Source organism: Pinus tabuliformis, chromosome 4_2 (assembly GCF_031772625.1).
Source record: "Pinus tabuliformis cultivar Carrire ecotype Pingquan chromosome 4_2, CPIR1, whole genome shotgun sequence".
Taxonomy (NCBI): Eukaryota; Viridiplantae; Streptophyta; class Pinopsida; order Pinales; family Pinaceae; genus Pinus; species Pinus tabuliformis.
In genome coordinates, this window is record NC_142304.1 from 773,593,862 (window position 1) to 773,665,950 (window position 72,089).

The 72,089-nt window shown below is 34.2% G+C and overlaps 1 protein-coding gene across 1 annotated transcript; it reads left to right on the forward strand.

Moving 5' to 3' along the window:
* The first annotated feature begins 33,437 nt into the window (after positions 1–33,437).
* On the forward strand, positions 33,438–35,660 carry LOC149171927 (cysteine-rich repeat secretory protein 38-like). Its single transcript, XM_089427638.1, has 3 exons — positions 33,438–34,503; positions 34,619–34,746; positions 35,203–35,660. The coding sequence occupies exons 1-3, from the start codon at positions 33,516–33,518 to the stop codon at positions 35,251–35,253; spliced, it is 1,167 nt and encodes a 388-aa protein (XP_089283764.1). The 5' UTR covers positions 33,438–33,515; the 3' UTR covers positions 35,254–35,660.
* The last annotated feature ends 36,429 nt before the right edge of the window (positions 35,661–72,089 follow it).

A 72,089-nucleotide genomic window follows, 5' to 3' on the forward strand; every position in this document is an offset into this window, starting at 1 on the left:
AATTTTGTTACATGTTTTTTAAACGTAAGTTTAATTCATATATTTATTATTTTATAATTAATAATAATGATAATTTAAAATAAAGTTATAATGAAGTTAATGTATATGTTTTTTTTTGTTAATTTATATGTAAGTTTTTTTATTCTTAATTGCATTTATCAACCATTTAATTTATGATGATGATGATGGTTAACGTCCGCTGAAACCAAACATTGGTCTATCAGACCTAAAGAAACAAATTATTTATTTTGATTTAAGATGTTATTCCTATGCTCAAAAAGCTTGGAGAGAAGCCTCCCGAGCTCACTATAATTTTGACATTGTAAAAGGCTAGGAAGGTCAGTGTTGTAACAAAGATTGTGAAACTAAGATCTAATGTGGTTGTACGCGGGGCACTCTAAGAGGAAGTGGTTTTCATCCTCGATATTCCTATTCTAACATATATGGCAAATCCTTTCCATCCATGGCATTTTAGGAACTGCCCAACAACCTGTTTCACTATGGAGCTCATGAGAATTCGTTCTAATCTTTGCTATATTAATTTTCTTCTTTGAGCTAGTTAAAATAGAGAGATACTTTTGATCTTCTAGGGTGGGGTTGATGACCTTCTTATAATAACTTAATTTTCTTTTAGTCGCTAAATCTTTCTCACACCACATTTTTTCTTTAAACTTAGAAGTAACAATATCTCTAATGTTATTTATGTTTTGCAATGCATCATTCTCGTTGATCTCCCAATAGTTTAACTAGGCCCTTATGTCTTTATGCTACCCCTGATTGAGCCTTAGGTGGTTTTGGCTGGAATTTAAAGCTAGCTTAGGAAGTCTATGATCGTCTATGTTATTGAGTTTGTGCTTGTACAACAGAAACCTAATCATAGCTAGGCTCTGAATAGGGGAAATACCTGCTTCTATAAGGAGAATAGGATAGGGTGTATTACTTTTAATTTTCAGGTTGTAAGTTATAAAACGCTTCTGGATTTGCTTAATCTTTCTCCATGATTCTCTGGAGATGATGGAACCCCAAATCTCACAACCATATAAGATAACAGGAGTGACTAAAGTTTCAAAGAGGAACTTCTTTTTATCCCACATTATGAAGTTTGTTGTTTTACAATTATTTTCAAGACCAAAATAAGCTTTCCACCCCCCATTAGTCATTTTCTCAATGCTATGGTTCCAGTTGAGCTTGTGATGAATATCAATTCCTAGGTACTTGTAAGAATACACTTCCTCCAAGTTATTATTGTCATACATAAAATTAGCGTAAGTGTCCTTCTTGGATTTGATAATCATAACTTTTGTTTTGTCAGTGTTAACAGTCATACCCATGGTAGAGCAAAAATCCTTAAGAAGCATGAGTTGTTTATCAAGATCAGATGGGCACCTTGCAAAAAGAACAATATCATCAGCATAGAGAAAAAGGATGACGACTATCCTAGTTAAGATCGTGCCATCACATCTTCGGTGAAAGAGTTCTGAGGCTCGATGAAAGAGTTAAAAATGTACTCTATATATTCTTCGGTCTGCGGGCTGCGGTGGGCATGGGTGATCTGCAGTCAGGCTTTAATGTTGAATATATGACTATGCTATAATAATGTTAGGCATAGTCTAACAAATAGATTTTGGTCACAATACAATTTCTAGCAAGATTGTGATTTTTTGTTGTTTAAAATATACTTTTGAATGTATAAAATGGATTTTGCAAATTAAAAGACATATGATTTTTAAAAATATATCCAACAAAATTGACTAGAGAAATTCTAAAAAAGGGAAGATTTTGCCTATTAATTAGACTACACAATAAAATTAAATTAATATATTTGGGGATGTTAAGTTTATATTTTAATATAAGTAAAGAGTTATTATGATTTTAGTGATAAAAATATTATATAATTAAATTAGCACAATTGATAAAGTAATATTTGATTAAGGGCGGAGGGTCAATTTTAGAAATTTAGTTATCTTCATTATTTGTTGGGTTAGTTTAACAATTAATTTCATGCTAGTGTATTGGCTTTAATGTTGAATATATTAATTTTGTTCTTTGTATTTTTAGTGTTGTAAAAATAATTTTGATTAACAAAATTGAGATATATAAAAAAAATCTTATTTTTATATTAAGTTAATCACTGAATATTTGATAGATAGTAATGGAATTTGATAGGGAATTGCAGTCATGTTTGAATGTGAATATAATAAAGTATTTTTATTTATAATGTTAGAAAAAGGTGATGTAGAATCAAAGTAATTAACTTAAGGAACGAGAAGCTTTCCTAAGAAGTTTGGTAAATTAAAAACCTTATGATATTGTGGGAAAACTAAGATACTTGTGATTGTGTTAAATGAACTATAATAACTATTATTTATGAGAAAACATAAACAAAAAATAGTGTTAAGCATGCACAAAAACCTTTAAAATGGTTATATATGATGGTATAAAATGCCATGCTAACCAATTTTCACATTAATGTTCAACTTAAATATATTTGATTTGGTTGATCATTTTCTCGTTTTGGTTTGAATGTCAAGTGTGACTTGTTAGTCTTTTCTGTGACAATAGTAGTTCCTAGGAAGTAGAGTAAGGTTATAGGTAAATCACAATAGGGTTATTAGGGTGGTTAAGTTAGAAAAAAACAAATTTGGAAAAGGGATGGTTAGGGTTAATATTAAGTTTTCTAACAACTTTCATTAAATAAAATTCATTACGTCAGTCAAAATAACTTGAAACCCACAACAAAACCAAATAGACTAAGAAGATACCACCCCAGGAACGAGGGGCCAAAATGTAACAAAATGTGAACCAAAATACGACTCCACTGAAAGCACGTAATACAACCCCTGTGGATGCCAAAAGAAGGAAAAAACCATTGTCATAATGGCCCAAGGCCAACAAAATGAAAGATATACCTGGGAAACGAAAGATGAGAGGCAAAAAAACCAAAACCAATCATAGGGTAGGGAAGACACCAAATGAATGGACCACACTGTTGACTAGGAAGCTGAGATGAAAAAATATTGGTGCCAAGGAAACACCGCGCCTTGAAAGATAGTTCGCCACAAAATCTTGTTCCTGATAGACATGGGAAAAATATATATGGATGAAAGAATCCCTCAGTTGTAGAACATACTGAAACTAGTGGAATAAAGGAAAATTCAAGGATGAACAACCGTTAACTCATTCTATGACAAATTTGGAGTCCCCAACAATAATAATGTCCTCAATGGCATGCTAAGATACGAACCTTAGGACACATCAAAGGGAAAACACTTCTACCCTGCAAGTGTGACCAGAGCCCCTCAACCAAAAGAAACAAAAAGCTTTGTGTTGATTGATTACAATAAAGGCCCCACACCCACATACACCCCGAGAGGATGCACGCCAAAAAATCTTATAGGTGAGATTACTGAAGTAGTTAGTAATGTTAATATTAATATTAGTTAAGTTAATAATAATATTAATGTTACTGTTAATATTAGTAATATTAGTATTAGTGTTAATGTTAACATTACTATTAAGGTTAATATTAAAGTTAATGTTACTATTAATATTAATATTGATGTTAATGTTAATATTAATATTTGCATTAACATGTTAATATTAATATTAAAATTAATTTTAGCATTAACATTGACATTAGTTAATGTTAATATTTATATTAATATTAATACTAGTCTTGTTGTTAGTGTTAATATTAATATTAAAATGCATGAGTTTTGAACTCGAAAAATGATTACTATTAATGTTAATATTAGTATTAAGATTAACATTGAAATTGCTAATAATCTATTAATATATTAATATTCTCTTTATATTGCATTACTCTTTAGATTTCATTGAAAATAATATTATTAATATATTATCAATATTAATATAATGCTAATACAACATTGATATTATTATAAAGAATGGTAAATAGTTATATTAAAAACAATATTATTAATATATTATCTAATATTAATATAATGCGAATACAACATTGATATTATTATAAAGAATTGTAAATATAATACGATAACTATTGTTATGAATAAGTGTTGATGTCACAATTTAAATTTTCATGATTTTTTTTAAATAAATAGTTTATTTTAATTAATTAATATTCTCAAGTATACATTTTTCTAAAAAAATTAGTAAATTTTCTAGAAACCTGGAAAAACTAAAATACACATAATTATGTTAAATGTACTATTGTGAAAAAATGAAAACAAAACAATGTTAACCATGCAAAAAAAACTTTTAAAACAATTATATATAATAGTATAAAATACTATGAAAACCGATGTTCACATTAATGTTCAACTTAAATAAACATAAATATCTTTGAATTGGTTGATCATTTTGTCATTTCAGTTTGAAGATTAATTGCGACTGATTAGTCTTTACTCTTAATAACAATTGTTCACGGGCACATTAGGGTTATTAAGTAAATTACAATACAGTTATAAGGGCATTAGAATAGTTGAGCCTGAAAAGATGACTAGGGTTATTAAGTAAATTACAATACCGTTATAAGGGCATTAGAATAGTTGAGCCTGAAAAGAGTAGTTTGGAAGAAAGATGATGAGATTGATTAGATTTAGTATTAGGTTTCTAACGTATTTGTTAACATTAATATTAATGTTAAAGCATATGAGGCCAAATCTTCACACAAAAGCACACACATCATTTTAATTTTAGGTGTTGTGGGTTGCTTTGCTCTTGTATTATGTTAGATTCTGGAAAGAATAAGTATTATGTTAGATCCTGGAAAGTAAAACAAGTATTTACTTGCAATAAATGTAGTAGCTTTTCTTTTTTAATATACATATCCGCATGCAAGAAATAATGAATAACACATTAGTTTTATTGTGGAGCAATGCATGTCTTTGTCAATACAATAGATTTTGTAAATAGCTCTATCTTGGGAAAGATGTTTTTCGAAAAGGGACTTGCATTTGCATGCACGATAATGATGTCTATCATGTTAGATTTCCCTTAGAAGGGGGGCATGTATTTTTATGTATTATAATAAAATATATTTTATTAGAAAGATTACTTAGTTACATGTACAAAGAAGAAGCTAAGGGGCCAGCTCTCTTTGAATAAGTTTTTATCTAATTACATGCATAAAAACAAAGATAAGTTGCTAGTATCCTTTAAATGAAATGGATGGTTACAGTGGTTTCCTTTAGATATGAACGTGTGTTAGTGAGAGAATGATCATAGTAATGTGGTAATTATTTTGACATGATAATTATTCGTTTATACATGCACAATGTTGTTAGAAGAAGCATGCTGTGATATGATATTTACATCTCATGTATGCACATAAATAGATATTAAAATATCGCTTTTAAAGACTGATTATTGATTGATTAATACTTTATCTAATCATGTTACCAAATATTGTTGACAACAATAATGACAGGAAATGATGGTGATTTGTGCAAAAGACAAATTATGTTTAACATTCAGACAGATAAGAAACAATGGTCCATGCCAGTGAGTACGAGCTGCAAGATGGTCCACTAATGGAACAATCATGCCACAAGGATATAGAGAGTGGTGATTTGTGGGTAAATGGTTTCATGACGATTGTAATAGCTTTTAGCTAGGTATGTTGTATTTTAATGATATTTCATTGTAATGTTTTATAAAAATGGATGAGCGATGGACTCCCTTATAAGCCATTGAGTGAGGGGTGAACACCATCACGAGCATTTAATAATAAAATTAAACGTTTGTTGGTTTTCACCCTACGGGGTTTCCAGGGTATATCGGTGTTCAATGATGTGATTGATTATTGTGTGAGTTTGATGATGTTGATTCCTTACTTGATGTGATGTTCATAATTTCAAGTATGTGATTAATTAATCTGGTTAAGGGAATCATGAAATGGATGTAAGGTTCATCATACAGGTTATGTTAATATACTACAACAATGAGTGTTAATGGTTATTTAAATTAGTATTCCTTTATTGAAAGTTACCCTATGTATTGATGAACATTCTATCTAATGGTTAATGAGGATCTAGAATAGTGATTTCGATAATTACACGTGGGTAGTTTTTGTAAAAAAAATTAACTTCCTGCATTTTCATGTGAGGCTATGGAGGGATGTTACATAATTTTAATAAATCATTAATATTTGAGAAATATCTATTATCTCACCTACTTATTCTTCAAATTATTAAACATATATATAAAATATAAAATATTTATTTATTAGGATAAGGGTTATATAATTTTTTATAATATAAAATAAATTTAAATTTTAAGTTATAATAGGTTTATGTTATATTTGAAGAATGATATGTTGTGAAGATTGTCATTTATGATAGTTAATTTTAGTTAGCTTTTCTATCTTTTCAATCACCAATTTGGTCATTTATATAAAATTTAAAATGATTTAAAATAGATTATTTTTCTTAATGTTTTATTGGTGGTAGTAGAAGTTTAGTGTTCACTTAACAAATTAATTATTTAATGTTGATCTATCTTTCAATAAGAGAAATGTTAGATGATGAATTTTCCCATGTAATAAAATAAAGTTGGCACATGGTTACTTTATAAATAAATGTTAATAAATGTGATAATGAAGATATTTAAATTCATTAGCTATTTAATTTATATGGTTATATTAATTATTAATTTATTGTTGCATTAATGACTTTTATGAAAAATCATGAAAAAAATAATTTACTTCTTTTTTATAATTTATTTAATAATAGTAATTACGTCCAAGACGTTCTCTCTACTGTGCAGACACTGTTCACTCCAACGAATCTATTACATCCTCCCACCTATTCAAATTTGACACATGGATGGTTTCATTTTTTCCTTGGTGGACTTCATTGTTTCTTCTGCGGCTCTTCCTAATCTCAGACTGGAGAGCCTTTACTTGATGAGCTGTCTAGATTTTTCCCGGTGGGCTTGTTGGAGGGGTTCTCCTGGGCATTGGTTCTTTCGGAGATACCGCGGCCTCATGAGGCACTGTGGGATGTACATTGTGAACGAGGAGGGCCGCTTCCCATCCGATGTGCTTGCGGTTGTGAGCAATCTCCCTGGACGCCCAGCTTTGAAGACGCGTTTCATTTGCGATTATCACTTCTTTGACTAAACATTGTGATTTTACTTCGGCGCCCCCTTACCCTTGCCGCGTTGTTCATGTTCATGGATCTAACGAACGATTCAACCCTAAATAATTCAAGAAACCACGTGGCACAACCTGCGTTCTAGTCCAATGGTCTGAGTCCAATACATGGTACATGTATGAACCATGCTTTGAATTCCATAACAACGTCTTTATTGTAATGTCTGAGATGACGTGGCTTAACAGGAATTACATAATGTTGTCTCTTACGGTAAATTCTAAGATGACGTGGCCTAACATAACTCGTTCCAAGCAGACAAATTGGTAGACTTTCAATCATTCTGGATTGCAGGTTGTAAAATAACCATTCTAGATTATAAGATTAAAAATTTGAATAAATTTTCAAAAGTTTGAAAGTGCATAGGTTGTCCAAATGGGTCATATTCCTAGGGTGACCACATTTCTTGTTTTCCTCTTTGTAGGGCACGAGATTTTGATTTTGAAACATGTCTCAATCCTTATTAAAATAGTTACTTTTGAATAAAATCTTTTTCTATTTCTATTCAAAGTTTTCTTTCTTTTCCCATTTACAAAATCCGAGTGTGTTTTTGGTGAAACAAAATAAAAAGTGGTTAGACAAATAGGATATAAATCTGCATGATTGCCCTCAAGTTAAGGAGGAGATAAAAAGGTGGGCATTAGAAAATTTTAGGACTGCTATGTGGAGAAAGCAAGTAGGCAGAAAGAAAGCATATTATGTCAAATAATTTAACCCAACATAGAAAAATGATGATAAAAAATATTTGAGTTCCTCAATAAAGGAAGAAACTAAAATTTTAATTGCTCAGAGGGCTACCTCCCATCACCTTAGATGTGAAACTGGTAGATGGGCGGTCCCTAAAGAACATTGGGAAGAACAAATTTACATTTTTTGCAATAGAGGGGTGGTAGAAACATAATGGTATTTTATCAAAGAGTGTGCAGCGTATGAAGTTGTCTGTCATCAATTTGATTGCAGCCTAAAGGTGGACAATCTCAGTGAGTTTTTCAAGGAGACAAGGCTTCACAAAACAACAAATTTCTTACTGAAGATCCATAACATCATAATCAACCTAAAAAAATATGAATGTGGATTAAGTGATAGTGAGTGGTCCCTTAGACCGTGACGTCTCATAGACATCATTAAAATCCATTTCATTTCATTTCATTTCTATAGGTTTTAGGTTTTTGGTCTACAAACACTGTTCATTGCAGCGAATCCAAATCCATCGTTTTTGTCCTCCTTTGTCAAGTAAGAAAATTACGTGTGAAAATAATTTGAATCTTGTCGTCTTGCTTGACCACAAATGCTTAACATGTCATCATATGTGATTATCGTGGATGGGCTTTTCATGCCTTGTACGCCCCCGAAAATGTCGTCATCGTAAATAGGAGCATCGTATAGGGGAATCGGTGAGGGTTTGCTATTTGGAATCGAGAAGTTGTTAAAAAATATCATCATACCCAGTGATCGTATGAGAAGAAGGGTATGTGGATTGTGGTATGCCCTTCGGCCTCACCCTTAGGTAAAATTATGAGGTCTGTGTGATCACCCACTTCATTTTATTCTGGCATATCCCGAGAAATAATATCTCCAGCATCAGAATGTACAAATTCCATGGTTAAATTTGTTTCTCAAGAAGATGAAATCACATTGCCTTCTTGAAGTCTTTTCAGTTTCAAATATGTTTTCATGATCTACAATTGAATTATGCTCAACCTTTGCTTCTCGAGCTTTCAACGTTCCTTTGCACTCTCACTGAAATTGCTAGTAAATATCTATTGGTAAAATTTGATAGAGAATATGGAAATGAAAGTTGTAAATGACAACGTTGAAAAAAACAATACTGTGTACATACGTCCACAAAAAATATCGTGTACATACATCCACGTGATGCATGTACTTTCACATAGTCAATATGGGAATCACCATTAGAAAAGGAACAAGGTTAGATGCGAAGCAACAAGTCCCTGCCAGTGTCAAATAGACTGTATTATGCTTTTGGATAATAATGCCAATTCTAAGTAATCAACTCATTCAAAACACTTGAAATGAAAAAATATAATATACTATTTTAGTAAGTGAGAAATGGCATAGGATAAATTACACCAAGGAAAAAATGCTAATAAATCAAGGAGTAGAAATGCACAGGTATCACTGTTGTATCATATGGATATGAATATGCATTTAGGTTAGCAAAAATGGCACGATAGAAATTACCACACGCTACGTGGTCCGCTTAATGGAGTAAATTCCGGCTAATAGGTAATTTTAGAGATTTATATTTTGAATTTGCCACTTTTATCGACAAGTCCAGGTTATCACTCTTTCATTTTCCAGTTTAACACCACGTTAATATTGCAAGCAATTGCAGGAGTAAACCAATATACCAAATTAGCTGTTGATGAAAGTAGAGAAAAGATCATATATTCTAAATTTATATCAGGTCATTTGTGGACTCCAGAAATAGACACAAGCAAACCTCTGCCAGACAAGGTAATTTTGGAGGCAACAGACAAAATAGAAGGATGTAGTTGTTAGATTTCTAAAATCAGAAATTCAAGTGCCAAAAGGAATATCGATATTCTAGCAAAAATGCAATACCAAAAACCCTCTTGAACCATAAATGTGATACATAGATACAAAAATTAAATGTACCATGAGAAATTTCAACATCTAAGAAGAAATTCAATACCATAAATTCCATGTGCGAAGAGTAATATTAATTTCCGAGCATCAAATCACGATCAAGAAATTCTAGCCAGCCTGAAAATTATCCAAATGTACAACATGCACATAGCTTATTGTATTAGTAGCTAACTAGAAAATTAGCCAAATATATATCATGCACATAGCTTATTGTATTAATAGTATAGCTTACTGTATTAATAATTGATAAAAAATTATAACAAGTTCTGCTAATAGACATTCTTGTAGAATTAGTAAGGTGAGATGGTGATGTTTATAAAAATTTAAAAATCAACAAATCTAACCCTGAAGGCATTCATCACAACTTAATTTCTTAAAGCTCAAGCGATAATGAAATTCGCACGAAGCACATTCGTTACATCCACATGGATATTGCCAGAAATTTTTATTAAAAACTATTTGTTTAACATATACTTAAATTGCAAACAATAAAGATAATGAAATTAGCACAAAGCATATTCATCGTGAATATTGATAGAAGCTTTTATTAAAAACAATTTGTTTAACCTGGAAAACATGTTTACTTAGCTTTTAATTTATGAAATTCAGAAACATGTTTACAAATTATTGGAAATACAAATGACACATGGCAGTTGCTACTTGTGAGTAGACAAAAGAGGCAATTTCAAGTCCAAGCTTCATTGTAGTAACTCCCACCGCCCGCATTCATCACAAATTAATTTGTGAAACGTCTCTAGAAGTTCTCATCTTCAATTAACATCAGACAGTCGTGGCTCCTGCTTTAATGCCCTAATTATGTGAGGAGTTAAAAAAGAACGAATCCATGTAATAAACATGGATTCGTAGGGAATGGCATTTGTCCTGGAAAATGCATGAATATGCAGAAGTAAATAAATGATGATGGCATGTGTTAGGAAGGCGAAAAGACAAATTATAGGTCATTGATCAGATTAAGAAAAACTGTGTAAGGTTATAACTATCAGGTAGACGTTGCTCGCTAGAAATAATTAATAAGGTAGTGGGTCATGTTTGCAAAAGCGTCAACATAATATTGAGTTTCTATTTTTGCAATCGTTCACTCTAGTTTCTATTTCAGTATGCTCTATAATACCTGAGGCTTTGGCTACTAATTAGCATTAAATATAAAATAACATTTAAGATAATGGATATGTTAAATGGGACAAACCATGCATGTTGACACACTTCAATTCCAAGTGGAGCCAAATAATGTGATCATTGCCACGGGATCTGGCACAAATTTTCCATTGTCTTTTCTTCCATTCGTTTTGCTATTTTTCAGACTAGAAATAAGTTCGATAAGACAGGCTCCGTACTAGCAACATCAAAACCCCTCTACATACATTTCATGAATATCATTCAATTTTTCTATTTCAATTCCAGATGGAGCCAAATAATGTGATGATTACCACGGGATCTGGCACAAATTTTTAGATGTCTTTTCTTCCATTCATTTTGTTGTTTTTGAGACTAGAAAAAGGTTCGATAACGCAGGCTCCGTACCAACAACGACAAAGGCGTTTGATAAGGTAGAATCCGTACCAGCAACAACAAAGAACCTCTACTTAAGCGCTGAACTTATCTCGATTGCAGGTTACACAACCTCGTCTACATGGCTAACTGGGCCCTCCATCTCTGTCACGGTCTCTGTTTATCATCCATCCCAATGTCGTGCCCGAAATGTTTTTGAAATCCCGCCGACCTGGGTAGGTGCTGGTGGACGTGGAATTAATCGTCAAGTTAATGTTGCCCGTCATCTGTCCCTTTAGAGCTCTCAGTTGCCCCCAAAATCAATTCAAAACATCCATTTTCGGCGGCAAGTTTTTTATTCTTGTAGGTGTCTTCGTTCAAAACCGATGCATGCAACTCTATCCAGTGCTGGCATCCTTTTATCTGCATGTCCGAGTCATCGATCTTAATCTCCTCCTTTCGAGTAAATATGGAGGAAGCAACGATGAACTGCTGGAGCTTGGGAAGCTGAGGGACGGTTGCAGCGAGTTGGGCTACTTCCATATCATCAACCACGGAGTCGACCCAAATCTTGTTCCAATGGTGGACTCCATTTCTCGAGGCATGTTTGCACTGCCCACTAACATCAATGAATTGAAAGGCCATTTCTTCCAATTTGTGGCCAGAAATATTGGTATGTTTATGTTTTTCTCAAAATGGTTATGAAAAATTAAAATCTCTACTTGTGAATTCACACATATCCATATCCGGAATAAGCATTGATAGTTTTTACTTCTGCAATTATGAAAAAATAAAATCTCTACTTATGAACTCACACATATCCAGAATTGTTGAAATGGTAATTTCAACCGCAACGTTCTCTTTTCAGGAAAACCGCCAGTTTTTTCCCCGAACCGCTTTTCACGAGATGCTGGTAAATCTCCGGAGGCAGCGATCATAATCACCAACTGACACGTGGCCACAACAGTTTTGTAAAACAGCCTTCCCCGGCACATAAAGATCGACAAGAAGGACCGTGTGATATCATTTGACAGCTGTCCGATTGAATCAACGGTTGATGTACAGGCCTGCACCATGAACTTGACGTGAAGTGAAATTTTCATTGACCGCCAGCTTTGTCAATGAAACAATAAATGAAAAATTTACTACGGTTGATAAACTTAGGTAAAAGATTTTAATTTTATTAGTTTTTTACTCACGGGAGTATGGCACAGGAAAAATGTAATATCATTTTGTTTTTTGGTTGTTCGTTAAAAAAAAATGTGAGGGAACATGCGCAGCAGCGCGAATGTAATTTTTTGTTGAGGATGAAAACTCAATACGCAGCAGCACATTTGTAATGTAAAAATTTTACACACAACAATGTAAACTTGCAAGCTGAGACAGAGTAATTTTTCAAGCAGAGACAGAGTAATTTTCAGGAGAGACAGTGAAGTTTTTTTTGGAATTGAAGCAGGCTTGGTGAAATCCCTATGTTAGAGGAATATTTTTGTAACTGTTGTTTTGTTAATGAATACAAGTTAAATTTTCTATGTGTGTAAAACTCTGTCTTCAGAAAACAATTTTTTTTTGTTCCTCTGTGTTAAGAAACAGAGCATTTTTCTCTGTTCTTTTTTGTTCTGGAATTATCAGAAATTCCCAACATGGTATCAGAGCTTGTCCAGGCTCTTTGAAGGTGTCAAAGAAGCTGAAGGAAGGATTTCTTGTTGCAGCAGCTTCTCCAGCAGAGTGAAGACTCAGTCAAGAAAGAATCCAAGGTATTTCTCAAGTTAGTTTTTTGTGTTACTGTTGAGGACAGTCAGCTATTTTAAATACACAATCAAGTATTTTGAAGCATAGTTAAGAGTGCAAGAATGGCTGGAGCCAGCACTAGCATGGGTATCTGTAATACTCAGCTCCCACAATTTAATGGGAAAAACTATGACTATTGGGCAATAACTATGAGAGCTTTGTTTGCTTCCCAAGACTTATGGGAATTAGTTGAAGATGGTTTTGAAGAACCAGCAGATGAAAATGAGTTTAATAATTTAACTCAGGCAGGGAAAGATCTATTGAAGAGCAATAAGAAGAAGGATTCTAAAGCCCTCTACTTTTTGTATCAAGCAGTGCATGAGAGTGTGTTTCCAAGAATAGCAGCAGCTAAGAGATCCAAAGAAGCATGGCAAACTCTCAAGATAGCCTATCAAGGCATGGAGAAAGTGAAGACAACAAAACTACAGTTGCTGAGGAGAGATTTTGAGAGTCTCTGCATGAAGGAGTCAGATAATATTGACTCATTCTTCACACATGTGATTGGTCTGGTCACACAGATAAGGTCTCATGGAGAGATTCTTGAAGAAAGGAGGATTGTGGAGAAACTATTGAGGATCCTACCCTCAAGGTTCGATGTGATTGTCACCACCATAGAAGAGACAAAGGATCTCACAAACTTCTCAGTTGATGAACTACATGCATCACTGATAACACATGAGCAGAGATTGAGTAGAAATGAAAACTCATCTCTAAAGCATGCCTTTAAGACCCAGATGTTCTTTGGAAGAGGAAGAGGTCAAGGTAGAGGAAACAAGAGAGGAAGAGGCAAAAGCCAAAACAGAGGTGGAAGAAACAGTCCAGCAAATGCTCAAGGAAGAGGCAGCAATTCAAATCAGAACCAAGGCCAAGGCAGCAGCCAACAAAGTGGACAACATCATGCTCAAGGACAAAGGTATGATAAATCCAATGTCCAATGTCACTATTGTAAAAAATATGGGCATTATGCAAATGAATGTAGGAATAAGCAGCATGATATGAGTAATAGAACTAGTGCAAATTTCACTAGAGAAAATATCAACCAAGAAAATTTGTTTTTAACCTATAATATGACTGAAGAAAAGAGTGAAGATGTATGGTTTCTAGACTCCGGTTGCAGTAACCATATGACAGGAAACATAGCCCTATTTTCTATGTTAGATCAGAGTGTGAAGTCACAAGTCACACTAGGGACTGATAATAAAGTTTCTGTTATGGGAAAATGAGAAGTAAATGTCTTAACAAGGAAAGGTGAAAAGAAAACCATAGCAGATGTTTATTATGTTCCTGGAATGAAATGTAACCTCTTAAGTATTGGACAACTTATTCAAAAGGGGTACAATGTTTTCTTTGTGGATGATGTATGCACCATCATGGATAAAACACCCAGCAAACAATGTATTGCTGAAGTGAAGATGACAAGGAACAGGATGTTCCCTCTCAGAATGAAAGCAGATTTAAAAGATGGAGAAGAACTAGCTACAGTGACACAAGAGGATTTCCAAAGCGAACCAAAAGATGAAAATTAGTTGTGGCACTTGAGATTTGGACATCTCAACTTTGGAGGTCTTAACTTGTTGAATAGAAAAGGAATGGTAAGAGGATTACCATTGATAGAGAAACCAGACAGCCTTTGTGAAGGTTGTATCTTGGGGAAACAACATAGAGAAAGTTTTCCATCTGGGAAAAGCATAAGGGCAAAAGCACCCTTAGAGATTGTCCACTTAGATTTATGCGGACCGATGCAAACTCCATCACTTGCAGGCAACCACTATATTCTAACATTTATTGATGATTTTACTAGAAAAACTTGGGTTTATTTTCTGAAGAACAAAAGAGAAGTGTTTGAAAGATTTTGCAATTTCAAAGCACTTGTAGAAAACCAAAGTGGTCTGCATATCAAAGTTCTAAGAACTGATAGAGGAGGTGAGTATATCTCCAAAGAATCTCTACGTTTTTGCAGAGAAAATGGAATTCATAAGCAGTTTACCACTAGGTACACTACGCAGCAAAATGGAGTTGCCGCAAGGAAGAATAGGACAATCATGGCTGTGGCGAGGAGTATGTTAAAGGCAAAGCATTTGCCAAATGATTATTGGGCTGAAGTTGTACACTGTGCAGTGTACATTTTGAATAGATGCCCTACAAAAGCAGTCATGAACAGAGCGCCGGAAGAAGCATGGAGTGGGACAAAGTAAGGAGTCACCCACATGAAAGTTTTTGGATGTGTGGCTTATGCACACATTCCAGGTCAACTAAGGAAGAAGTTGGACAACAAAGGGGAGAAATGTATTTTCATTGGATACAATGAGGAATCCAAAGCTTATAGGTTGTATAACCCATCCACCAAGAATCTTATTGTGAGTAGAGATGTTCAGTTCATTGAGGAGGAAGCTTGGGATGGAAGCATAGAGAAGACAATGAATGTTAAAAACTCTTTGTCACATGATGAAGATGATGAGGAGATGGCTGAAATACATCCCCAAACAGCAGCACCAACACAAGGGAAAAAAGAGACACCCATGAGGAGAAATGAAAGTTCTTCTCGAAGCACACCACAAGGAGGAAATTCAAGTGCTTCTTCGAGCACTTGTACACCAAATGAAAGAGGTAAGAAGTTCAGAAATTTAAGTGACATTTATGAACAAGAGGCAACAAATGAAGGTATGAACTCTTTGTTTTCTCTATATTGTCATGTTGATGACCTTGTTCATTTCGAAAAATCAATTAAGGATAGGAAATGGATAGAAGCTATGGATGAGGAGATCAATGCCATAGAAAGAAACAAGACATGGGATTTAGTTGAACTACCAAAAGGAAAAGAAGTCATTGGAGTTAAATGGGTCTACAAGACCAAGAGTAATGTTGAAGGCAAAATAGAAAGACACAAGGCAAGACTTGTTGTCAAAGGATATAAGCAGCAGTATGGGAGAGACTATGAGGAAACTCTTGCACCAGTTGCTAGAATGGAAACAATGAGAGCAGTGCTGTCCATAGCAGCACAAAACAAGTGGAAAGCTTACCAAATGGATGTGAAGTCAGCATTCCTAAATGGAGTGTTAATGGAAGAGGTTTACATGGAACAACCTCTAGGCTATGAAAAGAAAGGCCAAGAGCACAAAGTGTGCAGATTGAGGAAAGCTCTTTATGGGCTGAAGCAAGCACCAAGAGTGTGGTACAATAGGATAGATTCCTATCTACTGGAAAATGGATTTGAAAAGTGTGAGGGAGAACCCACCCTCTACATCAAAGAAAAGGATGGTAAAATACTAATTGTTGTGTTATATGTTGATGATGTTATTTTCACAGGTAATGATGATTATCTTATTGAAAATTTCAAAACAGTCATGAAAGAAGAATTTGAAATGACTGACATGGGTTTGCTGAGATACTTCTTAGGAATAGAAGTAGAACAAAATGGAAATGGGATTTTTATCTCACAAGTGAAATATGTTAATGAAGTGTTGGAAAGATTTAATATGCAGGAGAGCAAAGCAGCAATCACTCCCACAGTGATGGGATTAAAACTCAGCAAAGAGGACAACAGCAAGGATTTTGATCCTAGTTTGTACAAGAGCATAGTTGGCAGCCTCATGTATTTGACTGCAACTAGGCTGGATATAATGCATGTTGTTAGTTTAATTTCCAGATTCATGGAGAGGCCAAAAGAAGCACATTGGCAGGCAGCAAAAAGGATTCTGAGGTATGTTAAAGGTACTAAAAGGTTTGGCATTTTATATACTATTTCAGAATGTTCAGATTTAATTGGATACACTGATAGTGATTGGGTTGGAAGTGTAGATGATCGGAAAAGCACATCCGGTTATGTTTTTCACATGGGTTCAGGAGCCATTTCATGGGCTTCTAAAAAACAGCCTATTGTAGCGTTGTCTACAGTAGAGGCAGAATATGTGGTAGCTACAGCAGCAGCGTGTCAAGCAATTTGGATGAGAAGGATGTTAAGGAGTTTATGCCAAGAGCAAACAAAAGGAACTGTGATTTTTTGTGACAATAGCTCAGCTATTGCATTATCCAAGAATGTTGTGTTTCATAAGAGAACGAAACACATTGACACAAAGTTTCATTACATCAGGGAATTGGTAAACAATGGAGAAATTGTTTTAGTACACTGCAGAACTCAGGAGCAGGTTGCAGACATTCTGACCAAACCATTGGGGCAGAAAAGTTTTGAGTTTTTGAGGAAATGTCTGGGTATGACTGATAACCCAGCAGTTGAAATTAAAGGGGAGTGTTGAAATGGTAATTTCAACCGCAATGTTCTCTTTTCAGGAAAACCGCCAATTTTTTCCCCGCACCACTTTTCACGAGATGCTGGTAAATCTTCGGAGGCAACGATCATAATCACCAACTGACACGTGGCCACAACAGTTTTGTAAAACAACCTTTCCCCGGCACATAAAGATCGGCAAGAAGGACCGTGCGATATCATCTGACAACCGTCCGATTGAATCAACGGTTGATGTACAAGCCTGCACCATGGACTTGACGTGAAGTGAAATTTTCATTGACTGCCAGCTTTTTCAGTGAAACAATAAATGAAAAATTTACTACAGTTGATAAACTTAGGTAAAAGCTTTTAATTTTATTAGTTTTTTACTCACGGGAGTATGGCACAAGAAAAATGTAATATCATTTTGTTTTTTCGTTGTTGGTTTAAAAAAAAAAATGTGAGGGAACATGCGCAACAGCGCGAATGTAATTTTTTTGTTGAGGATGAAAACTCAATACGCAACAACGCGTTTGTAATGTAAAAATTTTACACACAGCAGTGTAAACTTGCAAGCTGAGACAGAGTAATTTTTCAAGCAGAGACAGAGTAATTTTCAGGAGAGACAGTGAAGTTTTTTTTTGGAACTAAAGTAGGCTTGGTGAAATCCCTCTGTTAGAGGAAGATTTTTGTAACTGTTGTTTTGTTAATGAATACAAGTTAATTTTTCTGTGTGTGTAAAACTCTGTCTTCAGGAAACAAATATTTTTTGTTCCTCTGTGTTAAGAAACAGAGCATTTTTCTCTTTTCTTTTTTGTTATGGAATTATCAAAAATTCCCAACAAGAATAAGTATGTGATAATTTTTATCGTGTCTTGCAGAGAGAAATACATGTCAAAGATGATGGATTATCACATAGAATGTCGAAACTCATTATGTACAGTGTAGATGTGGACTTGAGTAAGCACTACGGATCAACGCCCTTTGACAAGTTTCTACGCACGAACGGTATTGTAATAGAAACGCTGAAGCAGGATCTGCTGAGGAGATTTTCTACAAAGCTCATACTAGGTTGCCTTACCATTCTCTATCATACTAGGCTGCCTTACCATTCTCCACCAAGATGATGTGGGTGGCCTCCAGTTCCGAAGAAAGGAAGGAGAGTGAGTTGATATCGAGGCCATTCCTAGATATTTGTTGTTAATATTGATAACGCTTTACAGGTGAGAAATTAATTTTTTTTTCTGCAAGCCATTAGAATTGGGTTGTAGGGGAATATTCAAACAAATATTGATTTAAATGTCGATTAGAATTGGGTTGTAATGGAATTTCAAACAATAGTTAACTTAAATGTGAATGGCAGATATCAAATATGGAGTAATGGAAAATATCGCAGCTAAGCACCCAGTGGTTCAAGGCAGGGTGGATCAAAAAGGAACATGTTGTCTATAGCCTTATTCTTGTTATTTTCAAAGGCAGCAGAAATTGTTGCTCCCTGAGAAGTGATCAACAAGGAGCATCCCCAACTATACAGAGCAATTATAGCTCAAACTCAAGAACTGAATTTGCATGTGATGCAAGTGTTGGGGGAATATTGGCTAACCATGGGTTATTGTGAACTGCTTAAGCGTTTAGAGTTTCAATCGAGCATGATGTGAATTAATATGCATTAATTTCACTATGGTTTATATTGGCACTCTCTGTTTTAATAAATTTTAAAATCTTTTACTTTGGTATTAATGTTTAAAACTGGGCATTTAATTATTATTATTTTTAAATAAAATATAAAATAATATTTGATATTTAGTTTAGGTTAAAAAAAAATCAAATAAATAATAAAAATTTAAGATCTCAGAGAATAAAATTTATTTATTTATAGTAGAGAAATTAATAATTTAGAAAAAAAAATAAACAATTTAATTATTAAATAAATATGGTTTTTAAAATTTTAATTTAATTATTTGTAACTTTTATTGGTCCATGATATTGTAACAAATTTTATTTACAAATTAAGAATTTTCATGATTAAGCCCGTAAATTTCCATATGATTTTTTATTTTTGTTTTTAACTTGTATATTAATTCTTTTTATTGTTTTATAATAATAGTTTAAAGTAAAGTTAAAATTTAGTTAGTTTTCTTGAATTTTTTTCAATTTTGGCAATGTGAAATGTATCTTGTAATAAGTGTTTTCATGCTGGTTGCTACATATAGTGTTTGCCAACCATATAATTTACATGGATGCGCTATTCTTAAATAATTTGAAAGAGAAAGAAAGATTAATAATTTATAAATTTAATATGAGAAATATAATTAAAGAATTAGAACAAAAGTTAAATTACAATTTTATTTTAAATAGTTTGGGGATAATTCATTAAAGATGAAATGTACAACACAAAATAATTTGAACTTTATAATTTTTAATTTTTGTTTTGAATAAAAAATGAGAATAAGTTAGCACAATTTTTTTATTAAGGTAAGTTCTAAAATCTATAAATATGGCATGCTCTCTAAACCTTTAGGCATATTTATAGAAGTCCAATCCATGAAGACCAAATTAAATTAAGGGAGTAAGTTTAAAAGGTAAAAGAAATAGGGAAGTTCAAAATGTCAAACATTTAGGAATATAAAAGCAATCTTAGAGTGAAATTCTCTTATGAAATTTAGGACCATGATAAATCTAAGGTTCCTAAAGTAGAAATATTTATGTTGTGCCAACTATTGAATGAGAGATCCTACCATAGAGAGATTGAAGACATAACTTGTTACATAAAAAAAACATTTTCCATCACATTAGGCTTAAGAAAGACCAATTATACACATGGATGGGGATTTCAAATATTAATGATAAAGAATATTATATAAAAATATATTATTTTGCACCTATTGATTCTATTTTTAATAAGGAAACAATCTAGATAAAAATGATCCTTATAATGCCTTAGAACAAGATATTTATAGTATGAGAAATGAAGGTGATATCTTATTGCTAGAAGACTTTAATGATTAAACAATTAGTCAAGCCATTATTTTAGACAATCATTCCAATACTAATTCTCTATGGCTCAATGAATATTTTGTCATAGCTAGCATATATAAACGAAACTCCAAATACATGGTTGAGAGTTTTTTTGCCATTGAGCCAATAAAGTTTTGTATATTTTGAAATCTAATAATCTACAATGGTCTAATAAAGGCACAAATCCAACTGGATGAATTGTATCTTGACATGTGTCATAGATTATGTTTATGTCATAATGATATTCTTATATCCTGAATACAAAGAAATATTAACATTTGACACCCTAAACAACAATGAGTCAAACTTTGGTTATAGACCTTGAATACCAGTTCCTTTACTATGCACAAAATCCCCAATGAATATAATCACAGTAAGAAAGTATCCATTGAATAGAATTAAGATAGTAAAATGCACTTGATAGTATACAAACACAAATCTAATTTTTTTTAAAGGATTTAAATAGTGAATTAAATATCCTATTAAATAAGGACAATATTAAAGACCTATATTGTAATTTTACAACCTCCCTCTCTACTTCCATTAACAAGTTCTCTATTGAGATGTTATGTCAAGAATAAAATGGAATGAGTAACACTTATTGTCATAAGAGTGCAAGATTACTAGAAACACCATTAGGAATGTTTTAAATGAGCCCTTAAAATATGACAAAATAAATAGATGCAAATCCCAAATTAAAATGAAAAAAAAAAAAAAGATACGATATAAATAGAAACCAAAGAAATCCTTTGCACTTATTTAACACGATTCTAAGAAATTATAAATGGAACTTCTAATTAGTAAAAGTAAAAACAATAATAGGTGCTATACAGAAAATTCTCTTCTGCGGATGAAGGAAAACACCCTAGACCTAGTGGCTAACCTAGTAACAAAAAGGGGAAAAGGCACACTTGTATTCCTTTAGAGAAATTAACATGAAAATTAAGGAAGAATTATTTCAATTTTGAAGTCTCTTTCTCCTCACTTGAACTCTTTTGCTCCCGCTCCAACTGTTTCGATTTACACCTGCAACACAAGCAAGACAAATAGATCTATGATAATTCCTTCATTCAATGAATCATAAACATTGAAATACATTTGCAATCATATATGGTACAAATGTATAAGGAAACAAGAGAACTTTGCATTAAATGAATTAGGAGAAGTTACAATCCAGTGATCAATGAATTATAGATGTATCCCCAAGATAATATACTCCTTCCTTTGTCTCAAGGAAATCTCCAATCCTCCACTCAAAGAGCATAAGTGATATGTATTTAAGCTCAATCCAACAACATAAGGATGCAAGTAAGGTCCTCTAAAGCCAACCCTGAGCTCTTAGAAGAGGGTAAATTTATAGGATGAAATGGTAGTTTTGGGTTTTACCAATCTAGGCTTGAGATCCATGAAAGGTGGGAAATTAACTTAAGAGATTAAGGTAATCCCATGATCATAGGAGTTTGAGGTCATTTTGATAGTAAATGGTTGAAAATGCTTCAGAAGATTCTATAAGTGGAATCTTCAAGATAAAATATCTCGTTTCCCGAAAATGCAGATCCAACACACCTGCAGTAACTGTAAGACTGAGCTAGCAGCGCTTTTTCTTAGTTTTGAAGCTACTCTGGGGTGTAGGGGCACAATGATGGTACTTGCGTGGCACTAGAATCAAGGATTTTGACCTTAGTTTCCAGTTTGTATTGTACTGCCAGAAAGAGAATGATTAAAGCTTTGTGGGGGATGATTGCAAGCTGATAAAGGATGATGATTAACCTAGTTTATAGGCCATTAGGTCTATCATAACAGTATAACTCAAGTATTCCAAGTAACCCAAGTGCGAAAAAATAGCAAAAATGTGACACATGCGACAAGTGCAACAAAATGGTCTATAACAATATGATTGTCTTAACAGGTTAGAATTTCTACTTTAAAAATCTTTATGAATCCCTGATGTCATTGAAAATATTTAAATCCTTTTTACAAAAAGGAATTTTTTCTAAAAAGAGTTAGAATTTCAGGTTAATTGGTTTTACAAAAGGAAAGCTAGTCAAATTGAAGGTTACCACGTAGAAATCTTAAAAACTAGAGGGCCCATATTCATCCATGACATCCACAGGATATCCAATTTAATAAAAGTAGGGATTTTTGAATTCAAGCTTCTCTGATTCATACTGTTTAAGAAATGATTCTTTCGGATCAATTACATCAGTATTTTTGGGGTCGACATTTTGAACCATCAATTGTGGTTCATCATCAGGACAGTTGACATTTTGAACCATCCACTATGGTTCATCATCAGAATTCCTTAAAGACTAGATTCAAAGCCCCGTCATATCTTTTTTCTTTTAAATGTCCATGAATACAAAAAATAAAAAATAAAAAAAAAATTGAAGTGAATACTTTTTTTATTAGGTTAAAATTAGACCTCATTTAAAATCATAACCTAAGAAAATTTGACTCATTGCAACAAAAAATTAAAAGTCAACTATCAAATTGAAGCACCCCCTTATCAATAGGGTATTAAAATTGCAAAAAAAATTCTAATTGCGGTCTAGAAAATCATAAATACATAATGTCATGATAATATTGTCGTATAATTTATAAGTTTAACATTATTTACAAATATTTTTATACTTTTAATCAAAATCACAATGCTAATACATTGAGTGAAACATAAATGATTTCTCAAAGTTATTCTTGCATTGTTGATATTCAAAGAAAATTAATTATTCATAATTAAAACATATAACCCAACAAATATAGAAATGGCTCATAACTTCATGTAGGATCATATGCAAGTAAAAATATTTTCAAGTTATTATGCAAACATCATATTGATCAAAATTAAACAATTTTTTTTATACAATTATTCAAATTGACTCATAGATTCCACTACACCATAAGAATCTACATCATCTGAATATGAATGACTAGATGAAAATTTAGATGAACTGTATTTTTTTCTATTATAACAATGATCCATATAAAGCATGTATTCCCAAAATTGCATATGTCAAAAGGCTTCTAGGTCTATGATAGGGTTCAACAGATTCCCATTTTTCCACTATATCTTGTGGTAGCAACCTCTTTATAATCTCTATGGTTTTGAAGCAAAGAGTTCCATTCCTTGTCAAATTGAAGTTACAAATGACTATAAACATCCTCTAATTTATTAGCTCAATTCAATGATTATTTATATTTGGACCCTTTCTTTCTCTTTCTATTGATTGTTTTCTCAACTGCCATATTTAGCTTGTACACATCCTTGAATGGTTGTCTATCTATTGCATACCAATGTACTTCAACAGTTGTAACATCCTAAGTTTCTTTAATGACCTTTATAACATTGGTAACCCAGAATGTATAACCACGTGGATCTCCATCTGCTAACATTGTAATCATACAACCATCTTTAAAATCTTGTGAAGACTCAATAATAGCTCGATATTGTTGTTTTTAAACAATGTTTCTTTTCTAATATTCATTTGACATATTTTGTGGAAAAATAAATGGAGTCTTCATAAATGTATCTCCCTTTCTTGAGCTTGAAATTATGTCACTTTGATTGTTGAAAAAAGGGTCTCACCAAACATAATCAATGACATAAAAGCATTCATATGTATTTTTAATGGAGTTCTTAAATTTCTTCTAAGTATTTATAATAATCTAAATCTCTCTTATGACACAGTGCATTATATATTTTGACAACTAATTGTAATAAAAATAAATTTGATGCAAATATTGGATCATATAGAATGAGCTTCAAAAATATTAATCCTAATGAAGACTTCCATTATGCAATAATTGAATAATTCTTGCCCTATATAACTATTATTCCCCTAATTCTTTTGATATAGAATGTTGTTGGAAGCTAATGTTTTTAAGCTATTCAATGCATTTTCTTTCACCATGCGATCGCAAAATCTTTCACCATGCGATCTCAAAACCAATATTCACATGCCAATAGTTTCTTCCACTACGTGACAAATAAATTATGGAATGTATGTTTTTTTAATATATTTGATTAATGATGGCAAGCTCCCAAAATTCTTCCTCCTCAATGTTATGGAAAAACAACTAAATATTTGATCAATATGGTCATGAGTGTGTCAACAAGAAAGAAACCAACTTTTACCATTTGAAATATTTTTAATTCAATAAGAATGCTTAGATATCCAAATATAATTTGATTTTTGTTTTCATGGCTAATTCTCTCTCTCTCTCTCTCTCTCTCTATATATATATATATATAACTCAAGGAATATTACTAGACTAATGAGCTAGCAGATGATGAATTATGGTGATGGAAATATTAACACCATTATGAATATTTTGAGTTGTGAATTAATTCCTTGGATACATTTTCTCATTAAAATCCATACAACCAACCAAATCAAATTGAATAAAATTAGCCTCTTGTGAATTTTTTGGCATGTGGAAAAAATGTAATAGAAGTATTTTCTTTTGGTCTATACCATCAATTATCGAACCTAAATATTTATGTCGAATATCATAAAACTTCTTCATGATCCTTGACATTTTATTCCTTTCTCTTGATTGTTGATTTCAATGCTCTTGAAGTACTTTGACAATGAAATACACACACACACACACAGACACACTTTATATTTAAAAACTATTAAATTATAACCAATAATGTTGTAAATGCATACATCTTTCTACCCTTTCACATTTATCCTTTTTCATTTAAGAGAAGCACAAGTAGTACTATAAACCCCTCATCCTTGGCTTTTTAGGAATACATATATTGTTGAATTGTTTCTTCCATATCCTTATAAAATATGCACTTGTAATAAAATTACCATTTCCTTTAGCACCTTTTGTATATGTTTTGAATAAGTTGTGTATTTCCTATTTTGAGAAATTATCTAGAATATGTATTGTGTCTCTATTTGGAAAACACTCTCCATGTTTCAAAAATAAGTTTTACATCCATGACATGTAGAGTTTGTTTATGGCTCAATCTCTCATCTATAATTTGCTTTTAATTTTTGAATAAAATGTAGGATCTTTTTCCAATATTTTTCTAATATTAGAGAATGCATGGAATATGTCGTAAATGAGTTCAAAACATTGTTGACATCAACCACTTTAGGGTTGGACCATCCAGCTTCATTTTTCCGACAAGTGCAAGATGGATTTGGACATACACTGTGACATGAAAGAGATTTCTTAGAGAGGATGGTCACTCATAAGCGCTCATATACATCATCTAGTTCTGCACAGTTTCCTCCATTAACACATGGTTCAATAAGGGAAAAGAATTGTTAATGAGCTTGATACAACTGCTACATGAGACAATGAAATAAATACAAACATGTGAAGGTGAAAATTATATATCTCAAATGTAAAGGTTAATATTATTCCTTTTCAAACTTGCTATGTTTTTAGGTTGAAACAACTTATTTTTGTCACAATATTATATCCATGTACTCCCCATGTACTCATACTTTGAAAATACTAAAATGGAGAGTGATTTCAATATAACATTCTCTTTTAGTTTGACAGAATGAGTTATTATTTATATATAATCTGGGATAATTCTATTATAAGATAACAAAATAACGAACTTCCCAACTTCAATAACAAAGATTACCAATAATGTTCTAATTTTAATTAATACATAATCGCAAAATATTGTGGACAAAAATGATATGAAATCATTTACCCCTTATATTAACTTCAAATATAAATGACAAAGACTCATTAATTAAATGCATGACTCATTATTAGATACACTATATTACACGACGCCTAGGGGATATTGTCATTTAGATTTTTATTATTTGTAGAGCCATTTTATGTTTAGAATTTTGTTAAAACTTTTGAATCTCTTTAGTGTGAATATGGAACATTCGAATATTTATTTAAGTAATTTTAAAATGTTCTTAAAATTATTGTAATTAAAACTATTTAAATTTAAAAAGGCACGAATTTAATATCAATGTTAATTTATATAATTTTTATCAATAAAATGCATGACTAATTATTTAGATGTATCGTATTGCTCGAAAGCTAAGGGTTACTATTGCTTGCCTTTTTGTTATTTTCAAAGTCATTTTATGTTTAAAATTTTGTTTTATCTTTTGAATCTATGAGTGTGAATATGACATATTCAAATATCTATTTAAGTAATTTAAAATTGTTGTAATTAAAAGTATTTAAGTTTGAAAATGCATGAAATTAATATAAATGTTAATATATATATATATATATATATTTTATTTTATGTAGAAATAAATTTTATATTTACTTTCTCTATTAATTAGTCTTTTTTAGATATACGTGAATTATAAAAAGTGTGGTTTAACATTAAAAATATATAATTTAAATTTATTTTATTGTATGTTTTGGTGTACTTTAATTGTTTTGTGTTTATGTTTTTTCTTTACAATTTATTAATATATACCAAAAAAATCTGTTAATATATTAAATAAAATCTAAACAATTATAGAGAGAGAAAAGTAACTATTAAAATATCTTGTGATAAGGTGTAAGTTTCTCAATAAGGTGTAAGTGTCTCAAGGAGGAAGGATTAGTATGGTGTAAAGGATTTACAAAATTACAATTGTCATTTCTCTCTATAGAACTCAACTACCTTGCTCTCAATGTGTTACTATATTGTAGAGATGGGAGAAAAGGAATTTTATTGTTACATTATTCTAATCTTAAGGTGATATTATTAGAGAAATTGAAGAGGGATACACGTTTCTATTTTTATTTTACGTGCATTTAGTGATGAAGGATTTATAGGTGATGAATTGGCTTTAAAAGTTTTAGTTATTTTTTGGAAAATCTTCTCTTTCATATCATTGATCTTATAATTTTTGTTAAGAATTAACAAGGAGTCTTCATTTTGGAGTTTGTAGTTAGCTTTGTATCAACATACATTTTATGTAAAATAAGATTCTAGCAAATGTGTGTTATCTAGTACAACTTCATGTTTTCTTGAATTGATTTAAGCAAATATGATTTGATTTGACTGCTTTTAGGAAGATCTAAATTTCTCTAGGTGATTCAAGTAGATTTGAGAGCTTTAGTGGGAAATCCCACATCTTTTAAATTAGTTCATTATTACAAGTAGGGTTATCAAATATTTGTGTGAACTTTTGTGGAGAAATCCATTATCATCTATATTTCTCTAGGTGATTTAAGTAGATTTGAGAGCTTTAGTTGCAAATCCCACATCTTTTAAATTAGTTCATTATTACAAGTAGGGTTATCAAATATTTGTGTGAACTTTTGTGAGAAATCCATTATCATTCTAGTAAATTCTTTGTATTCTATTATTTCCTTCAAGAATGAAGACTATCTCAATTCCCTCTAACATCTCAATGCCTGCGATAGGAGGGTAAGTAGTTGGAGGACCTATATGATTATGGAATCTATAAGGTATCTACCATTTATTTTGCTTTGTGATTATGTGCAATATGAGGATAAGTAGTTGGAGGACCTATATGTATGGAATCTATAAGGTCTCTACCATTTATTTAGATTTGTGGTTATGTGATTATGGGGGTGAGAGGGTGGTTTTGTGTTATGTCTTCTTCCATTAGGGATAATCCCTATTGTACCAATCTCGTATATTGTTAAGAAATTGGATGAAATGCTAACTTTGAAGATCAAGTACTAGAAGGTAAATGAGTTCACTTTATTACTTAAATTTGAGGTAGTAATATGTAGGCTTAGTGAATTTTGGCTGTGATTGGTAATGTTACATGAATAGATATATTCTAACTAGACTAGGAACCATGTGATCTTTTTGTGCTATAAAGTATTTTTTCCTTGTACAATTTTATTTTCATGATGGTTACCATAAAATATTTGATGATTGTATCCAAAATGCTAGTTTGATTCAATATCTCTAATACAACTCTTACTTTTGATTCCCTCAATGTTTAATGATATTAGAAACACTTTGACCATTTTTTTAAAGTATGATGATTCATTATTAATTGTTCATTAATGCAAACATTTGTGTCAATATTGACTTTTGTAAAAGTCTTCAAAACTAAATGTTGTTGAAACATGAAAATTTTAAATAAATTTATTGTTATGAAAGACTACTTTTAATAATTAACACTATCATTATCATTAAATAGGTTGTCACTTATAAAAAAATATATCTTAATGTTATAAATCATCCTATGAAAAAATAAAAGGAATAGTCTTTCAAACATAAAACTAGACAATCATATGATCTTCATTTTTAGAATGTTAAAAAAAAATATTGGATTTTCCCCTTTATAACTTTAGAAAGGCAATAAAAAAAAAAATGATGACATAGCATAGAGAATAGAGACATTTGAATGGAAATAAATGTAGAAAATTCCACTGTGTAAAATTTAATCTAAATAATATTCCCACTAAAAAATTAAAAATATATATGAAAATAGAATTTTTAATTTTAATTAAATTTTTTTTCTTTTTTAAAATTCAAAAATACATAATAAACTGTATCTTATACATTCTATTACTAACCAGGAAAAAAATTAAACTAACATCCACTCACATAAAAGTTGTTTTAACATTAAAATATATTTAGATATTTATAAATTATTTAATAATCTATTATATATGATCAATAATTGCTACTATTATTATAAGTAAAATTTATCTATATATAACCAATAAAATAAAATAAAAATAAAATAGGTTATTTAAAAAAATATCACAATTCGAAATCTGTGCAGTTCATCCACAGGGAGTGTGATTAATTAAAATATATATATTAAATAATACTCCGACCTTCCCACGTGAAGTTCTTTATCCCTCGAGCTCCATCCACAGGGAATGTGATTAATTAAAATATATATTAAATAATACTCCGACCTTCCCACGTGAAGTTCTTTTTGCATCGAGCTTCTCGCTGAAGGGCATAAGGACAATACGACCTGTAAGATGCGTTACGGGTTAGTTTTCCGGCTGCAGCATTTTCCGGTGAAAAATATTTTTATAATCAACGTTAACGGCGTTCGTCAATGTAAACGGAGACAAATAGGTGGGTCCAAACAACCACGTCAGCACTTTTAACGAATCTGCAATCGGGATAAGGGTGGCCTTACTTAAGTTATCTATTTCATGAATATCATTCAATTTTTCTAGGAGTCAATTTTTCTAGGAGTCGTCTAACGACGTAGAGGAATTGTCCGGATGGCCAAAAGTCGCCGGCATTTGGGTAAAAAAATTTCAAAAAATCTTGTAGAGGCAATGTTTGAATCATATTTTTGATGGTGGAAATGGATTCAGCACCATCAAAAACTTCCAAGACACCTAAAATTTTGAAGTTTAACAACTATAACTTTGATTTACAAAAATCCTTGCCGAATTTTCGCTAAATATGACCGGAATTTCCATAAGTTTCCGGGCAACTCCTCCGCCTCGTTGGACTACGTGATTTTTCTAAGTGGTTCAGAGGCTTGCCCAAACCTCGGCCTAAGGCCCTGCTTCTGTAACACATTGTGGCACTCCTACCTCCAACCGCAAGGATCTGCGTTTGTGGAAACCTTGGGATACGCTGGCTTGATTTTGTTGAAACATTGGGATACTTCGGCTTCTGTTGCAGACAGTGGCAAAGACGCTTCAGTTGGGTTTGTTGAAACATTGGGATACTCTAGCTTCTGTTGCAGACAGTGGCAAAGACACTTCAGTTGCAAACCTCGAAGCCTCTGGGATGCGCCCACCTCCAGTGAGTTAGCGTGCACTTTTTTAGATTCAGGGTTTATGCTCTATGTTGAAGTCCTTCCATCTGATCCAATGCTGTAAGTTATAATACGATACAATGTGGATTGAATTCTGAGATGCATGATGGCAGGCCTAAAGCCATACGAAACGGAAAGTCTTGTTGCGCAATTTTTTTTCTTTCCATCTAATAGAAGTTGTAGAGCCTTTTTCTGTAGGTTTTTTGCACGCTTGTTTCGCTACTTGAAAGTGGGCGTTGTGTGACAGCGAATGAGCATTGTGTGACAGTAAAGGAAAGGACACTAGAGGCTTAACAAATCCAGATCACCACGTGGCAAAGCAAAGCGGTGGAGGTGCCTCTGTTGGTGGCGCTGTGTGACATCAAAGGATGGAAAAGACACTAGAGGTGTAACAAATGTAGATCACCAAGTGGCAAAGCAAAGCGGTCGCTGTGCCTCTTTAGGTGTCAAGATAGTAGTAAAGGAAAGGACGCCAGAGGTGAGTGGTCCATATAGTAGTAATAACAGCAAATATTTTGAGTACAAAATTTAATTTCAAAATGTAAATATGGAACAATTTTAGCATTATTTCAATCCGCAAAAATTTGAATGAAATAATGTTTTTTAAGCAAAGAAATTTTAAAGATTCAATACAGCATGTGCCTCTCTCTAGAAAAGAGGCTAAATAAGATGTCAAAGTCTCTCATTAGCCAACAAAATGCAGTGTCACTATTTAATAAAGCAGAAAAAAAAAAAAAAAAAAGTGTTTGGCTTAAAACTTTGGGTTTCCTATTTTAATTTCTGAAATTTCTGTTTTAATGTTTGTGACTGCACTGACAACAAAGCATATCCATTACTATAGTGCCTACCCGCCCTTTGGGCAGACGAAATAGGCTTTGAAAGGACGACGTTGAAGTTAGAAGTTTATATAAACTGTGAAGTTTGGTGAAGAATAATATTATGCGTAGTGTAACGAGGCGGAGGAGTTGCCCGGAAAGTTATGGAAATTCCGGTCATATTTAGAGAAAATCTGGCAAGGGTTTTTGTAAATCCAAGTTATAGTTGTTAAATTTCAAAATTTTAGGTGTCCTAGATGTTTTTGATGGTGCTGAATTCATTTCCACCATCAAAAACATGATTCAAACACTGCCTCTACAAGATTTTTTGAAATTTTTTTGCACAAATTCCAACCACTTTTGACCGTCCAGGCAATTCCTCCCTTTCTGATGCCTAATGTTATGTAGTTGCCTTTGACTGTATATGATTAAGTTTGTGCAATTAGATTCTGTGTATGCGATCAGTATGAAACGAAACAAAGTTAAGCCAATGGTTTGTTTTTCGTTTTGTGTTAATAAATGTTTTTATCGAATTTTATTATAATTAAAATGATTTATTAATTAATTAATATATTTTCAATTTAAGTAGATATTTAATAAATAATCAAATGATTTATTAATTAATTAATATACTTTTAAGTTAAGTAGATATTTAATAAATATTTCATATTTAATTTATATAGATGTACTAATTATTAATTTGTTTGATTAGATAGATTAATCAATTATTAATTATTAGATTGTTACTGGAATAAAATCACTGTTTTTTTTTTTCTAGATTCTAGAAATAAGTTCATGTAAAATTCGAATAATAAATTAATAAGGGGTTGTGTGATAAAGTTAGGTGTTGTTTGACTAGTAGTTTAATAAGATTATTGCTTATTATAAATTCATTGAATTTGCATTTGGAATGAGGTCATCCAAAATTATTAGATTCTAGAAATAAGCTCATCTAAAATTTGAGTAATAGATTGATAAGGGGTTGTTTGATAAAGTTAGGTGTTGTTTGACTAGTAGTTTAATAAGATTATTGCTTGTTATAAATTCATTGAATTTGCAATTGGAATGAGGTCATCCAAAATTATTAGATTGTTTGACTTTTAGTTTAATAAATTTATTGTATATTACAAATTTATTAAATTGAAGGATTGGAATAAAAAGTTAGTTAAAGTTGATTTTGTAATTTTATTTTATTACTAGAAAAATTGTAATAAAAATTCAAGTAAAATTATTAAACTATTTCAAATAATATAAATTAAATGGTGAATGAATCTAGATAAAAATATATGTGATTTGATCCCAAATATTTTTGGTATAAATTGTGAATCAAAGAACCCTGCATTTTGTGATTTTATCTTGACACACAAAGGAAATGGCCAACAAAGTTAGTTCGCGATTAAGGATTTCGAAAAGTATAGCTGATCAGCGATCCATTTATGTCTTGATGATTAAACCACAATGTCTCTATTTTTATTTTTTTTTCACTTCTGGTTCACGGATACCCGGGTCAGTGGGTAGCCGCTACATCCAGGGTTGTTCAACATTGAGTGGACGCCACCCGAAGGGCATCAGTGGGTAGCCGCTACATCCAGGGTTGTTCAAACATCCAGGGTTGTTCAACACTGAGTGGACGCCACCCGAAGGGCATCAGTGGGTAGTCGCTACATCCAGGATTGTTGTTCAACACTGAGTGGACGCCACCCGAAGGGCATCATGTCTTGATGATTAAACCACAATGTCTCTATTTTTATTTTTATTTCGCTTCTGGTTCATGAATACCCGGGTCAGTGGATAGCCGCTACATCCAAGGTTGTTCAACATTGAGTGGACGCCACCCGAAGGGCATCAGTGGGTAGCCGCTACATCCAGGGTTGTTCAAACATCCAGGGTTGTTCAACACTGAGTGGATGCCACCCGAAGGGCATCAATGGGTAGTCGCTACATCCAGGATTGTTGTTCAACACTGAGTGGACGCCACCCGAAGGGCATCAGTGGGTAGTCGCTACATCCAAGGTTGTTCAACACTGAGTGGATGCCACCCGAAGGGCATCAACACCCCCTATTTACTGACCTGACCCCAAGAGCTTTCGGTAATTGACCCTGTGACCTCCCATTGGTGAGACACTTGATTTGACAGATTGAGCTAACTCTTGGGGCTTCCACAATGTCTCTATTATATATATTAGTCCTCTATTTCAACTATCCATGTATATCCTAGAAATTAATTATTATAAATTATAATTAACCTAATAATTTTATCACAATTAAATAATAAAAATAAACCTTTATAAAAAATTTAATTAAAATTCTTTAATTTATAACCAAAACAAATTGAACTAAAATTACTAAAAAATTTTAACTATTTCAAAACCATTTTAACTTTTTCCCACTAAACAAAATTATTAAACTAAATCTATTATCAGAATAAACTCAAATAAATAATTTTAGCTAAAGCAGTTTTGTCTTTTAGTATGAGACTAGTAGGTGTAATTCATAATCTATCATTTTTAAAAGTGACTTTGAATTAAAAATTGAGTGGATATGTGTTTGCCAAGCAGGTATGTGGATAAGGGCTCTCTAGCTGCATTGTTCTTATTGTGCACAACACAACAATTTTTTTTAGAATTGTCGGTATGCTCTGTGGAGAACATCTGTGCAGGCTCTCCACTGTTCGATGACGATCAGAGTTGTAACGAAGATGTATTTCCATGGAAGGGATTCTGCACGGTCTCGCTGGATGGGCCAAAGTATTACGCTATTCTACTTAATTATTCTTCTTCCAACGTTCATCAATATTACACTTCATGGACAGATTTGCAACGGAACCACAACTAAATGCGGCGGCGGTAACTATACAGAAGGCAGTACGTTTGAGAAAAATCTGAACATAGTCTTTCATCGTCTTGCTGAAGGGGGCAACAAAACTGGGTTTAATATATCTGTGTATGGCCAAAGTCCTAACAGAGTATATGGCCTCCTCCAATGCAGAGAAGACATGACAGCCGACCAGTGCTTCAGTTGTTGGCAATTTGCAACCACTAACATTCGACAAGACTGTGGGACTGCCGTTAGCGGTAGTATCTGGCCTTTTCAGTGCTTCTTACGCTATGGAAACTATAATTTCATCGGACAACTGGATACAGATTTGGGGTCTAATTACGCTGAGACCTTCAGCGGGAACACGGTTGTCTTTGTCCCGCCTGACTTTGAAGGTACTGCACAGAATCTGTTAGAGAAATTGTCAATTGAAGCAGCAAGCGAAACGAAACGCTCTGCTTTGTCTACAGCTCTGGATTCGGCGTCCCAAACGATTTACGGTCTGGTTCAGTGCACCAGAGATCTCTCTACTAGTGATTGCAGAAGGTGCCTGTCATACTCAATCAGTAAAATGTTCACTTCTGACACGGCTGCAGGAATTCAGTATTGGAGTCAAAGCTGCATACTCCGTTATGGAATATATCCTTTTTTTAATTCGGCCACGTTTGCACTGAACAGTACGCAGGGGGTAGCTAATAAAGCAGATGAGGCCAAGTCTTCACACAAAGGCACACACACAGTTTTAATTTTAGGTGTTGTGGGGGGGTTGGCTCTGGTACTCATGGCATGCTTGTTTGCAACTGGGAAGAGACTGAAATCCGCCACACTCGGAAAAGGCTATGAAGGTATTTATATTAACAACTCTTGGGTATTGCTTGTTATTGAAAGCTTCGGCATGTAGTTGGATTGGAGTGCAATTTTTGCTTGTTCAAAAGGTAACTTTGTATTTTCATGATACAGATGAGGAAAAGACAGCAACCAATCCTGATGGACATATGGTATTTAAGATGGAAACATTACGAGGTAACACGAATAACTTTCATGATGACAACAAGCTCGGAGAGGAAGGCTTTGGTCCTGCATACAAGGTAACATATGAGGCTAAGAAAGTTTGTACTAGTTTTCATTGTTCAGAACCTTAAATTATAGTAATAATACAGGCTGGTCTCATCGCACCAGTGAGCGTTGGATGTAGATTAGTAGCCTCAAAACGAGTGTATTGCGGGAAGCAAATTAAGCTTAATTACTTTACAAAAGTTGCATTAGATTTTTTTTTGTTTAAATCATTCAATGGAACTAACGAGGATGGAAAAGAAATAGTTGTGAATAAAATGTCCTTCACATCCATGGAAGGAAGGAATTTCTAAATGAAGTTAAACTTGTATTCAAAATTCAACATAATAGCGGCTGGTATGCAGAGGGATTAGAAAGGTTGCTCGTTTAAGAGTACCTCCCCAATAAGAGCCTTGATAAAATCTTATTCGGTGACTGACTTCCATTAATTTATCAAGAAAACTTATAATTATTGTCATGCACATATGCAGACGCAAACCAACGTAGCCGGCATGATGGGCAGAAGCGTTACAACATCATAGTGGGATTAGCTTGAAATGTGAGATGAGAAACAAGCGCTGAATTGCATAGATTGGTCTTTTGTGTACACAGGCAGAATCCCAACTTTTGTGTACACGGTCTGTTTGAATATGCTTTCAACTGATTCCCTGAGTTACAGGATCCGACAAAGCCTGCCTTTGTGACTTCTCCTGTGTCATAGTCTCACACTCCAGCATCTAACACCACTGCTTCCATGGGTGATTTGGTACCCAGGTGATGCAAAATCTGCAGTACAAATAAGAGAAAGGTTTCAGTTAATGTTTTAATATATATTATAGCATTGAAACAAAAGAGCTTAAATGTAAGGTCCGTAAGTCAGTTTGTAAAATATAAAGACATCGAAGTTTTATTTAATATATTTATTAATATATAAGAATTAGTTACTGAAGTTTTTATTCTTCCTGTACCACTTTGTTATAATGTTTTTATTTTTTATTTTGAGATTTTTTTTAATGTAGAATTGTAGATTTGAAGAAGATTATGGAATTCTATATATAAGAATTAATTTCGCTCCTGTTTATTGTATTTTGAAATATTTTTAGAATCTCAATCTGGTTCAGTTGATATTGAAAACTTATAGATTAATGGGTTTTTTAATTATGTTTATGGAGTTGAAATTGTTTATTTTAGAATGAAATTTCCACAATTTTAATTCAATTAATAATAGTTATTAAGTGGATGGTAGAGATTTAATTTTAATGAAATATTTTTAGCATATTTTTATATTAAACATTGAGATTTATCCAGATATATCTTAAATATAGTTATCTTTTTTTATTATTTAATTAAATTAATTAATTAAAAAATGTCATGTGAACAAGAAATTTCAAGTATGGTGAATTTCCAAGGTTAAGAATCTTGTTGCATCTTTTTTAAATGTATATAAATTTAATTCATATATTAATTATTTTTATTATTCTTATAATTAATAATAATGATAATTTAAAATAAAGTTATATGAAGTTCATTCATATGTTTTTTTTTGTTAATTTATATGTAAGTTTTTTTTATTCTTAATTGTATTTATCAACTATTTCATTTAATTTATATGATTATGTTATTCTTAATGTTAGATATATTCTAGCAACATTGTGATTTTCTGTTGTTTAAAATATACTTTCGAATGTATAAAATAAATTTAGCATCCTGAAAAACCTTGAGGAACTAGATATTTTCAAATTAAAAGATTTAAACATATGATTTTTAAAAATATATACAACAAAATTAACTAGAGAAATTCTAAAAAAATGTTTTTAATATATTTTGGAATGTTAGATTTATATTTTAATATCAAGTAAAGAGTTATTATGATTTTAGTGATAAAAGTATTATATAATTAAATTAGCAAAATTGATAAAGTAATATTTGATATTATTAAGGGCTTAGTGCATTTAAAGAAATTCTTTTAAATTTTTTTGGGGGAATTTTATAAATTTAGTTGTCCTGATTATTATCTGTTGGGTTAGTTTAACAATTAATTTCATGCAGTGCATTGACTTTAATGTTGAATATATTAATTTTGTTCTTTGTATTCTTAGTGTTGTAAAAATAATTTTGATTGGAAAAATTAAGATATATAAAAAAATTATCTTATTTTAATTTTTTTTTTATAATAATATTAAGGGTCATAAATTTAATATTTTATTTCACAAAGAAAAGACAAAAAATTTCATGAGGATATATAATTGTGATAATGCTTTTAATAATATTAGTAATTTTATTATATAGAATTGTAAATATATGAAGTTAATTATTGAATATTTGATAGATAGTAATGGAATTTTATAGAGAATTGCAATCACTTTTGAATTTGAATAGAATGGAGTATTTTTATTTACAATGTTGAAGAAGACAATGTAGAATCAAAACAATTAACTTTCTTAAGCACAAACTTTTCTAAGACACTTGGTAAATTAAAAACTTTCTAACATTGTGGGAAAACTAAGATACCCGTGATTCTGTTAAATGAACTATAACAACTATTATCTATGAAAAGATGTCAAAAAAAATAGTGTTAAGCATGCAAAAAAAACCTTTAAAATGGTTATATATGATGGTATAAAATGCCATGCTAACCAATGTTCACATCAACGTTCAAGTTAAGTATATTTGATTTGGTTGATCACTTTCTCATTTTGGTTTAAATGTTAATGGTGACATGTTAGTCTTTTATGTGACAATAGTAGTTCTTAGGAAGCACAATAGAGTTATAGGTAAATCACAATAGGGTTATTAGGGTCACTAAATTAGAGAATAAGGAGTTTGGAAAAGGATGGTTAGGGTTAATATTAGGTTTTTTAGGCAAAAAAACTATCAACTTTCATTAAATAAAAGTAATTACATAAGTCAAAATAACTTGGAACCCAGAACAAAACCAAACAGACTGAGAAGATACCACCCAGGAATGAGGGCCCAAAATGTAACAAAACATGAACCAAGACATTACTCCACCGAAAGCATGTAATACAACCCTCGTGGATACCAAAAGAAGGCAAAAACCACTGTCATAATGGCCCAAGACCAACAAATTGAAAGACATATCTAGGAAGTGAAAGATGAGAGGAAAAAAAACCAAAACCAATCAAAAGACATATCTAGGAAGTGAAAGATGAGAGGCAAAAAAACCAAAACCAATCAAAGGGTAGGGAAGACACTAGATGAATGGACCACGCCGTTGATGAGGAAGATGAGATGCAAAAAACCTGGCGCCAAGGAAACACCGCGCTTTGAAAGATAGTTAGCCACAAAATCTAGTTCTCGATAGACATGGGAAAAAGATATATGGACGAAAGAATCCCTCAGATGCAAAACCTACTGAAACTAGTGGAATAAAGGAACATTCAAGGAGGAACAAACCTTAATCCAGTTTATGACAGATTTGGAGTCCTTGACAATAATAATATTCTCAATGGAAAGCTACTAGCCTAGATCCATCTTAACTTCGGATCTATCAAGCGCCGAGAGGGATCAAATCTCTCAAGGCGCAAACATATTTTTTGAGTGCAAAACTTGAGGAAAGGTTTGCACCTCGAGAGATTTGATCCCTCTCGGTGCTTAAAAGATCCTAAGTTAAGATGGATCTAGGCTAGTTTCAGCCATGTGCAGCCAAAGAAAATCTAACAAACATATGATTAATTTTATGAATAATATGTAAATTAATTTAATATTAATATAGTCAATTATTATACTAAATATGTGTCATCTTAATTTCGTCATTTTAATTTTAAATTTTCTTAGTTACCTCAATTTGTTGAGATGATAAATATTGTTAATAACTTTAATGATGAAAAATGATGAAATACAAATTTTAAATGTCAAGTGACAATGTAATAGTGTTCAATGATAGAAAATGTGAATAATAAGAATATAGTCAATTACAAATAGTATGCATTTTGATTAGTCTCAAACTATTTTCTTCTACTATTCTTATTCTCACCCTTGTTACTTTCGTCATCTTTTCATATCGATTGCCATGTTTTCATATTGATTATATGAAAAGGAAAGATTAAATCGTAAACCATTTAAATCTTTAGCTTGAGCTATTGTAGTAAACATCATACCTTCTCTCTCTTTCTCTCCAATATTAATAGGTTGAATTACTATATCACAAAAATCAATGTACATTTTCAATAATTCTTTGTGATTACACTTAAATCAATGCACAATCTTAATCCAATCACTTTAAAATTAATGTACCATCATACATCCAGTTACATCAAATCAAAAATCAACATGTACACTGAAATCAATGCATCTAATGCAAAAAATCAAATAAGATTAGAAAACAACATTTACACTAAATTCAATGCATCTAATCCGAGCAATCAAATAGGATTAGAAATCAACATCTACACTCAAATCAATGTATCTAGTGCAAGTAAGCAAATAGGATTATAAGCCAACATCTACACTGAAATCAATGCATCTAGTGCAAGTAAGCACATAGGATTATAAACCAACATCTACACTAAAATTAATGTATTTAATGCAAGCAATCAAATAGAATTATAAATCACCATCTACACTGAAATCAATGCATTTAGTGCAAGTAATCAAATAGGATTAGAAATCATCTAAATTGAAATCAACATATCTAGTGCAAGCAATCAAATATTATCGCAAATTAATGCATCGAGTGCAAGCAATCAAATAGGATTAGAAATCATCTACATTGAAATCAATGCATCTAGTGCAAGCAATCAATTATCATTAGAAATCAACATATACACTAAAATCAATGGATCTAGTGCAAACAACCAAATAGGATTAGAAATCACCATCTACACTAAAATTAATGCATCTAGTGCAACAAGAATTCTTCCTTCTCTCCCCCCTCCATCTATATCAATATCTCCCTCCACCTCTCCCTTTTTTAATCTCTATCTCAACCCCCCAAAAACACATGCTCTCTCACTCCATATCTATCAATATCTTTGTACCTCCCTCCCTCTCTCCATCTCTCTCTTCTTCCCTCTCTTCACTTTGCATATGTATCTCTATCTCCCTTTGTCTCTTTATATCACCCCCAAAACATACACTCTCTTTGTCCAATCTATCTATCTATCCCTCCCTCCTCCTGTCTCTCTCTCCCTCTCTTACTCTTTTATCCCTCTCCCCTGCTTATATCTCTCTTCCCTCCTATTGTCCTCTCTCTCTCTCTCTCTCTCTCTCTCTCTCTCTCTCCACCTTTCTCTCTCTATTTCTTTCTTCTTATCTCCCTCTCTCTCCCCCTCCAACTCCATCTCTCTTTCCCTCCCTCTCTCCACTCTCTCACATCCTCTCTCTCCCCCTTTCTCTCCCATCTCTCTCTCTCTCTCTCTCTCTCTCTCTCTCCAACTCTATTATTATATCCCTCCCTCTATCCTCTCTCCTTATCTCCCCCATTCTCTCCATCTTTCATTCTTTCTCTCTTTTTCTCACCCCAAAACATATACAACCTCTCTCCCCTTCTCACTCTCTATGTATTTCTTCTTCCCTCCCTCTCTCCCCCTCCAACTCCATCTCCCTATCCCTCCCTCTCTCCTCCTCTTTCTCAAGTTCGTTCTCTTTTACTTCCTCTCTCTCCATTTCTCTCCTACCTCCCTCTCTCTCTCTCTCTCTCTCTATTTTCCCTCCAATCCTCTCTCTCCTGCCCATCACTCTCCTCCTCTCTCTCAACTCATGTCTCTCGTTCTTCCTCTCTCTCCCTTTATCTCCTACCTCCCTCTCTCTTCCCCCATCTCTCTCTCTCTCTCTCTCTTTTCCCTCCAATCTTCTCGCTTCCGCCCATCACTCTCCTTCTCTCTCTCAAGTCCCGTCTCTCGTTCTTCCTCTCTCTCCCTTATCTCCTACCTCCCTATCTTTTCCCCCATATATATATATATATATATATATCTTTTCCCTGTAATCCTCTCTCTCTCTCTCTCCAGCTATGTTACTATATCCCCCTCTCTCCCCTTCTTTCTCCTTATCTCCCCCATTCTCTCTATCTCTCTTTCTTTCTCTCTTTATCTATATATATATATATATATATATATATAGATATCTTTTCCCTGTAATCCTCTCTCTCTCTCTCTCTCCAGCTATGTTACTATATCCCCCTCTCTCCCCTTCTTTCTCCTTATCTCCCCCATTCTCTCTATCTCTCTTTCTTTCTCTCTTTATCTCACCCCTAAAGATACACTCTCTCTCTCCATATCTCCCTTGTCACTCCCTCTCTCTCTCCACTTCTCACTCTCCATGTCTTTCTTCTTCACCCCCTCTCCCACCCTCCAACTCCATCTCTCTTTCCCTCCTTCTCTCCTCCTCTCTCTCCCTTTTTCTCCCTTTCTCTCCTACCTTCCTCTCTCTTTCCCCATCTCTCTCTCTATCTCTCTGCCCTCCAATCCTCTCATTATCTCCCTCCCTCTCTTCTTCTCTCTCCCCCCCTCCATCTTTGTCTCTCCCTCTCCCTCTGTTACCCTTCTCTACCTCTCTCACTCCTCTCCCTCTCTCTCTTCATTTGTCCTCTCCACTCTCCTTCAATTTATCTCCATCTCTGCCTTGTCACTCCCCTTATATCTCCGCCTCTATCACTCTATGTCTTTGTTTTTCCCTCCCATATATATCTAGAGTTAATATATATCATGATATATTAATATATATTATAATATAACAAATTTAATATTGTATTAATCCAAAGTTATTAAATTTAATAATATTAATATTGTAATATATTAATATGAATATTAGATTTAACAATATTAATCTTTTAATATTAATATTAGGGTTAATAATGTTTTTTTACATGGTATTAATAATAATTTGGCCCATAGACTTGTTATATAATTAGATGTTGATTTCTTATCCTATTTGATATATTTTTATTTATTTATCTTAACTCTTTATACCTATTTTATATTTATTTATTTACTATACCTCTTTTATAAATATGGTATTGGGCCCATGGTATTAATAATTATTTGTCCCATGGTATTTGGCCCATAGGCTTCACCTAAATAAAACCTCTTTTTTAGTTTTTGTAAATATAAAGAGGTTTAGGTAGTAAATATAAAAAGAGGTTTTATTTATTTACCATACCTCTTTTTTTACTCTTTTTAAAACTCTTTAAATTTTAAATTTATACTGTATTTATACATAATAATAATTAGATTGATTTTTAGACACTGGCCACATTAGATTAAAAGTTTTAAATGTCAAACATTATGTTTACGTGTTTATTGTCTTGAGTAAAGCGTAAAGATTTTTAAAATTTTACCTAATTTGGAACTTTAATGTGTTAAAAAATTTTGTTAAAGGTAAATTTATGATCCATTCAAATTCACGTATATGATAAAATAACTATTATACACATTAGCGATTTAAGATTCAAGTGAATGTTTTGGCCGGCATTAACAAAAATTATTTTTATTATTTTTTTAGAACATGACATACTTACATATCGGGTCATACAATGCTGTAGAATGAGCCTCTTGATGCAAAGATGCTAACCTTAGGATACCCCAAAGGGAAAGCACCTCTACCCTGCGCCCGACCAAAAGAAGCAAAAAAACTTTGTATTGATCTATTACAATGAAAGCCCCACGCCCACATACACCCGAGAGGATGCACCCTCAAAAAATCTGACAAGGGAGATTACTAAAGTAGTTCGTAATGTTAATATTAGTATTAGTTAAGTTAATAATAATATTAATGTTAGTGTTAATATTAGTATTAATGTTAATATTAAAGTTAATGTTAGTATTAATATTAATATTAATATTGGTATTAATGTTTATTTAAATACTAGTATTAACATGTTAATATTTATATTAATATTAATACTAGTTTTAGTGTTAGTGTTATTATTAATATTAAGATGCTTGGTTATGAGTTTTGAACTCGACAGATAATTAACATTAATGTTAATAATGTTAATCTTAATATTAAGATTAATATTGAAATTACTAATAATCTATTAATATATTAATATTCTCTTTTATATTGCCTTACTCTTTCAATTTCATTAAAAATAATATTATTAATATTAATACAATATTGATATTATTATAAAGAATTGTAATATAATACTATAACAATAAATATTAATGTCACAATTCAAATTTTCATGATTTTTTTTAATAAATGTTTTTTTTTTTAATTATTTTTTCTTTTCTTAAAAAAAGATTAAATCAAATAATATTCTCACGCACACATTTTTTCTAATAAAATTGATAAATCTTTTAAAAACCTTATAACATTGTGGAAAAACTAAAAAACTACTGTGAAGAAAATAAAATTGATAAATCTTTTAAAAACCGTGGAAAAACTAAAATACTATTGTAAAGAAAAGAAATGAAAACAAAATAATATTAACCATGCAAAAAAAATTAAAGCAGGCCAAGTCTTCACACAAAAGCACACAAAAATTTTAATTTTAGGTGTCGTGGGGGGCATGGCTGTCGTATTCATGACATGCGCGTTCGCAACTGGGAAGAGACTGAAGTCCGCCACCTTCGGAAAAGGCTATGAAGGTATTTATATTAACAACTCTGGGGTATTGCTTGTTATTGAAAGCTTCCAGATGTGGTTGGAATGGATATTTTTGGTTTGTTTTTTAAGGAAAAAAATTATGGTATTATTTTTTATGTTGACTTTTTTGGTTTGTTTCTCAAGGAAAAAAAAAATATGGTATATTTTTTTATGATATTGTTATGTTGAAAATGAATTTTAAAGCGTGAAATAGTTTCACGGTTTTAAGAATATAACTAGATTTAATAATTTAAAATTTCAAAATATTTTTTTCACGAAATATAATAGAAAAAAAAATAAAAAACTAAAAGACTAAATCACAATTTTAATAACTGTGTACCATTTTCTTTGTTTTATAAAATTTTAAATCCCTGAAATTGAGATTTTTAAAATTTCACTTTTATTAAAATTCGGATATAAAAGGGTTTTGAAATTTTAGTTTATAAAAAAATTGAAGTTTACAATTTAAGTTTTAGTGTAGTTATATGAATGAAATAACTATTAATAAACATGAGAACACTTCATCATAAATCTTACATTACTAATATTTTAAAAAACATAAATATTAATGAAATTATAATTTTATTTTATTATGATTATTATTGTTATTAATTAATAAAAATTATTATTATTATTTTCAAAAATAATATTTAAAAAGAATTTGAATATTTTTACAAAAATATTGCCAAACATTTTATAGTTTACATATGAGGGACTAGTAAGTTTTGTCCAAGTTTCTACATTTTAAAAAGTTTTTCCATTCTTAAATTTTCCTTGCTACAAACATTGATGTAAATTGAAGATAGTGCTTGCATTTACATGACAATTAAAAGAATATTTATGGTTTTCTCCTTATGGGTTTCCATGTCAATATCCACTAAATTTATAGTTTTCTCCTTATGGGTTTCCATGTCAATATCCGGTATTGAATATGTTATGTGATTGATGCATCATTTTGTGATTCAATACGTTTGATTTCTTTAATAATTGTCGAAAATTATATAATGTTGATTCACATTGACTCCCCAACATAATAAGCTAGCACCTTTGATTCCTAACTATAAGATCAGTTTTGGTGTAACTTGAATTTTCTTTTAAAGCTAGAAAAAAAAATAATGAATTCATATAAGAACATCAAGTATGATCTTTCCGATCACATCATCAAACCTTGCGAAGAAATATGTGACAACAAACACAAAAAACTGGGATATGATAAGGAAGTTACCTTTTATATTTCCTACTATTTCAAACCAGTCCACTTTTATAATGTTGGGTTCATTTAAAAAGATTCCACTTTGCTAGTTTCAATTCAACATCACTATCTACCAACATTGTCATCAAGTTGGTTACATGAAAAATTAGTGTTTTGATCTCCATCATTCACATAAATGTCAAAAGGAGAAGGATAAAATGAAAAATAATTCATTATAGTTGGAGAAGTTATTGACAATGGAATTCAAAAGTCAATTTATTGCATATGTATTACTATCTAGTTTAGACACAAGTAAAGACATATTTCTATATAGAAACTACAAATGTAGATGGAATTCAACTAATTTTTATAGATTAAACTTAAAATTGACTCCAAATGGTACTCCCTTATAGCGTCAGAAAGGAACGTACACAAATTAAATCAGAATGTTACTCTCTTGCACCTCAAAAGGGTAGGATTACATTGAAAAAGAAAAATTGGATTTACCCAACACCTTCAAGGAAGAGGGCATGTTATGAAAATGTTTGGTGGTCAACCAAAACCACCAAATACATGGTATCAAATACAATTGTCAATGAGCTATTAAATAAGAATATGAAGTCCAAGAATCGATCCCTTCCTCATAATTCTCACTTTCCACCTAACAGTCGGTAATACAATGATGATAATCAAGATTCAAGTTTTGAGATACTATCACTCAAAATTTAATCAATTTGTAGGAATGTGAGCAAAACAACCAACCTACTCAATAAAATATTTACAATTTAATCAACTAAAATCTATCTCCTCAAATTATTTTATTGGGGAATATCTGGCCTGGAATCTAGAATACTCCCATTTCTCTTCAACTATCATTAGGATATTTTTCAACATCTAATTCTATCTAAATTTACAAAGTTACTCAATGACTCTATTTGTTCAGTAAAAATAGAATGACCATCATATTTATTCACAAATTAACAAAGGAAATGTTCAGACATCAAAATTATTCACTTCCAAAAATTCTACTATTTTTCAAAATTAATTTCAAATGAACCATTCAACATCCATATTGATAGTTTTCTAGAAGTATATTCATCAAAGATTAGTTCAAAAGTTTTAGATTGAAGATTAAGATAATACTAGTTTATGTACTAGTTCATATTGCCTTATTAGGACAATTATTCAGATATGTGATTGAGGAGAGAAATGTTAATACTATGATTCCTTAGACAATAACAAATTATATAGTTGTTATCCTTATCTAATAATGAGACATTGTCACTATCCACTTATGAGTTGTTAATGAAATCTAAATATAAAGGAGGCCAAATACATATATTATATACTAATATTATTGGGTGATTACAGGTGCAGAATATGGAATAAAGGCTAGCATAGAAACAGGTCCTCAATACACATGGGCATTGGGAACACTAGGTTAACTATTTTTTTACAATTTTCTGAAAGAAATATATATAATGATAAGAAATTAAAAAAACTAAAAATGCCTACACCCAAAGTAAAAAACCATGGTTTATTGTCCTAGACACCTAAAATGTATTGTCACAACCAGTTGAAACAATAAAAAAAAGAATGCAAACTAAACTATCAAATGCTTAAGGAAAGCAAACACCGAGTCAAAGAAGACGATGAGTAAAACTCCCCATTGAACTCTCCAATATATGTTGCATTTTTTGTTATTATAGTGTATCAAACAACCTTGGAGTTGTGCATCCTAAACAATAGACAAAAGTAAAGAAAAGAAAAGACAACATAGTATCTTGGTCATTCCATATTTTATCCTTTGTGAGAAATAAGATACAAGTAAAATGTTATGTATATAATATCTAAATAATAAGGCAAAGCAAAGAATGAAGACTATTTTTTATGAAATTGAAATGATGACTTATAAACAATATCTCTTTTGTAACAAAATTGGTTCCAAACTTATTTGAAGGGAAAGTCCTTCAAAATCATTATTTAAATTACATTTTTAAATGTAAAAGTATATTTACTATATAAAAAATAAAGCATTAAAATTATAAAAATTTAGCAACTTAAAAGTTACAATTTTCTCAAATTTAAACTAAATTTAACAAATAACAAATATATGCCTCCTAAAATCTCATAAAGAATATGAAAATGAAAGTTGAGTAATGTTGTGAACCACAATGTTGAAAAAAATAAAATAACGTGTACATACATCCTAGTGATGCATGTACCTTCACACAGACAATATGGGAATCACCACAGTCCCATTAGAAAAGGAACAATGATGGTTTCTATACAACAAGTCCCTGCCAAGCCAGGAGTGTATCTCGCCTTTGCAGCCTTTCCATGCTTTCTAGTGGATAAAGCTTCATATGGTTATACTTATGAAGTCTAAAATTCAAATGACCTGTTCAATATGCCAAAAACAGATAAAACTATCTGTGGACCATTAAACTTCATGCCTACATTTTCAAGCATGGGTGGGTGATGGAGCTTTACATTTAAGCAATGATTTTTGAGAAGGTACTCCAACTAGAAGAGCAGATCTCCTAGTTGTATTCAACATTCTTTATTCTCAAAGTGTTGTATTTCATCCCAGTTTTCTTGAGTTTGATCTATTGTGATCATGCCATTATTGGAGGCGCGCCAATGCTTCATCATTCCACATTTTAGCCAAAGGTTGGATAACATTTGTATTGAGATAGTAGAAGGAGTCTAGTCCCCAAGTCAAATTGAACTCGCACTAGAGTCCCAGCACTACTACATATAGTAGCAGGCTCCAGCTAAGCACAGATGCTCCATAGAGCTAGAGCTACTAGGTATTATCCTATGGGGCTTTGGAAACAAGGAGGAGGAGACTAGGTGAGGACGTAGATATCAATTTTCATTCTCAAATATGAAAACGTCTATTAAAATGTCTCCATGCGAGCTCATATATCAATTCGAACTAGACAAGAGATTGTACTACCACAATAATGGTAGTAGGGTTTTCAACGTATAGATTGGGTATAACATATCTATGGGGTGAGTATTCATTCTCCATGCGAGTGTCATATGTTTAAGAAGTGTTTGGCTCTGAGAATTACAACAAGGACGTAGATATGGTGGCGATATCTCAACAGTGACGAAAACTAGTAGGCTATTCAAATGAAGGAGTTGTGAACTTCTCTATGTCAATATTGTATATTATAACATGGTAGGCGCCATAATACCTTACATACCAACTAGAGTAATAATCAGAGTCTCTGAGCATAGCTCTCGATGGAAGTGGAATTAGATCTGGTCGGGGAACAATTATATATGCAAGATCATATATTAATATGTGTTTATATGTCATATAATATATTAAGACTAGTAGATATGATGATATTAGATATGAAAAAACTAGTAGGGACCTTTTCATTCAACGTGTCTATGGTCATATAGTATATTAACCATGTGGAGACCACCCAGAGTAACCAAGCGAAGTCTATATGAGCCCAACAACTCTGGCATCAACACCTGTCTTATAGTGATCTCCTTCAGCATCAACTAGCATTGGAATGTGGATTCAAAGATTGGAACTACTTGGATTTATTCAATACTGCCTCATGAGACTAGACTTCATTAGTTCATGTGCGAGCGAGAGGGCGTGACCACAACTATGGGTTCAGTTCCCAATGTACTCAGCTCAGGTCTGGTTGAATCTATCGAGTCCTTTGCAGTTGAAGAATAAATCCACCCAATCTCTTTCGATACAGGTGAATCAAGTATTCTCTTCTTTCTTATACGAAATTGATGGTATGAATTCTTTTTGGCTGGCATTAAGAGTAATTTTTTGGAAATACGAGATGGTGGGAGAGGTGAGGGAAGCACAGAATCAAAGGTCCAGAGATTTCATAACATGGATGAGAAGTCACTCCCTCGCTTGGCGACAGGTCATTTATCAAGGAAGGTTTGTAACCAAAAACCATAGTTAGGTTCATTAGAGCCTTATTAGTATCTATGTTGCGATCCCAAGAGAAATCATTTAATCAAGTACACAGGGAACAAAACCAACCTAGTACCAGTAGAAAAAAAGATTTAACAAGAGTTAAAGGGTAGCTAGAGCGAACCCTAAGCACGAAGAAGCCTATAGAGAACCTTATCGAATTGAATCTAGCTACTGTGTATAGATGTTATGCAACACATTTTGGTGGGTAGGTGGGATGAATTCTTGACCTTTTTGTAGCCCACTTCGGCTATTGTACTCTCGTAAGTAATGAGGAATCTCAAATCCTCTGGTTTATTGCACTGACATGGGAGTAGTGACCCAATTAATCACACCTAGGGGATAGATAGGTGTCAGGGTGAACTGTGCAATTCAGGTGATGAACCTATCAGGCAACTAAGGGAGGTGAAAAAAGGTGAAGTTGAGTTTCAAACCAGAACCAAAAGCTAGGAGAAAACAAGTTGTGCCCTATAAGCAGACTTGGGTGTGATTATTCCAAGTGACAGCTGATTAGCCCAACAACTGGCACGAGGTCAGGTTTCAAGCTTTTGAACACAATAGAAGTAGGAGGTAGAGGAGGTTCAAGTTCGCACAATCTCTTTTTGTCCATGAGCCTCCTTAAGTCCCAAGTTTGCCTTCGCCTCTATGGTTTCCAATACACCTTCTGCATAAGTCATCCTAAATTCCTTCACAACACAAAGATTTCCTAGCCATCCAAAGGAAGAGAAAATATCAATATGAGAGCACCGCTTCGGAAGGGTCCTCGGAATCCCTCCAAACATACAACTTCTACTCCTTCTACTTAACTGGGTAAAGTAACCAATGTTATGCTTTTCTTTGATGAAAATTAAAATTTTATTTACAACTCACAAAATATATGAGCTCCTTGAGCTTCACAAGTTTTGTATATTGTAGCATACTTACCATTAGCTTGTTTCGTCATGTTTTTAAATGTAGATAGGTGAATTTGGACCAAAAATCTGAGAAATTTTGACTTTTTGCGACTATAACATGTAACCGCAAGCACAATTTTGAACTTTTGAGCATAATCTGCAATCTTCAGAAATCTAATGAAGCTAGGCTTTTGCACAATTTTGAACTCTTAAGCATCCCAGCAAACATCTGCAAAAATAGAAATTTTCATAAATGTAATGAAGTCGGCCTTTTGGCAGGCTGCTATACAGGGTTTGAGCTACTATACCATGATATACGGTTTGGTGGTAATGACAAATTAGATAACCATAACCTTTGCCTACTTGCATCTGTCACGCTTGAAGAACTGTCTACAACTATCTACAGGTTCACATGCACATGGCCATGTGGTCTGGCGACTTGGCGATATGTTCTATGGCGTCTGGCGACTTGGCGATATGTGTTATTGTGTTTTGTGACTTGGCAATATGTGTTATGGCATGATTCTTACTTGAAAATACATCATATAGAAACAAACCATTTGTAACCGAAAAAGAACCAAACATTTAATGCAAGGAAACTAATACTAGCATTAGTTTCGGTTACCAAAAATTTATGAAAAATATAAAAATTATACGGCCAATATAGACCAATATAGCTTCTTTGCCTCGGGAAGAGGCCAAATAATATGATCAAAATTTTTATACATCTATTTGATAGGTATGGAAATGATATTTTATGAAATAAGCATAGTTGGAAAACAAATTAATGCCAAGATATGATATTAAGGAATTACTATCTCGCAGCACTTCTCTGCCTTTGGGTAGGGAATTCCTCACATGGTGGCATAGGTTCTCCTACAACTCTTACTTAACAGAAACCTAGCACCACCTTACATCAGGCTTCCACCTCACTTGCCACACACCAACTATTCTAGAATGCTCACGAACTCTCTCAGCAACTCCTTGAGACTGCTCATAGGTAGCTGGGACATTTGGCTATTGATAGGGGCTTGTGACCCTCATTTCCAAGCTCCCTGTGGTGGGAATGGAGACTCATGCACAAAAAATACTAAAGCCTATAGAAGCACCATAACAAAACATAATCGACCCCAGAACATTCATTTGATTTTTCACATATTGTTTGCCTGTGAGGAAAATATTTTGTAAACAAATATCATAATGTACAGACTGACCGTCTCCGTTATATATTTGTACATTAATACAAATAATCTCGGAAACTAGTTCTTCTAAGTGATCTTGTTTTGCAATTCGAATAAATCGTTGAGGTCCTTAACTTCATTTATTGAATTATTTATGATATCATTAAGCATTTAGGAAAAATTGTCATGGGACTCATCTTCAATCTGAACTTGAGACACTTTGTAATTACTATTGTTTACTATACCTTATTTTCTTTTTTCATACAAGCATAGGACACATGTTTCCATGCATAATCATAACCAGAATTAATATACAAATCAAGAAAATGTAGGTTCATAGTTGCATCACAAATATATTAAAAACAACACATATTGCACTTGTTATTTATCCATATCGATTACAATGACAATGCAACATAACCCATTAATTGGAAATAGTGATGATACAATATTTATCTTTTGTCTTTTTTTTGCAGTAAAACTGAATTTGGCCCTCTATCTACATCCTCTCTTCTAAATGGCTCTCTTTCTTTTGGAGCATGTTTCCTGTCCCTCCATTACTACTGCATCCTTGCTCTTACAATCAGTCAATAAATTATGTTCCCTTTTTCTCCTTGTATTATCTCAAACAAGCATGTGACTAAATATTTTCCTCATACCATTTAATTTCACGAACCATCCCCTTTAATTCATGGACCACTCAAGCTTTAATTCCTATGGTCAAATTTCAGGTCTCTTCTCTGCATAATAAATTGTATTATCCCTACCAAGAATTCTCCATTCATAGCTCTACAATCCATGTCGTCAAACATAGACACATTTTTCTTTTGTTATTCCAAATATTAGAACATATGTACATTTTTTTTACAATGCATCTCATAATGGAACCTTGGGTGGGACTGTCACATAGACAATAAAACTCCTGAAAACTAATAACCAACAAAAACCCTTTTCTACTATCTACTCTTCTTCTCTAATTTGATGCAAAGTGAAACAAATTCCAGACTGCTCTAACTGTTTACTTATTTGTTTTAAGAAATAAATTATCTATCAAATTAATAATTGTAAATATTAGTACAAAACTAAACCAAAAAAACAATGACAAACATGTCATTTTGCAAAAAGATAGCTAAAGTAATTCTTGCAAAAAAAGACTTGTTTTCCCATTCCATGTAAATAAATACCAATAAAAATAGGATGAGCTTGAAAAAAAATGATATTATCAAAACGTCATGTTTTTCTTGAATTAAGAATAATCTATAAAATTACACTTAGAAATTAAGATTCAATACTTTGAAATTAGAAACTAAAATGGAATAGTTTGGAATTAGTTTCAAAATATTTGGCCTTATTTTATCTTTGTTTTTAGCAATTAGTTAGGCCTAAACTTTTCTTATATATATGAACTTGAGCTATAAATTCATCTTCTTCTTCACACATAACATTTTAACTAAATAAACTAAAAACTATCTGCACATGAATCATGTATAGAAATAACATGCCACCACATGGCTCTTGTTTAAATTACATTTTTAAATATAAGAATAAATTTACTATCTAAAACATAAAACATTTAAATTATACAAACTCAACAACTTAAAAATTACAATTTTCTCAATTTTAAACTAAATTTAACAAATAATAAATATTTTCCTCCTAAAATATCATAAAGAATATGAAAATGAAATTTGAGTGAAGTTGTGACCCACAATGTTGGAAAAGCTAAAATAACGTGTACATACATCGAGGTGAGGCATGTACCTTCACACAGTCAAGTCGGGATATTGTCGTTGCGAGCAGCCCATCTATGTCAAGATATGCATTTGATCATGTACACTTGGGAGCATAATATTGCCCTTGCATTATATGATTCATGTCTTCTCAATGACTTTCATTATGTATTTGTAGATGATTAGGTTTGTGTATGAAACGAAACAAAGTAATTCATTAGTTGATGTTGTTATGTGTTAATAAATAATGTACAATTGGGAGCATAATGTTCATCAGCAATCACTTGCATTATATAGTTGACTTTGACTGTAGATGATTAGCTTTTTGTATTTAGATTTTGTGTATCCAATCAGTATGAAACGAAGCAAAGTTAACCAATAGTTTATTTTTTGTTGTGTTAATGAATATTTGTATTGAAATTTATTGTAATTAAAAATATTTATAATTAATTAATATATTTTTTCCAAGTAGGTATGTGGATAAGGGCTCTCTAGCTGCATTGTTCTTATTGTGCAAAATAGAATAATGTTTTTTAGTATTTTCGGTATGCTATGTGCAGGTTCTCCAGTGCCTAATGGCAATCGTAGTTGTAACAAATATGAAGTTTGTTGGAAGGGATTCTACATGCTCTCTCTTGATCCGCCGAAATATTACGCTTTTCTACTTCATCATTCTTGTTTCGACCTTCATCAACATTAGCTTTCATGGACACATTTGCAACACATCGACAACTAAATGCGACGGTCGTAACTATACAAGAGGCATTACTTTTGAGTAAAATCTGAACATGGTATTTGATCGTCTTGCTCAAGGGGCCAACAAAACTAGGTTGGGTTTAATATAATAGTAATAATGCACACTGGTCTCATCACACTAGTGAGCGTTGGATGTAGATTAGCATCCTAAAAAAAAGTGTATTGCAGGAAGAAAATTAAGCTTAATTACTTTACAAAAGTTTCACTAGATTTTATTTTTTTTAAATCATTCAGAGAACTATCGAGGATGGAAAACAAATAGTTGTGAAAAAATTGTCTAACTCCATATGGAGCTCAAGTCTGCAAGGTTTTTTGTTTTTGCAATCTTTCCAACTCTGGATAGAGCTCAAAATGTTCGATGGCACAGGAAGATTCACTCTGCGACTCCTCAGTTCATTATTATTGCTTACAGTTCAGCTTTGGCATCTCTTCTACTCCTCACTGATTTCTAGTTGTGCCTGTGCAGGTACCATTCCTCAAGAAAGCCTCTTTGCTTCGAGAAAATGGCATCCTAGCTCGGGTAATTAAGGAGAAGTCTGTAGGAATTTACAGGGTAAGTTCCTCAGACAGAACACCAAAGGACACCGCTCACAACCAGATCTTGGATCAATACACCAGTATTTTTGACGTGGTTAAAACCCTCAAAGAGGGAAACAGTCCACGGCCTGAGCCAACGCGGCCACTTCAGGCAATTTATTAATAAAAGAATGAAAATTTACATAAGCTTCTCTCATAGACGGATTACCCTACAAATGACCCTCCATGCGCTTTAAATAGAAATCATGGACCAATCCGATGTCAAGCCACGGATCAAGTGTCGGTAATACCGAGGAGAGAATGAACCGTCGGATCACTACATATTGTGACCATCGGATTGTAAGTTACAAAATGTACAAGGTAAAGAAACACACTTTACCTAACTCTATACTTAACTCTATACTAGACCAAGTTGTACTTAACTATTTCCTATGTGTCGGAATATCCTAACATCCCCCCTTAAGAACAACTTGGGATAGGATTGAAGGATTTACAAATATGACACAATAGGAGAAGGAAGTAGGCACTAGAGCCTGTCCCCCCTTAGTAACAACTTCCTGAACTCCAACCATAAATCGAAGTTTAGTGAACTTCGCCTCTGTGAGAGCCTTTGTGAAGATGTCTGCAACTTGATCATCTGTTGAACAATATTGCACTTCAAGAACATGGTCATGAATGAGCTTTCTGATGAAGTGCATGTGCAGTTCATTGTGTTTGTTGCGCTGACGTTGGACTGGATCTTTGCATAGTTGAATGGCACTTTGATTATCACACCAAAGTGTAGTCAGATGCTGCTGCTGAAAGCCAAACTCTGACAGGATCTGACGAAGCCACAAGGCTTCCTTACTAGCTTCTACGGCACCACGATACTCTGCTTCTGCTGATGAAAGAGAAATGGCACCTTGTTTCTTCCAAGCCCATGTAACAGGTCCTGAACCAAGAGTGAACACATAACCGGCAGTAGACTTCCGATCATCAGGGTCACCAGCCCAATCAGAATCAGTGAAACCAACCAATAGAGGAGCTGCTTCGGCACTGTAATGAATCCCAAACTGAACTGTACCTCGAGCATAACGAAGTATTCTTTTAGCTTCTTTCCAATGACTTTCACGTGGGTTTTGCATAAACCAAGCAACAAGGCCAACAGCAAAGGAAAGGTCAGGACGAGTATGGGTTAGATACAAAAGTTTTCCTACAAGTTGATGGTATAAGGTAGCATCAACTTCAGGAGAAGTACAAGTGACTGAAAGTTTGACTCCAGACTGAAAGGTAGAAGGGGTTGGCTTACAGTCTTCCATGTGAAAGTGGCGTAGAATATCACAGGCATACTTGGACTGAGAAAGGGAAATACCTTCCTTGGATTGCAAGACTTGAAGACCGAGAAAATAATGTAAGTGTCGTAAGTCTGTCATTTCAAACTTCCTTTTAAGGCTAGACTTCACATGGTTTATAAGGTTGGGATCACTACCAGTCAGGATAAGATCATCAACATAAAGAATAAGAATGATAAGAGACTTGCTCACTTTCTTGGTGTAGACAGAATTGTCAGAATGACACCTAGAGAAGCCAGATTCTAAAAGAAAGTTATCCATTTTGGCATACCAAGCTCGAGGAGCTTGCTTGAGACCTATTGTGCCCTACAACAACCCCCCATTTCATATCATGTTTATTTACAAAATTATCATATGAAATGGGTCCCTTTAGAGTTTAATTGGTATCAATATTGTATTGTTCAAAAAGGTCCAATAACCAAATGAAAACATTATTAAAAAACCTTTTGAAAAACCCATTTGATCAAATAAAACAATCCTTTATCATTGCGATAAAGCGATCGCAAGATCGCATATCGCAATGACATAAGGTACGTAAATAAGTGGCACATTGGTCTCCGCCGATGCGATATCGCTATCGGCTATCGGCAATACTCTATGCACATTTTAAAGCACCCCCATGCCATTAGCCCCGATGCGATGCGCAATCGGTGATCGGCGATTGGCGATACTCTATACGCAGTCTTAAATTGCCCCAAGCCTTTCACCCCGATGCGATGCGATATCGGCTATCGGCGATCGACGATATATAATGCATGTCTTATATAATTCCTATTCTCCCAACGCGATGCGATATCGGCTATCGGCGATCGAGGGTTTTAAATGGTGCCAATACAAGAGGTTAAGCTCTCCCCGATCACCTATTGCGATAAAGCGTAGATTTCAAAAAAGCCGTTAAGTGGAGGAATATTACGATTCATTCATATTTAAAGCTTAATCTGTTAAGCAATCAAACACCTGCGCTCAACCGCCAAAACATCCACAGCACGCTTAAACAGGTCATTCGGCCGATTAATGATATAATGCGCATTTAAGGGGTGGCAAGTTTTAAATGGCCATTTAATGTAATTGAAAGATCTTCCCATGGATTGTATCCGCGACCATATTTAGAGTTAATCTCTCAGCACACTTTGATCAATATATCCTTCCCATATTGGATTTTCATTGGCATATCTCTGTGTTACGTTTATTTTCGCCGCTGTGCAGAATTCATCCAAAGGAGAAAGCTCAAGCAAAATGGGGAAGAAATCCAAGAAGACCACAGGCGCTTCCGCTACACCAGCTGCAGGACAAGCTGTCGTGGACAAAAAGAAGGGACTGATATCTGATACTACATGTATGGGTCTCGTAAGAGTTACTTGGCAAGGTACCTACAACCTGATTGAAGCCGAAGAACCAGCAGTGACAACAGTAGAGCCTACTGTGGATTTAACTCGGAAATCTGAGAATACTCTCAAGGACTTAGCCGACTCTTTCCTTCACAGGATAGCAGCCAGGGAGCAAATTCTCCCATACATAGACGTAGTGCAGTGGGCGATTGAAGAAATCCTAATCCTGGATAGAACCTTCAGCACCAGAGACGGGAGAATTTTCGGGTCATTCAGGGCAGATGATCTAAGGCAAATGTATCATTTGCCCGAGCCAGAGAAGATATATAATAAGGCGTTCCTGGAGAAATTCGCAAACGAAAATGAAGTTGAATCTGAACCCATCCGGGATTGGAGACAAAATCCGGCCAAGCACAAACATGAGTCGTCTGGTAAGTACTCAGTTGATTCCCTGGCCTCTCCTTATTGCTATGCTGGAATAATGATGTGTAGATTATGGGGATTGCATGACTCTGCTAATTTTACCATAGAAATGGTTCCCCTAATGGAAGCAGCATGCAACAGTGTAATTATGGATTGGGCCACTATCCTCTCAGACAAATTAGCAACAGCTGTGCTTGAGTTTAGAAGCAAGACCCGTATTTCTGAAAGGGTAATTCCCCCATTCTACTACAGTGCCTATATTCTAGATACCCTGTGTTTTAACTCTGAATTCCCTGTACTCGGCTGGAGGTGGACTGCACAAGACCCCACGCCTATTCATATATATCATCAGAAATTGTGGAAATCTTCTTATAAACATCATCTATACCAAGTCTGTAATGGCTTTATGTTGCCTATTTATTATTCCATTTTCGATAAACCTGCTCCCAAGATTTCTTATCAAGCCAGAATTGATTTAACCGCAATAGGTAGATGGTTTGGAGAGGAGAGATTTACCTACATAAGCGTTTTCGGTAGCCAAGCCAGACCTCACGTTCTCCCTTTATACATACCAGATAAACTGTTGGCAAGAGAAATCTCTTACCAGATTATTGCTGAGAGTGTGACACAAACTCTCAAAAGAATAAAAAGTAGGGCTGGCCCTCTTTTCCCTTGAGATGTGGTGTCTATACTCTGCATGATCTCAAACATGTAGAAAAGGAAGCTACAAAGATTCAATCATTAACTCTGGTGACTCTCCCAAATAGGCACTTTGATCCAAACAAAGTTGCCTATAATGCACTAGAACAGGCCAAATTGACAAGATTTGACCATAAAGAAGATATGTTTGACGACCTGTTCTCTTCGGCTGAATCAATAAATCAGGTTAGAGCATTCGCCAAAGTGAAATATAATGATGAGGGGTTTACTGAATTTAATAAACTTAGAGAACAGAGGTTGCAAACTCTGCCTCTAGATTTACTAGCAACAACCTCAGCGACATCATAAAGCGAGCCTGATCGGCAACAGTCAAAGGAACCTCCAGTTATAAAAAAGGATCATAAGAAGGAACAGGAGGAAAAGCAGAGGAGAGAACAAGAAGAAAGGTAGAGAACAGAAAAAGAAGAAAAATAAAAGAGAGCGCAGGAGGAAAAACAGAGAAGAGAGAAAGAGGAAAAGTGAAAGAAAGAGCATGAGGAAAGGCAAAAGAAAGAACAAGAGGAACAGCAGAAGAGAGAGCAGGAAAAAGTGCGGACGCAGTCCCAAGCTGAAAAGGAAAAACAAACCACCATTGATGTCAATATAGATACTCATATTGACCCTAAATTGCTCCAGGAATGGAAACAGTTTGATTCCATTATCAGTGGTTTGGAATGTTCAAAAGATACAGACACTTCCAAGACAACGGACACACCAAAAATCACTTCATCACAGGTTCTGAGTGGAACCAGCGGCCCACCCACTTCTAAAGAGGTTGAGATAATACCAAAGGACCCCTCCGACCAAATCATTCTCCAGGTAGAAGATATTCCTCCCCTGGATGTCTTCTACAGCCCAAGGCATAAAGCAGTGGTTAAACGACAAAGGAAAAGAAGAAGGACTGATCAACCTTCCCTTTTCCCAGAGCAAACTGTTACGGGCAATGTGGTTTGGAAGGAGGAATTTGACCCCTCCGATGACCTGACAAAACTATCACAGTATGCGGGAGCCTATTCGGCAGCAACAATTGATAAGGCATCGGAGGTAAGTCTTCTACTGAAAACCAAGGATCAAGAGATTTTCTCATTACAGGCAGAGTTAGCTGAGACAAAGCAGAAGGCAGAGCAAGCAGAGCAGCAATTGTTGACACAACAGCAAGTGAACAGTCAACTAACTCAACAATTGCAGGCAGAAAAGCAAAGGATCGACCAAAGCGCGATCCAGAAACAGAAGGAATTATCAGAGGCATTGGCACAATTGAAGGCAGCGAATGAGCAAATGGTGAAGACAAAAGATGAGCAAATCGCTCAATTATCATCACAACTCGAGAAAACAAAGGGCGTTCCACAAGTAGCTGAATTTAGAACAGAAGCATTACAAATAAATACTGCATTAATATCTCAAATTAAGCTTCTGTGTCAACAAATCGCCCAGGCAGAGCCACTGTGTGAATTAACGGCATCCATAAATCAGCAGGTAGAGAAGGCCAGAAATGAATTGGATCAAGCCGAAGAAATCATAGCTGCATTTCTTGACTGGCAAGATTTTGATCAAGGAAAAGCGGCGAATTTGCCCAGGATCCTAGAAACGCATAAAGATATACTCTTCATAGAATGGCAATCCCAGTTGATGAAAGCAGAGAGAGCAGCTTCAAGATGTAAATCAACTTCCAGCAATCTAGTTGAACTGGTTAATAACACTCTCTACTTATCAAACATGATCTCTTAATGCACACCAGGAAAGTTGACAACAATGAACACATTGGAGCAATCATGTTATCCTGATTTGGAGGAAAAGGGGAGATTAATCGCTGGGATTAACAGTTTAACCTGGGACACATATTGGTTCTTCCTGGTAAAGCCGCATACACAAAGAGCCGCCCTTAAGTGCCTAACAGATGCGATCGGGTATATGATTCCCGATATTCAGGATGCCACCTATGTCGCCCAGCTCAGTTCGCGCCTCAACAAACCTCCTGAAGTAGAGCCAATGCTTACGATAAGTCAGCTCAGATTTAAAGGCAAGCAGCCTACTTGATGAATCATGTCGCCAATTACCAAACCGCTGAGGAAAATAGGATCAAGATTTATTGATACCGATTTAGTAGGATTTCAGTTTATTAGATATTTAGATTAATTTAGTATTTATAGACCCTTTCATTGTTTTGGAAAGGGTCGTAAAGTTTTGTACCAGACTTAAAGACTGAAGTTTGCACTAATGTGCTTCAGTCAATATTCTTTTATGAAACTAGACCAGTTGTTCTTAATTCAACAAGGAAGTTTTTTATGCAATTGTGCACTATTGTCTTTGTTGAGAATGTTTCTGCGTTGAAGGAAGAATTACAAGTAGCGATTGATATTGGGAGTGTCAAGCAGCTCATATGGTATTTCTATCTATGTCTGAATTCATTCCTTTCATATGAATTGTTATGTGATTATTCTTGCTATTATTGATTATATGCATGCGCTGTAACAGCAGATCTATATTCATTCCACTATTGGATGTTTTATGATGTGCCTTTGTTTTTAATCATGTATATGTCAATGATATAAATGATAAATGTTGTAATATCGCTTTAATCGCTTTGCTTAACTATTTAAGCATAGTAATCATGAATGAAATAATGTCTATGTTTGTTAAATGGAGTCATCTATATGCCTGTTTATAGACACGGATCATCAAGCGCTGCACTTTAAAGCTCAATAAGTTCCCGGGATAGATCATAGTTTATGTATTCTTGTTAATAGTTTTAGTTATTCGCTCACCGCTAGTTTAGTTTATAAATCATCCATTCATCCCGTTTATCCACTTTTGGGAAACTGGTCCCATTATCCCCAGTCGGAGCCACTATTCCAAACGGAAAAGGAGCTGTACTAAGGTCTGGACCGGGTGGTTATCCCCAATGTTGTTGCAGCGATTTTCGAGGCATCAACATTTTTGGTGCTAGAAGGAGGGCCTGACTGTGAATGGCAAACAAACCCAAATCTGCAAGCCATTCTAAGAGTAATTCTCCCTCCGAATCCCCTCGAACTTCTCATTTGCATGCTGGTTCTCCAGTATCCAAATGAGAAGAAGAGGAATCAACTACCACTGCTCAAACCCATCATACTCCAGAACAATTAAGTCTTGAATCACCTGAAGTCCAGTCTCTTATCCACAAACTTCAGAGCTTCTCGATTTCACCACAGAAATCTGAGGTATCACAAAGCAGTGCGACTTCACAGTTCAATTTATCTCATCCTCTCACCAGACTTCAGAGCGAAAAGCTCGGTATTGAACCCACTGAGTTCCCTTTACCCAAAAGGAAAAAGGCGAAGAAATATATTGAAGGATTTGACAGTGGAGAGCTTTCATCCACATCCTCCATTACATCTTCCCCTCTGCAAAGTCAACCATCCACTCCCCCATTACACATTGTTGTTCATCAGGGATTAGGAGCTTCAACATCCCAACCTGCTCACTCCTCAACATTATTTCCTTCCCAGACATCTGGAATTCCAACAGTAGTATCAACCACTACTGCTATTATAATGGCAGATCCATGGACCAGACCTGGTGCAGTCAATATGCCTGCACCATTGCATCCATTACCAGATGCTCCTGAAAAATGGCTACCCAAATTTAATCCAGATGATGGGACCCAGGCTAAGGAACACATTAATAATTTCATGTTAGCAGTCAACTTGAAAGGAGTAACAGAACAAGATGTTGTTGTTAGACTTTTCCCTTACACCTTGCAAGGATCAGCAGGATCCTGGTATTTCTCTTTACCCTCTGGTTCCATTACCAGTTGGAACACTTGCCAAGAGCAGTTTCTTACCAAATATGGAGATGATAGGTCTTTGGCTACCCTAATAAACGATCTCTCCAATCTGAGAATAGAGCATAGGGAACCAATTAAGGAATTTAATGCCCGCTTCAATAAACTCCTGAATAAAATCCCTACAGCCTCCAAACCAAGTGAACAAATTCGAAGCGAATGGTATATCACCGCCCTACCTGCCAATATAGCCATTTTTGTAGATAGGGCTGGGAAACCTACCTTAGCCGAAAACATGAGAGAAGCACTTGCTGTTGAAAAGCGCATTAATGCTCTAGAAAAGAAAGCTGCTCTGGAAGACAGAAAAGCCAAAAAGGTCTCTTTTAAACATGACTCAAGAAAGAAGACCCCAAAAGACCCATATGACATGGAAGGTTTGCAAAAAGTCCTAAAAACTTTATCAAATGAAATGGTTGAAATAAAGAAACAGGTAGCTGAAACCTCAACCAAAAGACCCTTTAGGACTTATAAGAGAAATGAATCAAAGCCACCAAATGTCATATCTAATGCAGATTCAGAGCAAGAAGAAGAAGAGGAAGAGGAAACGATTTCACCAACTAGCGATGAGGAAGAAGTAGTAGAATGTCATGGAATGTGGGATTTTATACTCCCCAACTCTGATACCGATAATGAAGAGGAAGCGTTCCCGGTCACTACTAGGAGTAAAAATACTTCCGAACCTGTTCAGGTAACATCAAAGAAAAGGAGTGCTGGTGCTGCTACAACCAAAGAAAAAACACCTGCAAAGAAATCACCTGTAGCAGTTCCCCAAAACCAGCCTTCAACTTCTAAAACTCCTTCAACATCTAAAACATTAGTGGTATCCGATTCAATGGAGTATAACATTGTTGATGACATGAAGAAAACTAAAGCAAACATTACTATGTTTGAACTTAGTAAATTAAAGCATCAGCAGAAATTACTTCTTAAAGAATTGAATGTTGTTCCTTCTACACCTCTTCCCAGTGCAAAAGCTGCTAATGATTCAGGCCAACCTCCTCCAGGTATGGTTGAAGCTACCGATTCAGTTCTAATTGGAGATAGATCAAATTCTCATACTCCACCCTTCCTTCTAACCTATGAGATCTATAACAGAAACCTGCACAACTGTTTAATTGACTCAGGGGCATCGTCTAACATAATGCCAGCTTCAGTTTGTTCTAAACTGAACATTGAACCCCAGAAGTCTGCTATTCATATTGTACAGTTGGACAGGACCAAAGTACAGGTTGTGGGAGAGATTAATTCTGTAACTATCAGGTTGTCTGCAGATCCCAGAGTAGTACAAAGGATTGACATCCTAATAGCCGATATACCTAAATTTTACGGTTTAATTTTGAGTAGGGATTGGTCCGAAAAATTGCATGGGTATATTTCCACTGATTGGTCACATATGTGGCTTCCCTATAAGGGTAAGCCAAATCAAATAAGGATCGATCGAGAGAAACATATGACCCATACAGTTACTAAATTTGAGCAAGAAAACCAACCCGTAGCGTTCAACAACAACATTTTGGGGAATTATTCATCAGAGTCATTCTTTGGCAACTTTGTTGCCCAACCCTCTCCTTTCTCAGTCAATCATTTTTCGTCTCAGATTTAGAATTTTTCACAAACTGAGAGGTCTAGATGTTTCAATGATGCTGAGAAAACTGTAAATACATTTGTTAATACCTCTTTATTTTGGTCTTTATATTTCGATGGGTCCAAGTCTAGCGAGGGCTCAGGAGCAGGATGTATTTTCGTTAGCCCACAAGGAGAAAAGACAATGCTGTCCTGTAGGCTAGAATTTGAATGCACTAACAATAAAGCCGAATATGAAGCCTTAGTCCAGGGATTATATAAAGCAGTCGGCCTTAAAGTGCAATAACTAAAAGTATTCGGCGATTTTGAAATTATTGTTAAACAGGTGAGGAATGCAATTCATTGTCTTTCAAATCACCTCAAGCATTATCAATTGCTAGTACAAGAACTTACCTCGCACTTTTCCGCATTCAACATTTCCTCCATTCCCAGGTCTCAAAACTCGGCAGCCGATCTCCTAGCTAATGTAGCTTCCAAGCTCCTACCTTCTGAAGACTACAGCCCAGATAGATTTTCTGTAGAATTGCTTTTTAGGCCTTCAATTCCTGACAATGTCACTAATTGGAGAGTATTCAACCATGATGAGGATATTTTACAATTCTTAACTTCTGAAAAGTCCTATGATAATCAAATCATTGAGGAAGATGAGCATGACTCCCAAATGAGAGAAACACCTCAGGAAAATGCAATTCCTAAGCCTGTGGTAAAGCTGGAGGATCTTTATGATATTAAAGACAGGTTTAAACCTGTGACTAATGCAAAGCTCCAAAGCTCTACCCTAAGGTTTGAATTGATAAATCTAGGTACTGAGCAAGCTCCTCAAAATATTAATTTAGGATTAGGACTTTCCTTTGAAGAGAAAGAGGCATTCATTAAACTGTTAAGGAAAAATAAACAGGTTTTTGCTTGGAAATATGATGATTTGAAGACATATGATACATCTATTATCTAGCATACCATTCCGGTACTTCCCGATCAGAATCCGATTCAGCAGAAGTTAAGAAAAATATATCCAAACTTGGAGAGCCAGATAAAATCGGAACTTAAAAAACTCTTGAAAGCCAAGATTATTTTTCCTGTCTGACACTCAAACTAGGTCTCTAATATGGTGCCAGTCAGAAAGAAAAATGGCGACATTCGGATCTGTATTGATTTTAGAAATTTGAACAAAGCAAGCTTGAAAGACAATTTCCCATTACCTATTATGGAGCAAATACTTCAATCTGTAGCAGGCTCTGAATTGATGTCCTTTCTAGATGGTTTCTCAGGATATAACCAAGTCCTGGTTCATCCTGATGACCAGCTTAAAACCACATTCAGAACAAAATGGGGAACATATGCATATCAGAAAATGCCTTTCAGACTTATAAATGCAGGGGCAACATTCCAAAGAGCGATGGATACAACTTTTAGAGGGTTGATTAATAGAACAGTAGTCGTCTATCTAGACGATATTACTGTATTCTCTAAAGAGAGGTCTAATCATTTGCATGACCTAAGTCAAATCTTTCAACGCTGCAAAAGATATGGTATTTCTCTTAACCCTAAAAAGTCTTTCTTTGCTCTTGATCAAGGGAAGCTCTTGGGTTTTATTGTGTCTAAAGATGGCATTTATATTGATCCTGATCGAATCAAAGAAATCTCTGAAATTCCTTTCCCATGCAATAAAAAATCGATGCAGTCATTTTTAGGCCAGATCAATTTTGTTAAAAGATTTGTTCCAGATTTTTCTCAAATTATTTTGCCACTTCAAACAATGATTAAGAAAAATTCAGTCTTTAAGTGGGGATCAACAGAAAAAGAAGCTTTTGATCTAATCAAGCAATCAATAATCAATGCCCCAGCTTTAAATACTCCAAATTTTTCTAATCATTTTACATTGTATACCATCGCATCTAACTCGTCGTATGCTGCAGTACTCACGCAACTAAATGATCACAATCTGGAAGCACCCATTTCATTTTTTAGCTCAAATCTTCAGGGTGCTGAATTGAATTACTCCGATGTAGAAAAACAAGCCTTTGCTGTATTTAAAGCAGTCAAGCATTATAGACCCTTCCTTTTGAAAACCCACACAAAAGTTATAGTTCCTTTCCCTGCAGTTAGGCAACTATTAATCCAAAAATAACTGGGTGAAAAAAAGGGCAAATTGGGTCACAACGCTTCAAGAATACGACTTAGAAATTAGGCCAGCAAAGATTGTTAGGGGCCAAGGTTTTTGCAGGATATTGGCAGGAGCATCCAACATTCCAGAATCAAGTGATACAGATCAAACTGAAGAAATCAATCAGATAAGTGTTACTGATTCTGAATCTCAATATGCAGATTTAATATTTTATTTAAAGAATGGTTATGCACCTCCAAACCTGTCCTACAAGAACAAAAGGGTCATTAGGTTAAAAGCGAAGAATTTTACAAATATTGATGATGTGCTTTTTAAGCAGAATTATGATTCTATCTTATTAAGATGCCTTGAGAAACCTGAAGCACAAAAAGTTTTGCAGGAGTTACATGATGGACCAGCAGGAGGACATTTTGGAGCTGACACAACAGCTCACAAAATTATTCATGCTGGATATTATTGGCCCACTCTGTTTAAAGATGCCCATGAGTATGTAAGGAAATGCCTCAATTGTCAAACTTCTAGTGGAAGACAACGCAAATCAGCTTTCCCTCTGCAACCAGTCAACATTGAAAAACCATTTGAGCAATGGGGATTGGACATCGTTGGGGAGATTATTCCACCCTCTTCCAAACAGCATAAGTATATCCTTACTGCTACCGATTATTTTACTAAGTGGGTTGAGGCAATCCCTTTGAAGACAACAAATTCTGAAACAATCATTGAATTCATAGATCAATTCATCATTACCAGGTTTGGTGTCCCAAATGCTCTTGTTTTTGATAATGCATCTTATCTCTCAGGAAATGCTATGTTTGATTTCGCTATTAAAAGAGGATTTAAATTGAAATATTCTGCTAATTACTATCCCCAGGGTAATGGTTTAGCGGAATCTACTAATAAAAATCTGATCAAAATCATTAAGCGAACTATCGAACAGAATCATAAAAACTGGCATAAATCCTTAATGTTTGCATTATGGGCTGATAGGATAACACAGAAAGCTTCTATAGGATCTTCCCCATTCAATCTCGTGTATGGAAAAGAAGCAGTACTGCCCACAAATCTTGTTCTTCCTTCTTTAGCCCTAGTACAGTTCATTGAGGAAACTCCTTCTTCTTCTATTCAGCTTAGACATGATCAAATTCTAAAATTGGAAGAGGAAAGAGAAAAAGCCAAGGTTATTCATGCCAAACATCAGCAAATCATCAAGGCAGCTTTTGATTCAGTCTCATCCGGTTCAAAACAATTTCAAGTTGGTGATTTAGTTCTGAAATGGGACAAAGCCCATGAGGACAAGGGAAAACACACCAAGTTCCAGAAGATGTGGCTTGGACCATTTCAGATCTGTGAAAAGATAGGCCATTCGACCTTTATATTGCAAGACTTATCAGGGTTGAGAGATTCTCTCCCTATTAATGGCCTTATCTTGAAGAAATTCTTTAATTGAGGAGGTAACCCCTTCTCCTTTTATTTTAATAGGATTTTATAGTTTGTAGGATCATTAGGAAATAAAGTTGTAAGGTATCTACTATTGACCTTTGCTGTGTTTGAAAATTTGATCTACAGAAGTAGTGTGATATTTGCTTTTAAAATAATAGAACTCTTAACCAAAAGGGATAATTTCTAGGAAATTAGGTATCATTGTATTCTGAAACCATATTGCAAGTTTTGTGAACTCCTCTCACAGTTTAAAAAGTATTTTAAATCATTTTCTGTTTTCAAATTGGTCTCAAAAGGTTATCAATATCAAGATAGAAGCTAATCCAATTTCAACATCTTCAACTCTTACCCTGTCATCCATTTACTCTTAAGGAGAAGATTGTTCATCCCATTCACTAAAGTTTATGATTACTCAAAGTGTAATTCTAAAATATCTGATATTAAAGATAAGAGGTCTTATTACAAGCCTGCTTACCATGTTCATAGGGAAATAGTTTAATCGACATTACCAATACTGCATACCAAAACAGGGTAATGGCTTAAAATTATAAGACAAGGGGTCTCATCACGAGCCAGCTTGTTTGGTTAGATTACTACCAGTGAATGGCATTGTTAATAGCTGGCCACCAAACCAGGACAATGGCTTTTTATCTTGTCAATGACAGAAAAAAGAAGAAATACAAAATATGAAAACATGTTTTGAATTCATTCTGTTAATCACACTCTTAATTGGATGGGACAATGGACAATAACATGGTTAAAAGGTATCCCTGTCGAAACTATGAACGTTTGCTGGCAGCAGAGGCTCTACCTATGACAGATGAGTTTACTATAAAAGCTAATTTGGAAAGGTTTTTTGTTTTATCATTATAAACCAATAAAGGCCTATTTAAAACTTAGAATGTATTTATTTTCTTAAAAAAGAAAGGAAGTTAGCAAAATAGTTTCATTTTACTCGGAATGCATATATACCTAGTTATATTAGAATTTTCCCCTTTGATTAGAACTCTATTTTGAAAAAGTTTAAGTATTTCTATGCTTTCCAGAGATAACTGGTTCTTCCAGCGAATCGCCAATTGTTGTGCCCTACAACAACCCCCCATTTCATATCATGTTTATTTACAAAATTATTATATGAAATGGGTCCCTTTAGAGTTTAATTGGTATCAATATTGTATTGTTCAAAAAGGTCCGATAACCAAATGAAAACATTATTAAAAAACCTTTTGAAAAACCCATTTGATCAAATAAAACAATCCTTTATCATTGCGATAAAGCGATCGCAAGATCGCATATCGCAATGACATAAGGTACATAAATAAGTGGCACATTGGTCTCCGCCGATGCGATATCGCTATCGGCTATCGGCAATACTCTATGCACATTTTAAAGCGCCCCCATGCCATTAGCCCCGATGCGATGCGCAATCGGCGATCGGCGATCGGCGATACTCTATACGCAGTCTTAAATTGCCCCAAGCCTTTCACCCCGATGCGATGCGATATCGGCTATCGGCGATCGGCGATATATAATGCATGTCTTATATAATTCCTATGCTCCCAACGCGATGCGATATCGGCTATCGGCGATCGGGGGTTTTAAATGGTGCCAATACAAGAGGTTAAGCTCTCCCCGATCGCCTATTGCGATAAAGCGCAGATTTCAAAAAAGCCGTTAAGTGGAGGAATATTACGATTCATTCATATTTAAAGCTTGATCTGTTAAGCAATCATACACCTGCGCTCAATCGCCAAAACATCCACAACAAGCTTAAATAGGTCATTCGACCGATTAATGATATAATGCGCATTTAAGGGGTGGCAGGTTTTAAATGGCCATTTAATATAATTGAAAGATCTTCCCATGGATTGTATCCGCGGCCATATTTAGAGTTAATCTCTCAGCACGCTTTGATCAATATATCCTTCCCATATTGGATTTTCATTGGCATATCTCTGTGTTACGTTTATTTTCGCCGCTGTGCAGAATTCATCCAAAGGAGAAAGCTCAAGCAAAATGGGGAAGAAATCCAAGAAGACCACAGGCGCTTCCGCTACACCAGCTGCAGGACAAGCTGTTGTGGACAAAAAGAAGGGACTGATATCTGATACTACATGTACGGGTCTCGTCAGAGTTACTTGGAAATGCACCTACAACCTGATTGAAGCCGAAGAACCAGCAATGACAACAGTAGAGCCTACTGTGGATTTAACTCGGAAATCTGAGAATACTCTCAAGGACTTAGCCGACTCTTTCCTTCACAGGATAGCAGCCAGGGAGCAAATTCTCCCATACACAGACGTAGTGCGGTGGGCGATTGAAGAAATCCCAATCCTGGATAGAACCTTCAGCACCAGAGACGGGAGAATTTTCGGGTCATTCAGGGCGGATGATCTAAGGCAAATGTATCATTTGCCCGAGCCAAAGAAGATATATAATAAGGCGTTCCTGGAGAAATTCGTAAACGAAAATGAAGTTGAATCCGAACCCATCCGGGATTGGAGACAAAATCCGGCCAAGCACAAACATGAGTCGTCTGGTAAGTACTCAGTTGATTCCCTGGCCTCTCCTTATTGCTATGCTGGAATAATGATGTGTAGATTATGGGGATTGCATGACTCTGCTAATTTTACCATAGAAATGGTTCCCCTAATGGAAGCAGCATGCAACAGTGTAATTATGGATTGGGCCACTATCCTCTCAGACAAATTAGCAACAGCTGTGCTTGAGTTTAGAAGCAAGACCCGTATTTCTGAAAGGGTAATTCCCCCATTCTACTACAGTGCCTATATTCTAGATACCCTGTGTTTTAACTCTGAATTCCCCGTACTCGGCTGGAGGTGGACTACACAAGACCCCACGCCTATTCATATATATCATCAGAAATTGTGGAAATCTTCTTATAAACATCATCTATACCAAGTCTGTAATGGCTTTATGTTGCCTATTTATTATTCCATTTTCGATAAACCTGCTCCCAAGATTTCTTATCAAGTCGGAATTGATTTAACCGCAATAGGTAGATGGTTTGGAGAGGAGAGATTTACCTACATAAGAGTTTTCGGTAGCCAAGCCAGACCTCACGTTCTCCCTTTATACATACCAGATAAACTGCTGGCAAGAGAAATCTCTTACCAGATTATTGCTGAGAGTGTGACACAAACTCTGAAAAAGAATAAAAAGCAGGGCTAGCCCTCTTTTCCCTTGAGATGTGGTGTCTATACTCTGCATGATCTCAAACATGCAGAAAAGGAAGCTACAAAGATTCAATCATTAACTCTGGCGGCTCTCCCAAATAGGCACTTTGATCCAAACAAAGTTGCCTATAATGCACTAGAACAGGCCAAATTGACAAGATTTGACCATAAAGAAGATATGTTTGACGACCTGTTCTCTTTGGCTGAATCAATAAATCAGGTTAGAGCATTCGCCAAAGCGAAATATAATGATGAGGGGTTGACTGAATTTAATAAACTTAGAGAACAGAGGTTGCAAACTCTGCCTCTAGATTTACTAGCAACAACCCCAGCGACATCATCAAGCGAGCCTGATCGGCAACAGTCAAAGGAACCTCCGGTTATAACAAAGGATCATAAGAAGGAACAGGAGGAAAAGCAGAGGAGAGAACAAGAAGAAAAACAGAAGAGAGCGCAGGAGGAAAAACAGAGAAGAGAGAAAGAGGAAAAGCAAAAGAAAGAGCATGAGGAAAGGCAAAAGAAAGAACAAGAGGAACAGCAGAAGAGAGAGCAGGAAAAAGTGCGGAAGGAGTCCCAAGCTGAAAAGGAAAAACAAACCACCATTGATGTCAATATAGATACTCATATTGACCCTAAATTGCTCCAGGAATGGAAACAGTTTGATTCCATTATCAGTGGTTTGGAATGTTCAAAAGATACAGACACTTCCAAGACAACGGACACACCAGAAATCACTTCATCACAGGTTCTGAGTGGAACCAGCGGCCCACCCACTTCTAAAGAGGTTGAGATAATACCAAAGGACCCCTCTGACCAAATCATTCTCCAGGTAGAAGATATTCCTCCCCTGGATGTCTTCTACATCCCAAGGCATAAAGCAGTGGTTAAACGACAAGGAAAAGAAGAAGGACTGATCAACCTTCCCTTTTCCCAGAGCAAACTGTTACGGGCAATGTGGTTTGGAAGGAGGAATTTGACCCCTCCAATGACCTGACAAAACTATCACAGTATGCGGGAGCCTATTCGGCAGCAACAATTGATAAGGCATCTAAGGTAAGTCTTCTACTGAAAACAAAGGATCAAGAGATTTTCTCATTACAGGCAGAGTTAGCTGAGACAAAACAGAAGGCAGAGCAGGCAGAGCAGCAATTGTTGACACAACAGCAAGTGAACAGTCAACTAACTCAACAATTGCAGGCAGAAAAGCAAAAGATCGACCAAAGCGCGATCTAGAAACAGAAGGAATTATCAGAGGCATTGGCACAATTGAAGGCAGTGAACGAGCAAATGGTGAAGACAAAAGATGAGCAAATCGCTCAATTATCATCACAGCTCGAGAAAACAAAGGGCGTTCCACAAGTAGCTGAATTTAGAACAGAAGCATTACAAATAAATACTGCATTAATATCTCAAATTAAGCTTCTGTGTCAACAAATCGCCCAGGCAGAGCCACTGTGTGAATTAACGGCATCCATAAATCAGCAGGTAGAGAAGGCCAGAAATGAATTGGATTAAGCCGAAGAAATCATAGCTGCATTTCTTGGCTGGCAAGATTCTGATCAAGGAAAAGCGGCGAATTTGCCCAGGATCCTAGAAACGCATAAAGATATACTCTTCACGGAATGGCAATCCCAGTTGATGAAAGCAGAGAGAGCAGCTTCAAGATGTAAATCAACTTCCAGCAATCTAGTTGAACTGGTTAATAACACTCTCTACTTATCAAACATGATCTCTCAATGCACACCAGGAAAGTTGACAACAATGAACACATTGGAGCAATCATGTTATCCTGATTTGGAGGAAAAGGGGAGATTAATCGCTGGGATTAACAGTTTAACCTGGGACACATATTGGTTCTTCCTGGTAAAGCCGCATACACAAAGAGCCGCCCTTAAGTGCCTAACAGATGCGATCGGTATATGATTCCCGATATTCAGGATGCCACCTATGCCGCCCAGCTTAGTTCGTGCCTCAACAAACCTCCTGAAGTAGAGCCAATGCTTGCGATAAGTCAGCTCAGATTTAAAGGCAAGCAGCCTACTTGATGAATCATGCCGCCAATTGCCAGACCGTTGAGGAAAATAGGATCAAGATTTATTGATACCGATTTAGTAGGATTTCAGTTTATTAGATATTTAGATTAATTTAGTATTTATAGACCCTTTCATTGTTTTGGAAAGGGTCATAAAGTTTTGTACCAGACTTAAAGACTGAAGTTTGCACTATTGTGCTTCAGTCAATATTCTTTTATGAAACTGGACCGGTTGTTCTTAATTCAACAAGGAAGTTTTTTATGCAATTGTGCACTATTGTCTTTGTTGAGAATGTTTCTACGTTGAAGGAAGAATTACAAGTAGCGATTGATATTGGGAGTGTCAAGCAGCTCATATGGTATTTCTATCTATGTCTGAATTCATTCCTTTCATATGAATTGTTATGTGATTATTCTTGCTATTATTGATTATATGCATGCGCTGTAACAGCAGATCTATATTCATTCCACTATTGGATGTTTTATGATGTGCCTTTCTTTTTAATCATGTATATGTCAATGATATAAATGATAAATGTGGTAATATCGCTTTAATCGCTTTGCTTAACTATTTAAGCATAGTAATCATGAATGAA

What these genes read in the sequence shown, in the direction of transcription:
- LOC149171927 (XM_089427638.1), top strand. Translation starts at nt 33,516, where the DNA reads ATGACGATCAGAGTTGTAACGAAGATGTATTTCCATGGAAGGGATTCT. An exon ending in ACTCGGAAAAGGCTATGAAG is followed by an intron (nt 34,504 to 34,618) that starts GTATTTATATTA and finishes TTCATGATACAG; the next exon opens with ATGAGGAAAAGACAGCAACC. An exon ending in GCTTTGGTCCTGCATACAAG is followed by an intron (nt 34,747 to 35,202) that starts GTAACATATGAG and finishes GCACATATGCAG; the next exon opens with ACGCAAACCAACGTAGCCGG.